We start from the raw sequence: 72,089 nt of genomic DNA on the forward strand, positions 1-72,089 counted from the left end.
TCCGAAATAATGACAACAACTTTAGTGTAAGTGATTGAATCGCTATGAAATTTATACACAAGGTTGGAACCCACAAAAAGAATGTTTGGATTGATTTGGAGGTAATGGTGCCAACAGCCAATAACTTGTGTGTAAGTGTATGCGAACCGATATGGCCAAAATTGGGAGAAAAACAATACGTTTTCTAATACTTTGTATATATATAAGTTGCTTATTTCTTGGCCAATTTTTCTGAGGGTTTATTCTGGATATCTTGAGGTTCCTAAGGTTCAAAGGGTCCAAAAGGTTCAAAATTAAACTTTGTTTGATTTCATAGAAAATTGAATTATTGAGGTTCTTTGTTGTGCCGAATCTGACGGTGTATTTTCGATTCCAAATTAGTCTACCTTAAGGTTCAGAGGGTCCAAATTTAATATCTAAACCATCATGTAGTTGGATTTTTTTATTATGGACCCAGTTTTCAAGTTGGTCCAAATCGGGGTTCAAAATAAAACTTTGTTTGATTTTAAAAAACATGCCAAGAAATTGCCTCCGTTCAAATTTTGCAAATACCCCATGGATGATTAATTTTGACCTGTATATGGCTGTGTTTTAAGTGAGACGTACACGCGGATCATAAATTAGTTTATTGAATGAAATCAAATCTTTAACTACTAATGGATGCAGTGGGTGGTCGACCGGAATATTTAGCGAGGATTTCTTGGCCAAAATGGTTTTTTTTCGATTGACTTTTACATGTTTTAACAGGAAAGAGAACCAGGGGAGTTGGCTAGATCTGCCTGATCACTCAATCTTCATAATAGTATGCATTTGGTTATTGATACATAGATATGAATGACACAAAAAAATGATTTATACATACATAAAATTGAGAATGGAAATGGGGAATGTGTCAAAGAGACAACAACCCGACCGTAAAAAAAACCAACAACAGCAGGAGGTCACCAACAGGTCTTCAATGTAGCGAGATATTCCCGCACCCGGAGGCGTCCTTCAGTTGGCCCATAAACAAATATATACTAGTTCAGTGATAATGAACGCCATACTAATTTCCAAATTGTACAAAAGAAACCAAAATTAAAATAATACAATACTAACAAAGGCTAGAGGCTCCTGACTTGGGTCAGCCGCAGGTTAATATGTATATATATGTTCACACATACACATCACTAGAAAAAATGGCTGCAATTTTTAATGAAAAATACAAAAAGTAATTAAACCTTAATAATATAAAAAAGAAGATGTGGTATGATTGCCAATGAGACAGCGATCAACAAAAGACCAAAAACGACACAAACATTAACAACTATAGGTCACCGTACGGCTATCAACAATGAGCAAAGCCCATACCGCATAGTCAGCTATAAAAGGCCCCGATAAGACAATGTAAAACAATTCAAACGAGAAAACTAACGGCTTTATTTAGGGGGGAAAAATGAACAAAAAACAAATATGTAACACATAAACAAACGACAACCACTAATTACAGGCTCCTGACTTGGGACAGGCACATACATAAATAATGTGGCGGGGTTATACATGTTAGCGGGGTCCCAATCCTCCCCTAACATGGGACAGTGGTATAACAGTACAACATAAGAACGAACTATAAAAATAATTGAAAAAGGCTTAACTCATCAGATAGACAAAAAAATGCAAGTGGACGTGGCCGGGTACTTATACATCCCGACACAACAAGATACAATGAACAGATCTGAGAGTACTCGCAGTTAACTGACAGCTAGTTCAATGCCACTAACAACTAATAAAAAAATCATGTCTCTAAGAATAAGTCGACTAGGTAGCTAGCCTAATGTGTAACGGGCGTGTATGAAGAAATGTGTAAAGCATGTTAAACACAAAATATACCATCTACTATAAGTGTTATGGTTTGCTACTGACCCCTTCATAGGGGTTATGACATCCCTTGTAAGGCCGAATCTCATTTGGATTTCACTTACCCTCTATGGTCCTTAGGAGTTGAGAAGTGAACCATTTAACTAATTTATCCGCACGACGGACTTTTTTGCTGCGATTTAAAGAATTTTTTTTATGAAATACACTAGCATCAATAGATGACGCCACCATAAACAATAAACGTGACGTCATGAACCATATCTGAACTTTACTAACCCATAGAGGGGTCAACACGTGACGGCGTTTAACAAGTCACAACGTCATAATTTACCTTATTTATATAATTCTTTATTTTTTGTGTTTATCGTTCCTTTCAAGGGTATTTCATTTATATTAGGAATATCAGTCTTAGGCTTTTTAGTTGGGAAAACCACTTATGAATGGACAGACACAGTTAAGTATTACATAAATATGCAATATTAAAATCCACAAATTAAGGTGACCTTAAGTCAAGGATCAGGAACTTATATCTGAGAAAACAAATAACCACAGTTTCATGCCAATGTTTTTATTATATATAATGTTCTGAAAACAAATTCGTATATGGTTGAACGTTGCTTCTGAAAAGTGCTGGTGAATATTAAAAACTGAAGTTTTAATAAATATGATTGACATGATAGTTGTCTGATTGGCAATCATACCACATCTTTTTTTTTATATGGTCCCGAAAAATAGCCAGTCACATATTTATACCATCAAAATAAATGATGTGGTATTATAACATATGTTGTAAGTATCCACTTCCGGGTGCGGGAATTTCTCGCTACATTGAAGACCTTCTGCTGTTATTTGTTCTATGGTCGGGTTGTTGTCTCTTTGACACATTCCCAATTTCAATTCTCAATTTGACTATAGACATGAATGACATAGACGCACATCACACCTAAAGCATTTAACTATGAGAAAAAATCATATCACAATACAAGCTATGAAGGGATCCGACATGACAAATGGAAACAATCTCAAACGACCAAATCAACGGCGTGTCAATGATTTATGTACAAAATAAACGCAAAACCAATACAGTACAAAACAAGAAAAACGACAACCAATGAAATCATGCTAATGATTTTTTTCACAGCCACACGTCGAACTAGGCAGAATTGGAGATGTTTGTGAATGTCCAATCCCCTCTTTACAATCTCTTACATTCTTCCCCGTCATTCCCATGTTCCCGTACCCCTGTCCAACTCCTCATTATTTAGTCCCGATAAAATCAGTAGACAAAGACAAAGATTCGGATGAAAAGGGATTTGGCAGAAAACAATGCTTTACAAGTATAAAATTTTGTTTGAGATTTATTATAACGATATGTTCTTCTGTTGTCTTTTCATTATCGTCATGGTGATTAGGCAAACCTGCAATGTACGAAATAAGATATGAGTTGTATGTAGAGAGATGCTATAATTTTCATACATTTAAATCAACAAATTAAGTTTTAGGACATATTAAGTGTTACTATTAAATGACTAGACTATGTTCTTTTAATGCATATAGAAAAATAAGTCGGATACATGTATTCAAAGAAGGTGTATGATCATGTATTGTTTTGTTAACAACAAGGCAGTTTTAGTCCCCAACCGTTAAAGAAATCGATAAAATTATTTTCACAAATAGTTCGTTAAATCTTCAAGATGTTTTGATCAATTTTTAGTGGAAACGATAACGAGAATCTATATGACAGTAAGTATTTGGATTAGTGGTATATACACCCATGAAACTTTTTAATGTGATAGAGATCTGGGTCAGCATGCTTAAGGAATTTTCCATTACCGTTAATGGTTACATTTTCTTCTGTAGCCCAGTCCATATCGCAAACTTGGATATGTTTGATAGCTCGTTTCGAAGCTGAGACATTTTCACATAATATGTGGTTAAATTTTCGGGGTACAAAGTGTGATTCATTTTTCTGTAAATTAGCAAACCCCAGGTCATTTTCTAAATTTTGGTCCTTGCTTTCATGTGTGTGCATCTTATCTTCTACTAAAAAGTAATAGTAATTATCTTACCTCCTATACATTTCTAGGAATACGATTGGTTAAAAGCGACCTCGTGGAGACCGTGTAAATTCAATATAAGTTAGTAAGGGGGCGGAGCTTATATCAATACACGGTTAGTAGTGAATTTATGACTTAGGCATTGTTTGATTATTTAAAAGTGTTGAAAGTTCTGTTTAATATTGTTATATCAAGGTTATTGATTATAGATATTTATCGTTTACATTAGTTTTTTTTTTAGTGCAGACCAATTAAAGAAGGTTCTTAAAATTGAACATTGGAACACTTTAATACGGAAACAAGAAGATGTGTTATGATAGCAAATAAGACAACGTGAGTCTAAATTCAACAAATAAAGATAGTCGGTAAGATAAATTCGTAACATAGTGTGCTAGTGACCTAATATGATATATACAGGGTAAATAAATTCCATATGGGGTTCGAGCTTCGCTCTCACCCCATATGGAATTTACTGACCCTCCCAAACTAACTCCTCGTGTATTTATATAACTATGTTTAAAAATAAGAGATTTGGATGTGTCTTAAGTTATTTGTTCATGTGAAATATATATCTAATTTTGTTGATCGTTAGTTTTTATTATAAAATTCTTCTCGCATAGATGCAGCAATATGTTTAAAGGTCATGATGAAGATCTCGTGTTGCGCAGACATATGCATCACGTTAAGTATGTTGGTGACCTTCGGCTGTTTTATGCTCTTTGGTCGGGTTGTCGCTCTTTGACACATTCCCCATTTCCATTCTCAATTGAACGACTTAAATATTATTTGAAAAAACATACCTTGAACATCAGCTTAAATTCTTGTTCCACAAGTAACTTCAAATAGAAAATTTCAAATATCATTCTTGCAACGTCAATCATTTTACATTAAATCTATAGAGATTTTATGAAGATTTTACTATTTCTTCAACAATTTTATTATGTTACCAATAGAAATATAACATTTCAGACATAATTCTAATAGGGTAAACAGTTTAGCATTGAAATTATACAGATTGAACTATTATTGTAACAATTTTAAAATGTTATTGCAAGAAACTTTATGATTCAAATATTATTTTAATATTCATACTTCGAGCTTGTAAATCGGCTGTGGAACAGGCAAGGGTTACTGTCAACGCATTTTGAGGACAGGCAGCTTCAAAGAGAAAAAAATAAATATCATTCTTACTATATCAAACATTTTTTCATTAAGTCTACGAAGATTAAACTATTGAACTAACAATTTCAAAATATTATCATTATAAAAATATTAAATTTCAAAAATAATTCAAATAAAATTTAAGCATTGAAGTAATAAAGATTGAACTATAATGGTATTAATTTTAAAATGTTATTAAAACAAATATTACGAATTAAATCTCATTTTAATAATCATACCTTGAGCAGCGGTTGCGGCTGCGACACAGGCTGCAGCTAAAGTTCTTCTTCTGTCATTTCCTTGAAATAGAAAAATGCCATTATTTTTTTTCACAATGGCAATCATTTTTCATTAAACGGTAAAGATTGTATCAAGATTGAACTATTATTCTAACAATTTCAAAATGTTACCATTTCAAAAAAATATAATATTTTAAACAAAACTCTTATAGGGCAAATACATTACCATAAAAATTATAAAAATTGAAAATTATTCTAACAATTTCAAATGTTATCATTTTTAAAAAATATAATATTTTTAACAAAATTCTAATAGGGCAAATAAATTGCCATAAAAATTATAATCTTTAAGATTGAACAATAATTCTAACAATTTAAAATATTACCACTATAAATATTATACTTTTAATATCATTTCAATAAACATACTAAGAAAGGCTGCAGCTGCTGCGACACCTGGTGCTGGTGCTGGTGCGCCAAAAAATCGTCTTCCGCCAAGAACTTGAAATATAATAATTCAAATATCATTCGCTCGAAGTCAAATAATGTTTCTATTTTAATAAAAAAAGATTATATTAAGATTGAATTATCATTCTATCAATTTTAAAATGTTATCATTAAAACCATAATATTTCAAACAAAGTTCTAATAAAGCAAACAGATTGCCATCAACATTATAAAGATTGAATTAACATTCGAACAATTATAAAATGTTACCACATCAAATATTATGTTTCAAATATCATTTTAATAAACATACTAGGAAAGGTGACACGGCGGGTTGCTGCATAATATCTTCTTCCCCAACGACCTTGAAATATAATAATTCAAATATCATTCTTTCAATGTCAAATATTTTTTATTTAAGGTGGTACCTAACACTTCAGGGAGATAACTCTGTAAAATCGGCAGAACGTTTTAATGACGTATTGTTCATAAGGGAATATTAAGCTTCTCAACGATCAAAATTGGTGTTTGTCAAACTGCTATATAACCAGTGTAATTTTTCTGATAAAACTGTTGGTTCAAATGTTTTGAAATTTTTATATATTTTTGTAAAAGGGTCAAAGTAAATACTTTGTCAAATTTTTAAGAAAATTAAACGAGCCAAATTAATTTTAGTTAAAGTGTTAGGTACCACCTTAAATAATCAATTCAGATTGCATTTAGACTGAATTCTGTATTGATAATGACACGTTACATTATTAACATCATCAACAACACTCACGTCATCATTACAGAATTATATGACTTTTCAAACTTTCTTTTTCTTTCTCTCTCTCTCTCTCTCTCTCTCTCTCTCTCTCTTCTTTTTTTCTCTTACCTATGATATCTTGTATGTATTCTAAAACTGTTTGCTTTACATACGTGCTCATTATACTATAGTTGTAATTATTTATACTGTATTATGGCGAAGTATGAGTATAAGTATAAGTATGATTTACTTGTGTATAATCCATTTTGCTTTAATTCACCAAATAAAATATGTTTAAACTAAACTTAAAGATAATAAGATGTGGTAAGATTGCCTATGAGATAATTTTCCACCAAAGTTTAAATGAAATGGATGTAAGCAATTTTAGGCAACCGTATCGCCTTCAACAATGAGAAAAAACCTATACCGTATAGTCGGCTATAAAAGGACCTGAGATGAAAAATATGAAACAATTCAATTGAATAGTATTAACGGCCTAATTTAAACAAAAAAAAACAAACGAAAACAAATGTTAAAAACATTTACCAACGACAACCACTGAACTACAGGCTCCTGAATTTAGAGAGGCACATAAATAACGTGGCGAGGTTAACATGTTTGGGAGTCCTCAACCCTCCCCATACCAATGCCTGTTATTTCATGAGCAGAAATTCGTATGTTCATAGAATTCGACCATGTATTTTATTTTTATTTACATGCAAGACTATGCACTTTTTGTTTAGGAAAAATATTTTACGTGTTTTTGGAATACAATGTTGCACACAACTTCTGGCTATCCATAACAGACTGGGTTAGATTAGAAATAATTATATGGCTGTCTTTTATCACAAATGAAATAAGTGTTTGCTGTGTCTGATAGTAAAACAAATATTGTGTTTTTATTAAAATACTTTATATTCAAAAGTAGATCTAAGAACTCATTGCCTAAAAAGCATTGTGGGATAGACTATTTTAGATATTGGAAACAATGGAAAACCCTCTGTTTGTTTGAGGTATTTTTTTATAAAAGCATTACATAGACATAACATGAGGATTCCAAATACAAGGCAAAAACTCAAAGTTGAATAGAGCGAACATTCTTAACCATATCAATTGTAATATATTTTCTTATTTCATTATGAATTCATAAATTTGAAAATTGTTCTTAATATTTATAATATTTGATTCTGTATTTTGTACCAAAACCCCAAAAATACCGAAATCCAAGCAAATTCAAAAAGGAAAGTCCCTACACAATTGTCAAAATCAACATCTCATATAAGGAAGAAACAACTGCTATAGTCCTGACTTAGTGCAGGCATTGACATTCTTTTTTTTTTTTTTTATAAAAATCTCTTCCTACGGCTATCCATCTTTACGCAAAACTTTTAAGCTTCTTACGTTGAGCTGAATTTAAATCTTTGCCTTTTCCATGTTTTCCGTGATTTTTCTGGAAATGTATATGAACAGATTAAAAACTTACTTTCTATCGCTGGAACAAATAACATTCCCAAAAGAACTGCTATGATAAGAATTGATGATTTCATCGTTAACGCTATTACTTATTCAATTTAAAACGTTTATAATTTGTAATTATTATCAACTGACAGCAGTATATATATATGTATAGTTAAATCACATGGTACATGACGTATTGTTTAAGAAACATTAAAAAATATATCACGACCAATCAGATAATTACATGTTATTCATATTGACCGAGCTTGACAATCTTATTTGACCAATCAGATAATTACATGTTATTCATATTGACCGGGATTGACAATCTTATTTGTTGTTGAGCTAAAATCGTTTTTTTTAACACTCTAATTGATTCTCTACTGCACATATTGCTGTTTAACAATTAAATTTGGTGTACAGCATTCCATCAAGTTTCCCTGTTAGATTACCACTGAATACCCAGGGATAATATTCAGTAAAATTAACTAATAAATTACATTGGTTACATTCACACATTAAACTATTATTATAGTTGTGTTACAAATAGAGTAAAGTATTTTCAGATATATTCATAAAAAGTATCTACACAATAATTGTTTTACGGAATTTGATCATTCATCCGGAATGACTTTTTGGGTTCTTTTATTATTTTGTATGCTAAAAACGATTTTATGTTTTTGTTCATTCTTTACTCAAGTGGAACACTACTCTTTCTCTCGTTAACAATGCTACATATGTTTGCAAAACAAAAGTAGACAAAGAAGAAGTAAAACTTATGAGACAGTTTAAAACGTAACTGAAAATATAGGAAAAACAACACAATTATAATAAAATCTTGAAATCGAATTGGAAACATCAGATCATACGATTTCAGTCACCATACAAAAGAAGGATCTATACCAAATTAATGTATTCGGTTTTAATGTTATATTTGTTATTATCATAGGATTTGTCTAATGCTAAGTCCGTTTCTGTGTGTGTTACATTTAAGTGTTGTGTCGTTGTTCTCCTCTTATATTTAATGCGTTTCCCTAAGTTTTAGTTTGCTACCCCGATTTTGTTTTTGTTCATGGATTTATGAATTTTGAACAGCGGTATACCACCGTTGCCTCCATATATGGTATGATTGTCAATCAGACAACTCTCCATAAAAATTCCGTGTGATTTACTTTCGACTACACATATTTGTAAATATTTATTGATTTCTTGGTGTTTAATGCCTCTCAGCACTATTGTGCTATTTCGTGATGGTTAATTATTATGGGTGGCGATTGGCAGAGTGCTCAGAGAGAACCAACCACCTTCCTCAGGACAAATGATAACCATAGTCAATAATTAAGATTTTACTCGAGCGCACTTGCCACGTTCGGGGTTCGAATTTAGAACATCAGTGTTGACAGTAATTGCAAAAGATCAAAGGTAAATTAAACAGCAAAAAAAAAATGTTTATTAAAATATGGCAACTGTCATCTTTTCAATGTGTTTTTTTTTTTAATAAAGTTATAGTTACATTTTACTTCGGTATACTAAGAATACATGTCAATGCAATGAATTTTATATTTGGCTATTTTTAATCAAATATCAGATATTTATTTCAGTAACATATATGTAAAATATAGCTTTTGATCACATACTCTTGAGTTTTACGGTTTTGTTTTGTATCATTTTCAAATTTATGATACTGGTATGTACTTTTATAGGGTTTCAATAATCTTACTGGAAACGAAATTTCAACCAGTTTAGCCGTTTGTCTAGCTGCAGATACAAACATTTCTATTATGTATCCATATTATACCACACATAATTGGTTTTAATAATATATCGGACAATATTCTCGCAAAAAAGGGGCATATCTTAACTCTGAATAAGTTCACAAAACATGTTTTGTAATATTAGGCCGTGTTCACATTGACCTAAACTCGGTGTTGTGTAAGTGTAACTCACACGTAAACTAAACAAAATTACGTTCCCATTGATAAAACTTAATGTTTACATAAAGTGTAAATCATGTTTTATCTACATGCAGTCGATACTCGATGTAGGCCTTGTGTAGATTAAGTGTACACAAAACTAGGTATTTAAAACATTAGTTTCACCGTGTATAATTAAGGAAAAAAACAATTTTTGAATAATAGTGATATTTATAACAATTATTATTAAATAAAGTTCTTTACAGAAATATTTGTCCAAACTTGATGTATTTATTTGTTATTTTTTTTTAGAAAAAAACCTTAACGTAGCTTTATTAAACCCTTATCAAGACTCAAACCAGCATAATTGCCGAACACATAATTCATTTGAAAAATATGGCCTTTCCGAATCGACTTGACTTGCACAGAAATATTTGCCACTACTCAAACAACGATTCACTCATAAATGCATTACTTAAAAAGTGTGGGGTAAATGTTGTTCGTCTAGTATCTCGGATCCGTTTACACTTAAATTACACTTCAAACTAAAAGGAAACATTTGCCGATCCCTTTGTCGAATACTCCTTGGAGAAGAAATAGTATTTGAAACAAACAAAAAAGATAGAAATATAGTGAACCGTTATATATCAATCCTTCTTCTTCGCCTGCAAGCACGCTGCTGCAGCCTACGTTTTCTACTGCTTAATCGAGACATCTTAAATATTTTAAACTCCTGCAAATCATCAACATGGCTTTTATAAAAAAAAGCAACAACGTAACTTAAAAGGGAAAAAGGGGGGGGGGAGTATTTTGTTTATTATAATTTATTACGCCAGAAACGTCATATTGCGGGTTTTTTTTCGATGCTGGTAATCAAATCTGTTAAATACTCCTTGGAGAAAAAAATACCATTTGAAACAAACAGAAAAGCTAGAAATGAAGTGATCATTAACATCCCAATTATTTTTCTTCGTCTGTTATCACCCTGATTGTGAACCTACGTTTTTAATGCGTAAATGATACATCTTTAAACTACTGCAAATAATGCAAAATGGCTTTCTTAAAGCGCAACCACTTTACTTTAAAAAAGGGGGAGGGGGTTCTAAGTCAGTTTTTTTTCTCGCGCGAAAGTTTTTAATTAGTTTGTTTTTTTCGATGGTACCAATTGAATATTAATCTATCTTCATATTTCCGCACTCAGTCACAACTCTGACTATGACGTGCCGTTGACACTATTTATATTTAACACTAAAATGTATGGGGAAACTTTGGATTCAGAATATTTGTTCCTTTTAATCATCTGAATGACTGGCTTTTCTTTAATTAAATTGTTGGAAAATCCACCCACCCCCTTTTTTAATGGCAAATGGTCGTTCCCTAACTGCTAGAATAGTTGTTCGAAAAATTGAATTCGGTTCTACGTAATGAACATTTAAATGACATATAGTTTACAAGTGTGAACAAATCTCATGTCCAGGTAGCTAAACAAGGTGTGTAGATGTGAACAAATTTAATGTGAAACTAGTATACATTACATTAAACCAAATGTAAACATGTTTTCTGTACACGGCGTTTGGTGTGAACACGGCCTTACACGTCCAGGGAACTAATGTGATCTAGGGTTGTTTAATATTTTATGACATACACGGAAAATGTATAGATTTGAAAGGAAGTGAATGTAAAAAAAAAAAAGGGAAGAAAGATCAAAGGGACAGTCAAACTCATAAATCTAAAACAAACTGACAATGCCATGGCTAAAACTGAAAAAGAAAACTGAAAAACAATAGTACACATGACACAACATAGAAAACTAAAGAATAAACAACACGAACCCCACCAAAAACTAGAGGTGATCTCAGGTGCTCCGGAAGGGTAAGCAAATGTATCATGTTTATTTAAACGTTAAAACATCTTACTAAAACCCTTGAAATTATAGAATTTTACACACATTGATATCAATATGTCTGATATAAGTGATATAAGGATTGTGTATATCGAAATGTTGAATAATCTAAATTAAAAATACACGGGAATCCCAGTTGGGACTTTGATTGTATTGGTCATGTTTCACACTTCCTAGACATGTTTGTAAAACCTTTTTTCACACATCGTTATCACAAGGTTAAAATGATTTTACTTTAATTTAAATATTCATAACAAGAAATGAATATCAGACGATTTTGGCAGGTTTTATTGCTTTGCACAAAATGTAAGAAGTATGAAGACGTTATGACAAATTGTAAGACAAAATTCAAAAATATAGGTACTGACGTTTGACAGATTTATAACCATATAAAGGATGCCATTGCCATGTATTACAATGTAGCTAAATTCATAATCATTTTTATATAAAGGCAATAAATTCCCCTATGGTATATACATTACATAGAATCGGATCACCTATGATTTTCAATGCCTAAATAAAGACAACAGTTGTTTACCGGTGTTCAACAGTCATAAATCGATTGAGAGAAATCCAATCCTGGTTTCAAACTAAAACCGAGGGAAAAACATCAACTATACGAAAAAAATAAAGGAACAATAATAACACTGAATTTCATATTATTCTATATTTCTTTTTGAAGGGGGTGGTATTTTAACAGTCTTTATGTACGTTGATTTTGTAATGAAATACTATTCACAAAGGCAAATTGATTGACGTGGATCTTTGTAATTTTGTCATATATTCTTCGATTCGTTGTAGCATAACTTCCTTTGTGTCAAATGAGAGAAAAACACAAGTATGAATCTCAAAATATAGATGTTATGCATTTGGAGAGAATGGTGTTTGTACGTACATTGTAGCAACATATGCATACAAACAAGTTGAATAACTTACCAATAGGTTGAAGCTGACTTGTACTCTTTTTCGAAATCTACAACAGTGTCTTTAACGTGAAAGAGATATGGTTCTCTCTTAACACGAGTCAGCCATTTATCGTCCCCTCCTGACGGAATATAATCGTTTTCTTAAGATCATACTCGCAAATGGTGTCAAGGGAGAGCCGAAAATTGAGTTCCTGAAATTTTTATCCCGAAGGGGAATCGAACCAGGAATATCTGCGTTAGAAGTTCGATCCACTAACCACTTCACCAGGGATAGCTAAGTAGTTATAGTAAGATGCATATATAAAAGTTGAATAACTTATCATTAGTTCGTTGCCCCTTTGGACTTTTAGTCAATCTTTTATCTTCATACGTACTTTTAAAAACAACTGTTTGAAAATTACTTTATCACCTATACACTATAAAGATGTTGTTAGACACAAAAATTGACAAAGGGGAACAAAGTACGTCAACCATTATGATTGAAAGAGTTTAAAGTGAAAATATTTTCCGATTGAGAAGATATAAAACAAATGGTAATCGAGTATATAATGACAGAGTCAATACAATTTGATGCATGACTAAAACTTAATTTGATTATCTATGGATGAGCCCAGGTTGTTTAAAAATAAATAAACCCATCGTCCTTACAGAAAATAACTACATGTGGGAATATCTATGGATTCTAATGTTAGTGTCTAGAGCGAAGCGATGCTGCATGTCAACTGTCTAGATATGCATTCGAAATTTTACAGCATGTACAAATCTCAGTATTCATGACAAGAAATAAATATACTATTTGGGTACTAAATAACAGACAACAAGTATTTCTCCATCAATTTTTTAATTACAATACTTAGTTTTTCTATATATAAGACATACTATATATCTGAACAGAAAACTAAAAATATAGATGTCTACAGAATGTTTGTGAATAAATTTAATAAGAGAGTATACACAAATAGAGATAAGATAATAAGTCCAATGTTATTAAAAATTAGAAATAACATAAAAAAATTATGTTTTTTTTGGTTTTTTTTAAACACTATATGTTTTTCGCGACAAGTCGAAAAACAATTTTATTCTTTCAATTTTAGCATAACATGTAGCAGCAGCTGAGGGTGAAACAAACAATTTTTTTTTCTGAGAATTAAAAACATATTATCTTTTTCTCCAAATGGTTGCTCCCTTAGCAAAATTTAATGATGAATGCAGATAACTGATGTAAATTTTCATTTAAATGAACATATTTTTAAGATTTTAACTTATAAATATTAATATTTTTGCAAGCGTAGATTATTTTTGATTGATTGTAATGTTTTTAAATTGGTATTTCAAGTGGAGGTAACTCTGAACTAGTGCATTTTCTGAAGAAATCTACTGGAAATTTTACTATTTTATATTTTAGTCGGGGGGGGGGGGGGGGGGGGGGGGGGGTGAAACGATGACCCTATCTTTTCTTTTTGATATTAACAATGCATTTTCTAAAAGTGATCTTTTCGTATTTTATTTTACAATTTTATCATTTAGTTTAGTTCTAATCACATAATGATGTTTTTCCTATATAATCTTTACAAAATGTGTCATTTTTTTATAACCTGTAGCTTGAGAAAATGGTCGATGACCTATCTTTTTTATTATATTTTTTAATAAATTACAATATATACTCCATTTTGCCAAAGTATGAACAAATTTTATCATTTCAAATGTATACTCCCATACCACCTTGAAAGCGATTTGTAAGACAGAAATCAAGCAAATATACTGATGTTCGAGACGTATGTCTTATGAATAACGACGAATGGCATTGCAGTGTATTAATAGATACTAAGAATGGCATTGCAGTGATAATAGATACCTATTTTTTTACTTCGAGGAGTCAAAACAAGACCTAATCATAACTTCTCCTATAGTTTACTGGTATGACTTAAACAGAATCTAATAACCCATGATCTTGAATACATAGGATAAACTTTTCTTTGTAAGCTTACTGTCTTGAAGTATATGTTGTTGTCGAGCTACATTTCTCTGTAATTTTATATTATTCGAATTTTTATTTTTACAGAAGGGTATTTTTAAACAGTCTGGTACATTGGTTTCAAATAAACCACTTATTCACAGACCACAACGAATTGACGTGAATCTTTGTAATTTTGTCTTATATCCGTCGAATCTTAGTAGCAATACCTTCCTGGAGTCAAAGAAGAGAACAAGACAAGTACTGCCCTGGTGTCAAAGAAGAAAACAAGAGTAGTATAAAACTGAAATATGGATTTTATGCCTTGTTACATATGTAATCAACATTTTCATGTTTATACTAATAGATGCATACATTAATGGTGAATAAATTACGAAAATTGCGTTGCTTTCTTGTGATTTTAATGATATAATTAGTCAATCTTTAAACGTCGTACGTACTTTTGTAACAACTGTTTGGAAATAACTTTGACATGTATACAATTACATGTATAAGTTGTCTGGAAACAAACATGACAAAAGTGCGTAACGTACGTCAACCGTTATGCCCGAAAGAGTTAAAAGTGAAAATGTTTTCATAGAAAACAAATGATAATCGAGGGTATAATAACAGAGTCAAGTTCCACTCTGTCTAATAATCAGTGGTGAAAACATGACAAACAAAAACCCACTCAAGTTGACACACAGTCACGTCTCAGTCCTTACTGCTGAAAGTACGTGCTGGATCAGCTCCTGGTAACCTGTTGGCTTCAACATGTTTCGCTGCGCAGATGGCTCAACGACAAACACGCTTATGACGTTACCTTAAAAATAGACCCACGTTAGCAAAACTCTGACACCCATTGTGGATGAGTGTGTGTCATATGCTGTCCAGGCGTCCGAGGGCTATGTGTATTTAGATTCGTGCAGGTTGTAGTCATCAACTACAGAGCCAATGATTCATCTACCAACAACACATCGTCGTGGTTAGCGGACTGCCAAGCTGATCAACCTGGCCCGAAAACAGCCGTTGTAAAGTAAAAGAAACAGAAAAATAGTCAACAAAAGAAAAACAAGTTACCACAACCAAGATGGCGGCCTACATATGGCGTCCTCACCTGTTCCTGACCATACGCATCAAAAGGCTTAGAATGAGTCTTAAATGACAACGAAGTTATGAATGCCGGCCGACAAATGAAGACATAAAGGCCACACCCAGCAGGCAGGTTGCAGTCTGGTCTTGAAAAAAGTATTCCATATATACCATTTCGGCGAAACAGACATTCCGGTCAGACATGAAAACCCCTGCCACACAAAATATGCCCGCTTTCATTCATCATGTTAATTTAATGCTAAATAATTCTGTTGGGAATTTTAATTTCTAATAGCAAAAGAGTGGACAAGATTTTTCAGTGTTTTGTGTCTAGAATTTTTGTTTAAGGCAAAAAACAGAGTTAATTTTTTTCCTCTCAAAATATATCTATGACTGTCTCCTCAAATGAAATGGTTCGTACTTACGACTTTAAATCTATATTTAGCTTATACTGACTGGGGATCACAAACTCCCCGGCAGTTCCAGTTCCGATCTGCATACGGGCCCGAATACTACTCTACACAAATTGATGGAGTAAAGGAAAATAGTTCCGGAACGGAAAGGATCACTGTCCGGAGTTTGTAGGGATCATTCTTCAGCTAAATTATTTTAAAATAGGCTGGGGCGTTTGGGGTTAAACATGTTTCCGTAGTTAGATACTATAAGTATTGCTGTGGAACTATTTTTCATGAGAGTGTAATAGTCTATAGAGCATTACTTTCTGTTTGGTGAAATAGTGAAATAGAAGTCAATATGTTCTTGCTAAATCCTGTGTCGCTTTGAAGGTGTCACGATTGTCATCCTCAGCCTATGCAATGTGTTACTGTAATTTGAATTTCAAAATAACTGAGAGACGCACTGCAGGTCAACTCCACCATATCGAATCACATACTTTGAAAATCAGTAAATTCCAGTGAAAAATATCTTTATAAGTCAAGAATTGTCGTATTAAAATTAAATAGAAGTACACGGGAAATAGCAAAGTTCACCATGTTCACGAAGTCTAGTCTGATTAATCATTTAAAAAAAACGTACGCCCTCTACGCCCCCCTCTGAGCGTTTTCATTTATTAATCATTCAATATTCATTATATTTTTAGACCACGCATTATTCTAATCTTGATTTTTTGGCCCATTATTCTCTAATCTTCATTTTTAAGGGCATTATTCTCTAATCATTTAACCCCATCCAAAGACCCTAATCTATTGATGCTAGTGTATTTCATAATTTGTTTTCTTCAAATCGCAGCAAAAAAGTCCGTCGTGCGATAAATTAGTTACATGGTTCACTTCTCAACTCCTAAGGACCATAGAGGGTAAGTGAAATCCAAATAAGATTCGGCCTTACAATGGATTTTCATAGCCTCTGGATCAGAAGGGGGTCAGTAGCTAATCATAACACTTATAGTAGATGGTATATTTTGTGTTTAACATGCTTTACACATTTCTTCATACACACCCGTTACACATTAGGCTAGCTACCTAGTCGACTTATTAGTTTTAGTTTAAACATATTTTATTTGCTGAATTAAAACAAAATGGATTAGACGCAAGTAAATCATACTTATGAAGTCTTCTCCATAATACAATATAAATTTACAATAATAGTATCATATATTGGACATGCATATAAAACAAACAGTTTATACAATATAATATTAGCTTTCATAGGTAAACAAAGAGGAGAGAGTAAAAAGAGAAAAAGAAAGTTTGAAAAATCGTATAATTCTGTGACGATGACTTGTGAATTGATGACAACGATGGCGTTCCGTGTCAGCAATAATAACGTTCTATCAAGGCATAAGAAATCTGTCGACTTATTCTTAGAGGCATGACTTTTTTATTAGTTGTTAGTGGCTTTGAACTAGCTGTCAGATAACTGCGAGTACTCTCAGATCTGTTCATTGTGTCTTTTTGTGTCGGGATGTATAAGTACCCGGCCACGTCTACCTGTATGTTTTAGTCTATCTGATGAGTTAAGCCTTTTTCAACTGATTTTTATAGTTCGTTCTTATGTTGTACTGTTATACCACTGTCCCATGTTAGGGGAGGATTGGGATCCCGCTAACATGTTTAACCCCGCAACATTATTTATGTATGTGCCTGTCCCAAGTCAGGAGCCTGTAATTCAGTGGTTGTCGTTTGTTTATGTGTTACAAATTTGTTTTTCGTTCAATTTTTTTTTACCTAAATAAAGCCGTTAGTTTTTTCGTTTGAATTGTTTTACATTGTCTTATCGGGGCCTTTTATAGCTGACTATGCGGTATGGGCTGTGCTCCTTGTTGAAGGCCGTACGGTGACCTATAGTTGTTAATGTTTGTGTCATTTTGGTCTTTTGTCGATAGCTGTCTCATTGGCCATCATACCACATCTTCTTTTTTATATTATTAAGGTTTAATACTGTTTGTATTTTCATTAAAAATTGCAGCCATTTTTTTCTAGTGATGTGTATGTGTGAACGTATATACATATTAACCCCGCCGCATTTTTTGCGCCTGTCCCAAGTCATGCATAATAGTATTATACGTATTCAAGTCCGTGAAACATGAAGCGCCATTATATCTTAGTGAACTTGTAAATTTATACAGGCCATCAAGATAATTAAGGTCTGAAAACAACTTAACAACTCCTATTGTGCGAACCAAAACCCACGGCAATAGAAGATTTGATCAAGCAGCGGCCATCTTTTGGAATGCATTACCAAAAACACTAACTTCAAAATGCAAAGTCAGTGCCTGTATTCAAAAAGAACTTAAAAACTCACTTTTTTCGACAAGCATTTTTAATCCCTTAAATCCGTTTCTGTGATACATTGTGCCATAGACGTTAGCCTGCTTTTGATTTATCGAACCTTTCTTTTAACTGGAGATATGTTTCATTTATAATTTGTACATTGTATGTTTTTAGTAGCACACATATTTTTTCATTTCAGTAATTATATTTTTACATGGTAATATTCCTTTTTCATCTTTTGAATACGTTTTCAAATTTTTAACTTATATTTGATAATTTTTAATAGCAATCTTATTTTAGACTTTTTTGGCTATTTTATTTTACCAACTTTATTCAGTATAATTTTATTTTGATTCATTGATATATATATATTCCACTTTTTTGTAAAAATTTCCACATTATTAATCCTTTTATCTAGAAAAGTTTTAACACTTAAATATTTATTTTGTGTGTTCATGTTTTATATTTTTATCACTGTCTGTGTGTATATTTCGTTTAACATGTGATGTAAAGCGCTTTGAGTAATATTGTTTTAGATTTAGCGCTATAGAAAAATTGTAATAATAATAATAATAATAATAATAATAATAATAATAATGCAGGAGCCTCTGGCCTTTGTTAGTCTTGTATTATTTTAATTTTGGTTTCTTGTGTACAATTTGGAAATTAGTATAGCGTTCATTATCACTGAACTAGTATATATTTGTTCAGGGACCAATTAACTGAAGGACGCCTCCGGGTGCGGGAATTTCTCGCTACATTGAAGACCTTCTGCTGGTTTTTATTTCTACGGTCGGGTTGTTGTCTCTTTGACACATTCCCCATTTCCATTCTCAATTTTATGTATGGTTTTTAACCATTTTGTTGTGTCATTCATATCAATGCATCAATAACCAAATGCATAATATTATGAAGATTGAGTGATCAGGCAGATCTAGCCAACTCCCTTGGTTCTCTTTCCTGTTAAAACATGTAAAAGTCAATCGAAAATATTTTTTTTTGGGGCCAAGAAATCCTCGCTAAAAATTCCGGTCGACCACCTACTGCATCCATTAGTAGTTAAAGATTTCATTTCATTCGATAAACTAATTTATGACCCGCGTGTATTATCTCACTTACAACACAGCCATATACCAAATGGTCAAAATTAATCATCCATGGGATATATGCAAAATTTGAACGGAGGCAATTTCTTGACATGTTTTTTAAAATCAAATAAAGATTTATTTTGAACCCCGATTTGGACCAACTTGAAAACTGGGTCTATAATAAAAAAATCCATCTACGTGATTGTTTAGATTCAACCTATCTATACTATTAAACGAGAAGACCTCATTTTGGGTGTCGCTTCTCTTCTTTCCACAATAAATTAATCATCATGCCTCTGTGTCCTATGGGTACAGTGCATAATCGCATTTGTCATCCATTCATATGATTATTCAGATTGAGTTATTTTGGGTATTAAACGAGAAGACCTCATTTTGGGTGTCGTTTCTCTTCTTTTCACAATAAATTAATCATCATGCCTCTGTGTCCTATAGGTACAGTGCATAATCGAATTTGTCATCCAGATATGATTATTCAGATTGAGTTATTTTGGGTGAAAAACGAGAAAAAAAGACGTCCGGATATGTTTCCGTCATTGGTCGAAATTTTAAGTCAGATTAGACTTTCGGTTTGCGTTTTTCTGTATACTTTGAACATACATTAATACTACGAATACAGTGTATTTTCTATCTTATATCAGTCATTGGACGAAATTTATGTCAGATTTAGACCTCCGGTTTGCGTTTTTCTTTTTACTTTGAAACAAATACATATACAACGAATAAAGTGTATTTTCTGTCTGATATTATTTTCAAGTTTACTATCCGGCCACGGCAGTCACAGGGTTTATTGAATAGAGAGGGTCTGAATAATATATCAATGACCGCTGTGGATTAATGATTAAACTGAGAATGGACTTTAAAAAGAAAATACACTTTCAGGACGTCTGGAACGGGTGTTTTTAAGATCGAAATTTCATTTCGGGATCCGGATTTCTTTTTTCGAATTTCGGGATGTCGAGATATTTAATTTGTATAATAAATTCAGAACATCGGGATTTCATGTTTTTAAGCCCGGGATATTGGAATCGGGGCCCCTCCGCAGTGGCGGACCCAGAAGGGGTCCGTTGACTGCCTAAGAGGGGCCCGCTGCGGTCATGCTTCAGTGATTCCCTATATAAGCAACCAATTATTTTCCAGTAAAGCAGAAAAGGAGGAAGGGGGAGGGCGGGCCCCCTAAATCCGCCTCTGTCCCGACCCACCCTTTAATGAATGTTCATAATATACAGATAAGCGCTAAAATTATTCATGTGTCATTAAAATTAATAGAGAACAAACAAACCAAAAAAGAGGATCTTTTCGTGGAAAAAGGAGGAGCCGGGCTATAAAAACAATTATCCTGTCCCAAATTACCGATGACTTTTGATACCTTTTCTGAAATTCTCAAGTCGCTTAAAAATTTTACAAAAAAAAGGAGATGTGGTATGAATGCCAATGAGACAGCTCTCCACAAGAGACTAACATAACATTTAAAGGTCACCTTACGGCCTTCAACAATAAGCAAAAGCCGATACTGCATAGGCCCCGAAATGACAATGTAAAACAATATTCAAATGAGAAAACTAACAGCCTTATTTATGTACAAAAAATGAACGAAAAACAAATATCACTGAACCACTGAATTACAGGCTCCTGACTGGAATGTGTTCATAATGAAATTAATAGAGAACAAAAAATGGGAACTTCGGAAATAAAGGAGGAGGGTTAAACAAACATTTTCCTGTCCCCAAGTACCTATGACTTTTGATACTTTTCCTGAAATAATCAAGTCATTCAATCTTTTACAAAATTATACTTACAACACTTTCAAATACGTTCTGAATGCCCGCGATTTCGCGGGTGTGTTCTAGTCAAATATTAAATTTGGACCCTCTGAACCTTAATGTAGACTACTCCCCAAGGGTGACTGGGGTATAGAAATATGGTAACATGGTCTTCTCCCGACCGGCAGTAAAACGCTTGCTGAAGTGGGGCGTCCATTTGGCTGTGCGGGATGTATCAAGTTCGCAGTCACGTCCGGTCAGAAAGGGGGACGTTAAATCCGATGCCTCGTGTAAGGAGAGTGTCAAGCTCTTTGCACGCTAAGAACCCTTGCAACAACTCTTTGAGGGGTCCGTAAGTGGCCTGTTGCAAGGCAAATTTTCTGTCACTATCCAATATACCCTCGATCCTTTTCCGGTGGCAGTCCAAATTTTTCAGACCATCCTGCCAGATGGTCTCTATTGTATCAACCTACCTATTGCATTTATTGTGAACTTGTTCCCGTCCTGAATATGTATGAAATATTTGCGACTGGACGTTAAGCAACCAACAATTAATGTAGACTAATTTGAAAACGGGACCAACAATTTGGAATCGAAAATACACGGTCAGATTCGGCACATCAAAGAACCTCAATAACTCAATTTTCTATGAAATCAAACAAAGTTTAATTTTGAACCCCTTGGACCTTAGGAATCCCCAAGAATTCCAGAATAAAACCTCATTAAAATTGGCCAAGAAATAAGCAACTTATACAAAGTATTAGAAAACGTATTGTTTTTGTCCCCATTTTGGCCATATCGGTTCGCATACACTTACACTCAAGTTATTGGCTGTTGACACCATTACCCCAAAATCAATCCAAATATTCTTTTTGTGGGTTCAAACCTTGTGTATAAATTTCATACCGATTCAATCACTTACACTAAAGTTGTTGTCCTTTTTTCGGACAATTCGGACATCCGTGTTCATCTTCAACCTTTATATTTTTTTTTATTATCATCAAATACAACTTATATTTCAATATTATGAATGAACACGAATGCGGCCACTTTCAATTTTGCTAATGCTAAAATTTTTGAAGATTTCAGTAATTAAGCATGACTTAATGATGTTAGAACGCGATATGTGTGAATTATTTTGTCAAAAAACAGCTCATGTTTATGTAGTAGAAGCATTTTGCTTTCCAAAATATAGCTTAAAGATAACATTTTCACAGTTTTCTAAAAGTTACGAATCAAATCTACTCTAACATCGTTGGGTAGATTTTCTAGGCACTTTATATATATATATATTATATATATATATATATATATATACGAGTCTAAATTGAAAACTACGTTCAAACCTATGACTGCGTTGGATAAAAACCGCAGTTTTTATACGTGTGCATGTCAAACAAATTTCGTTGTAGAAGGGTCTAAAAACAGCACAAACAACATTTTCCAAAAGACCTAAAGAGTGAAAAAGTATATTTAAACAAAACGCATTTGACTAACAGGTCGAACAACTGATGTTCTTTAACCCTGCTGACTGCCATTGGCGATTGCCAAATAAAATTGATCACAAGATGTAACAAAATGGATCCTAATATAAATTTAATACGTCACAGAAAAAAAAATTGTTAACTTGTGGACAGGATGTTGTGCCACAAACATTCGGTGTCAATATTTCTTTAGTACACCATATCCGGATTTCGATATATATTCGGATTCCGGATATATATACATAAGTACGTCTGAGTCAGTGACAACCCTACAACAGATGTATCCATCGGATCGCCATCAATGATGGTGATACATGGCTGTGTACATAATGTATATACAACTCGTCTAAACATCAACCCAACAATGTTAGATCTGTAAATTTGCTTTCGCAAATTTTTGGTTCTTCCCTCGCCGGGATTCGAACCCATGCTACTGTGATATCGTGACACCAAATCGCCTGCACTGCAGCCGTCCCGCTAGACCACACGACCACCTGGGCTCTCTAAAAAAAGAGCTTTCGGTGGCCATATGTTACCTTTCCACGTCAGTTTTAATCTAGCGGCGTACTACAGTACATGATATATAAGGCATGAAGATGTTATTGTTACAAATCAGCTAAATTATCTATAGTAAAGGATCCTACAAATTAATGTGAGATACAGTCACAGAAAATAATTATATTCATAAGTACGTCTGAGTCAGTGACAACCCTACAACAGATGTATCCATCGGATCGCCATCAATGATGGTGATACATGGCTGTGTACATAATGTATATACAACTCGTCTAAACATCAACCCAACAATGTTAGATCTGTAAATTTGCTTTCGCAAATTTTTGGTTCTTCCCTCGCCGGGATTCGAACCCATGCTACTGTGATATCGTGACACCAAATCGCCTGCACTGCAGCCGTCCCGCTAGACCACACGACCACCTGGGCTCTCTAAAAAAAGAGCTTTCGGTGGCCATATGTTACCTTTCCACGTCAGTTTTAATCTAGCGGCGTACTACAGTACATGATATATAAGGCATGAAGATGTTATTGTTACAAATCAGCTAAATTATCTATAGTAAAGGATCCTACAAATTAATGTAAGATACAGTCACAGAAAATAATTATATTCATAAGTACGTCTGAGTCAGTGACAACCCTACAACAGATGTATCCATCGGATCGCCATCAATGATGGTGATACATGGCTGTGTACATAATGTATATACAACTCGTCTAAACATCAACCCAACAATGTTAGATCTGTATATATATATATATTTTGGGGCCAAAAAGGGGTCTTACTGAACCTACTCCTTTAATCTTTGTCAAAGTGTCTTCGGACGACGCAGACGACGACGACGTAATACCACTATAGGATGTATTGCGGTAGTATGAAAAGTGGCTAGTTTAATTTGGACGAATTTTTAAAAAGTTGGGGGAGTTGTTGAAAAAAGGGGGTTTCCAGTGGTCCGATTTGTCCTACTACCGTCAACGTTTCATAATTTGAGATATTCCAAATAATTATGACGGCTATTTCATTTCATTCTGGGACGCTTTCCTACGGGGTCCCAGGAAAAAAATAGCATTGCAAGATTTGGACTTAATTTGAGAGAGTCGGCACAACTAAAGTTATCGTGTTTTTTTTTTAAATTATTTTTCATGGGGCGAGGTGATAGACCTTTATTGAACGGGATTTAAATACTTTTCATTAATGGTGCTAGTTTTCATACTGATATGCAATGCAATTTTTGTCGTCTTCGATTAGTGGGACGAGTTAATAAAAAAGAGTAAGGCGATTTTTTAAAAAGTGGGGCGAGCTGGTTAAAAAGTGGGTCGAGCTGGCTAAATAGTGGGGCGATTTGTCATCGATTTCTTTAATTCGATTCAAACGTTAATATCTTCGAACAAGTTAGATATTAGATAAATCTTTCGTAACAGAATAATTACACATTATTTAGCAGATGTTTGTGGTAAAATTAAATTAAAAGTCCCAGATAGTATCCAATCGGAACAACTCGGCCTTTCTGGTTGCACGAAGAAATAACTATTGTACTGCGTAGCGAGAATGGCCGAGTAGTATCGGGATTGTTTTCCAAAATTATTTTTTATCCCACTTGTCACGTGATCTTAAAATGGTGGACGTAAACTTTTGCAAGTTTCGATACACAAACCAACAACATTAAACAAATGTATCACAATTAAGGGGTGACGTGGTCAAAAGTCTAGAAGAAATGAAATCCATTGAAGCTAAAGTTGTAGTATTAGGATCTCAGGGTATTTTATTCACAATGTTTTTTTTCTTGATTTTGTGATCCAGGATGAAAATATTCACAGCTGATTGATGAGTCATTCGTTTAGTAGTCCAAATCTTACACCTCTGTTATTTTCTACCCTTGTAGTGCACGTGCAGATACCTCTGATATTGAAAGCTGCGAGCATTTTTCTTTGATTTTTTTTCCCACAGAAAATGACAATTTTTGAGAAAATATTTCAATTTTGGAGACAGAAATTAATCCATGTTTGATCAGCTGTGTTTGATATGCTTTCAAGCATACTCAGTTGATGTACTGCCAGTAGGATCCAAGTAAAATTTAAGAACTAAGGATTAAAATAGGACAGTGAGTCCATTCGATCTGGACATCCACCCTATAAACTTGGTAGCGTACGCTAACTGTCCAAAAATGAAATGGGTACAACACCCATTTCATTTTTGGACAGTTAGCGTAGACATGTAGATGTTGTTGCATTGTTTGTTTACACAGGCACCTTATGTCCAGATCCCCCTTTTAATTTGTAAATAGCCTAATTTAAATGTGATTTCACAGGCATCTTCTAGTTATATCAATTAACATGACAAACAAACTAATTTATTTTTCAGGTGTAGGTAAAACCAGTGTAGTTATCAGATATGTTGGTGGTATGTTCAGTAAAGCTGTTAGTCCAACCATTGGGGCATCATTCTTCACATATAAAATGTAAGTTCAGTTGGTTATAATTACTTTTTATTTGGATTAAGTTCATATTCAACAACATTTATGTACTGTAAATTCAGAAGTTATTGCGAGGTTTTTATTGATGTAAAGATTGCGACTGGGATGCTAGGTGGTAATTGTGATAATAAATAGTTACATTCTGATATCTGATACATATTTCTGTATCCAGATTTTTTTGAAATCACAATAATTAATCTTGCATTATTGTATATTTCTCAAAAATCACTATTATGAATGCATGCAATAATTTACAATACACAACAACACACATTCAGTGTTGATTTTGTTATTTCCACTGCTTTTTAGTAGACAACGCACGTCTGCATACAAAAATTTAATTTAATCAATAAATTCCTAGTCCAATTTCACCTAAACAAATTAGGGTAAGGCCTTAAATAAAATATTGTTTGTTTCCCCGATCCCGACTGACCCTCCAAAAACAGCCAGACTCATATTTTATTGTCAAAACTAAGTCAAGTATTATTTTATTCATTTCCAATTTTCAAGCTTCAGGCAAAATAAAAAAGTATGTGTGGTTCCAGTTACATCTGAAAAAAAGTTAGGGTAGGTAGGTAGGGATTTTTTTTTTATTATATGGGTTTTTTTTTACATTGAGTCTATGGAAGCAACATTCTGACTTTAACAGTGCTTAATGAAAAATGACAATTAAATCTTTAGGGTAGGCTGTTTTTAAGCCAAAAAAGTAGGGACGATAGGGTTACTGGAACCACACATATATTTTTATTTGGCCTGAAGCTTGAAAATTGGAAATAAACAGCAACTGAGAAAGACTGTTGGTTAGTTATAGACCATATATTTTTAAATAGTGTAGCTTTGAAAACTTAAGCCATTGACATTATTGATATGGATGATGGAGATTAAAGTTATAGCATTACATGGATAACAAATATGATGAAATTTAACAATCACATGCACTACAACACTACAGATTTTTATGAACTAAACACTTGTCTTAAATGTAAACAAAAGTGGCAGCATAAAATATGAATTGAGAAAATATGTATCTGAAACATAAAACAATTATGATTGCAGGACATTAGACAACTATAGGATTAAGTTACAAGTATGGGATACAGCAGGACAGGAGAGATTCAGATCTATGGTAAGAAATGCCAGGAAGATTAAAATATGACCAAAACTTTTAACTGTTAGCTAGTAAAACAAGGAAAAAAATTTGTTCAGATAATGAAAGTAACACAAATAAGTCTGACAAACAAAGTACCATATAGGGTGTAAAATTTCGCAATTTTCATTGAACAAGGTATACAAAATATTTTGGCTGTTATTATTTTGGTGGATTAAAAACTTTTATTCATACCTTTGTATGTACACCTATAATTTGGCGAAATAAATTTTGGCGATTTTGTTATATCCGTGAAAATAAGCGAAAATTTGCACCCGAAAAAATAACCCTTTAAACTTATTTAAATAAAGATGCAGTTTAATAATACAGTCAGAGGTACTACTTGTACAAGTTATTTTTATTTACTTGAATAAGTATAAAAAATATACACATATAAGTAAATAAATAATGTTTGAATAATCTCCCCTGAATTTTCTCAATAATTTACTTACAGTATAAGTAAATTTTTCTTACAATCCCACAAAAGTCCTCAAGTTTTGAGATGTTTATTCATGCCTTTAATGATTTTTCCCAGGTTTGCTCATTTTTGTTATTAGAGTTCAATGTTTGATCTCATTAATTTAACAAAGAAACTGATTGCGCAAAGATCTTAAGTATTTGCACAAGACCTTCAAAAATTGCTCCTTGGGGGGCTTGTAAATAAGCAGTGTTCTGTAGATAACAGACAAATGGGATTTTCATTGTCCATGAAATTACACTTAAACGATTAGTAAAGATATCTGAAAAGGGCAGATAATTCAAAGTTCTATTCGAGCAAAGAAATCTCAATAATTCAATAAAAGAAAATAGGATGACTTTTTTTTACTTCTACAAATAAAAAAATCTGAATGTCTTAAGGACATAAATCAGCCAAATTTATTTTACCTATACAAGTAAATAAAATTCAATTGTATAAGTATCCTACATATATCAGTATAATATTATTACTTATTCAAGTAATTAAAAATAACTTAAAAATAAATCCTGACTGTAATATATGCAATTCACAAAGTTGTGACGTGCATCTGATATTTCACTATATATGTATGACTGAAGGTTAGCTTGTTCTCTAAAAAAATAACAGAGGTGCCTTTGACATTTAGATAGGGTTCTTTATTATCCGGGTGGTCCTTGAAGAAAAGCTGTCGATCCTCACTATTGTTTTTAACTTTTCATCTTAAAATATCCAAAATTGTGTCGGTCCTGTGGAAACTTTTGTGATTAGGACATTTAGACCACCACTTTTCAAGAACTCTGATTTAGATGGTAACAAACAGAAAGTTTACCACATATATTTAATGTACAAAGCTCTGTATCATCGGGGCGATATATCTATCCAGTCTGTAAAAGTTTCAGGGGCGGATCCAGCCATTTTAACAAGGGGGGTTCCTAACCTAGGACAAAGGGGGATTGCAATCACATGTTCGAATTCAAATACATTGGTTGTCCAAAAAAAAGGGGGGGGTTCCAACCCTGGGAACCCCCCTCTGGATCCACGCCTGAGTTTTGAATGAATAATATATAAGCTATCATAGATTTTCCTTTATACATGTTATAAGATGTATACCATGTTGTCCAATTGTTAAAGACAAACTTTAAGATATGAAGTTAAACATCCACTGAGAAGGTTCCTGACTTGGGGACAGGCAAATTACAGTAGATTGGGTTAGAATTTTCTTTCAATTTGGGTCAGCATTGATATTAAATCAGAAGAACTGTATTTAGAAAAATAATTATTTACTTGATCAATTTTCAGGCACCAATGTATTACAGAAAAGCTAATGCAGCCATGTTGATATATGATATGACATCAGCTGATAGTTTCTATGATATTAAAGACTGGGTTAGTGGTAGGTATCAATATCATATACTAATGTCCTTGTCTTTAATATGCATTTAGTTTGTCACTGGACAGCAAAATGCCATCTATCTATCAAAGGCTACAGGTGGTTCATATAGATATAGGAAGATGTGGTGCGAGTGCCAATGAGACAACTCTCCATCCAAATAACAATTTAAAAAAGTAATTAGTTATAGGTCAATGTACGGCCTTCAACACAGAGCTTTGGCTCACACCTGACAACAAGCTATAAGGGCCCAGGAAATTATTTGTGTAAAACCATTCAAACAGGGAAAACCAACGGTCTAATCTATATTAAAAAATGAAAACGAGAAACACTTATAAATTACATAAACTCATAACCATTTTTTCCTGTGAATGTGATCATTGGAAAGGTGATCCAAAAGGATAGAAAAAAACAAAAAAGTCCAAAGAAGGTGTCCCTGTCTCCTGTAATATTATTTGGTCACCTGATTTTCATTGAAACTTTGCTAGCCTTTCTGATAAACCATATGGTTCAAATTTTCTATATATTTAGCAAATTAGTTTAATGTGAGGGTACCCAAATTGCACCTATTTAGACATTTTTTTAACCTAATATGTTTATTTATGCTCCAGAAAAAAGTTTCCATTTTGTGTTTTTTTTGTAGATGTATCATTATTCACTATACATGCTATATGGTTCCACCAATTAAATTTTGAATCCATATCAAATCATTGAAAAATTGGTCTGAAGTGACTTCAAAACAATCAATGATTCTGTAATGAGGAGTACCCAAATTACTTCCATGCTTCCTTCGGGGCTTGTTATAGCTGATTATGCGGTATGGGGTTTGCTCATTGTTGAAGGCCGTATGGTGACCTATAGTTGTTAATGTCTGTGTCATTTTGTGGATAGTTGTCTCATGGCAATCATACCACATCTTTTTCCGACGTAGTCGGTATAGTTTTGTTTTGTGCCCTTTGAACTTAAGGACCCTTAACTATGGCAACAGAATACGCATGCTCGAAAATCCTTTCTGTGATTGGACAAATTGCTGTCATGTTGGGTGATTTGGTTGTGTTTGAAAAAAACGTCTTGTTAATTATATCGTGATGGAAAGCAAGTGAAAAACTATAAATATTTGAGCTAGATCTTACAAAGATTTATATTTTTATTTAAATAATTGTTTCTCCAATAGCTCTTTGCATCCATGACAGCTGATTATTCGGGCCATTATAATATATAATTTTTAATGTAAACTTTGCTGTACGAACGTTCATGACTTTTAGAACGCACCTATGCATGTGAGATTTCCAGGGGGTTTCGGTGAATGAAAACAGAAAGATACGAGGACCTTAAGGCATTGTGCTTCTGAAGGTTATCGAAATGATAGTTTTAAACATATACTCAAATTTAGATACGTCGGATATCTTTTTTAAAGATAGTTCTTGTTTATATTAGATTCACAATAGCTCAAAAGTCGAAATACAGATCTTTTGTTTAATTTCCTCAAATATTTTGACCATTGGATTTTAGTCCATGCTCACTCCTCATTTTGTGAATTTTAAAAAGATGACATTTTGATGATGTTGCATGGCGACGTTTATGTACATTTTACTCTTTCAGCAAACACTTTATCTGTAGAATGTTATGTGTATATCTAATATATTTACCTACTGTACATGTAAATTCAGAAATTTTTGCCAGGTTTTTATTATTGTGAAAAATGTGATAAGTTGAAAACCCAATAATTTAAACTTGCATTTTGAAATATTTTACATGTTTTATATGAATTGAACAGGATTTTTCTAAAAATTGTAAAAGTTAAAATCGCATTGAAGTCTAAAAATGACAAAATCGCAATTATAAATGCAGGCAATAATTTCTGTATTTATATTGTGTTGAAAGACGTGCATTGTATCAAATTATAAAATTACAAATTGTTTAGTCTCTATAGGGAATCTTGTAAGATTTCCCCTTTTTTTTGCTAAATAAGTGCAATTTGGGTACTCAGTGCAATTTGGGTACTCGTGACGTTATAAACATTATACTGAATGTCATTTCTGTGTTACTTATTTACCTTCATTGCAAGTTTTTTGTTTTAGATCATTGTCATATCTGATTAGAAAAATAGATATATTCATGTTTTTTTTATAGATACATTGATATTTTTATTGTTGTCTTTTCCAGAACTAAAGAAGAATATTGATACCCCTATTGGTAAGATAATAAAATGCTTACACTCATAAAAATTCTTATAGTGGTTTCATTTGTACAAAACTAGAACACACCTTGGGTCCTTGACCGAATTAAAGTTCCTATGCCATATTGTCAGTCTTGATTCTAAGTATTCATTTTTAAAGTCATAAGAAACGAGTGACCGGTGAAAAATAATGTTCTTCCAATTCTTAAACCAATGCATACAAACATCATAAACTTAGTCTTCTGTGCTTGAATTTATCATTTTTTTCGTGTAAATTTCGTATAATCGTCAATTTTTTTTTCAATCGGTCAGTGTTGTGAAAATATGGCAGGTAAATTAAAGTTCGTGTTTTGAAGCCGAAGTTTTATGATTGTCACCTGTTTGTCAACAATTGACGAAAAATAAACAAAAAAGCATGGAAATTGGGCATGTGTTTGACATGTTAATTCAGATAATAGTTTATTTTAAGGACATCCATGCGTATTGTGGTCACCGGATTTTTACGAGATGGGTCACACTGAGGTCACCTTGCATACGGAAAATATATCGGGGGAATTGCTTGCTGGAAGGAAGCAATTCAAATAAAGTAAACTTCTTCTAAATATGAATAAATTAAAGAATTTTCTTCAGAAAAAAGTATATGTACATAAGTTTTACAATGAAAACTATCCATTGAGTTATAAAAAACATATGCATTATTTTTTTTTTATTTGAGGGTTCTTATGACTTTAATCTGATAAAGTCATGCTTATTATAAGAAGGACATTTTTCTCTGCTTTAAAAAATCTTTCTGTTTCAACCCATCCTGGTTTTCTTACTTACAACCTTAAACTACATGTGACATATATACTATTGATATTAGTATTGGATTGGACCAAGAACTTGTTAATTATGGGTAATTTTAATTATGTGGAAAACAAAAGGGTCTTGAAAGGTTTAATTTTTAATCAAAATCATTGTCCTGTATTAGTTATATATAATAATTATGTAGAATTCTTTGATTTGTTGTTTTTCAAAGTTAGCTAATAAATTGGACCTCATTATTAAGCAGTATACTATAGATTTTAGATTATCCCAAGCTATATAAGTGCTGTTTTAGAATTATTAATATTTTGGGGTTAGGGAACTCAGAATCTATAAATTTTGGGTGGTTGCATCATTCTTTAATATTATTTTGTTAGAACTAGTATAGAAGTTAAAAGTTTGGGTCTTGATCTTATAAAATTGCTTCCCATACTCTGCAATCCTTTTTAATTACAGAACAGCCCTACTTGAGGTTACAGTTATCTTTCTTACTTCATGATAAAAAAATCCTGAGTCTCAATAATTAAAAAGACACACCATTTAAGGGCATATCCAACAGTTTATTTCTGACGGTGAGAATTTTTTCCCTTTAAGATATTTTATTCTTCAATTGACAGAGAATCAAATTTTGCCCAAAAAAATATATGTTGTCGATTTCGTTTTTGCAAAAAATGCTGCTGAAAATTGAACATTTTTGCAATTTTGGAGTAAAACACGTTTTTTATTTTAAAAATTTGAATATGATTTTTTAATCAAAATATACTTATATAATTGGGCTCAAATTGAAGCAAAATAATTCAAGATGGTTAGAAAAATTTAACTTGACCATTTAAAGAATTAATTCTTACTCAAATAAAGCCAAAAACGTCATGGTTACCCCCAAAAACGGTAAGAAATGAACATTTGAAATGCACATTTTAGATTTTTTTAAATATATCTAACGGTGTCGATTTGACCAAAGTAAGATATGTTATTCTTTGAAAAAAATGGAACGTCATAACGTTTTGAAAAATATTTGTCACCGTACTCGTTTTTGAGAAAAATCGAGTAATATCATACTGTTTACTCAATCCCTTCCGTAAGCCTCACACATTGCGCCAAAAAATAAGACGTTGTGGGATGAACGTTATAGTTCCCGCTAATTTTTCATAGGCAGTGCGACGGTGTTGCAGACAAATGTATTTTTACACTGTGACTTTGTTGGATAGTTGTCTCGACAGCAGACATGTCGCCTCTTCTTCTTTATAATGGACCAGTATCTGAACGAGATAATAAGTCAGTTAGCTCTACTATAGTGTTCGTCAAAATTGTGAAACCCGGGTGTGAAACATGCAAACCATTAACCCGAATAATTCAGTCGTTATATTCCGCTGATCTACGATTACTACCTAGCAAGTAGGAGGGATCGATTACGGGGAGGTACTGAATAATTCGGTTGAGCAAACCATGGAATTACAAACTATTAAAATAGTCCCCGGCTATCGTATACGGTATTTCATCCCTCTTTTACAACTAACGAATTACACGTTAGAAGTCCGTTTCTGTGTGTCGGTCTATAGAACAAAACAGGGTTAATTTTCATATTATAGTTACATTTGATGTTTTTCATTTAATATGCAACTTGACGTCCGTCGTCATTATTTATTTTACCGTTACTTTACAAAGAAGTGGTTGTCTTACACTGATTTACATTACACTGTCAATATAATTTCACATATCGAATCAATAAAGAGCACGTGGAATTTTGCAACCAAACACTTGTCTAAAATCTCACCCACTCCGTATTATATATATATTCCTGTTGCAGTTTTGGCCTTTTCTCTTTACAGGCTTCTAGCTATAACAAAAATCTGTATGTTGACTCTTAGTGTTTTGAATTATATGACTAATGTGTCGTTGGTTTGCTGACGTATTAATGTATACCTTTAAAATCTTTATCATTAAAAATGGATTGATTGGGTATAGAAATATTCACATCTCTGGACTGCTTCTGTCCGACAGTTACGTGTATATATTTGCTAAAATTGGGTGCAGCCGTTTAGCTGCTCGGATGTATACATTTGCAGCCTCATTTAGTCGAAATAAAAATGCCGTAATATCAGATGCATAGAGTAAGGAGAGTTTCGCGCTATCTATACGTTAAAATACCATCTAAATAAATGATTGAAGGGATAGAGGAACTTCGAATAAAATCTATAAACAACAACAAAGGTCACATGAAAATTGAAGTTGCGCCTTTTGCAGTTGTAGATGAAAACATACTTTGTTGAACAAAACAGATCAGTTTGACATTAACTTGAGCATAAACAAAACGACCGAAAAATGTTGAATGTTAAAATAAATTGTGGACATTTTTTCGTGTGTTTTTGCTTTTATGACATATCTACTATAATTTATATAAGTATATGAAATTGAAACTGTGACAGTATTTTTTTCACCTAAACGAGCCTGACTGCCGTGGTTTTACGCTTCAATATATGAGTTATTGCATATATACACAATTGAAATTGTTTCCTGTTCTACTGCCCTCTACATAGTTTGGCTGTATACAATATAACCACTGATGTAGACTACTAGATCTATATTATTATTGATTATTCAAAAAAGTGAATTCAAAGAGAAAGATGCGGAAAGAAATTCTAAAATTTTCGTTTAGAAATAAGATATAAAATAAAAATAAAAAACCAAAACTGGAACACTGTTTGAGACAATTATCAGTTAAGAACTAATGATTATGCATCACTATATGAAACTGATGAATTGATTGCTGCCGTGCTCCAGTGGCAAATATATCACGCATATTTACGACGAGGCGAGAGTGGATCGATTGATACATTATCAAGATATAAAGAGTGTACTAGCGGTAAAACGTATGCCGTACTAGATAAAGTTGAATAATAATCAAAATCGTGAGTAAAGCTATTAACCCCCCCCCTTCCCCCCCCCAATTTTGAATTATGGTATTTTGTCAAAGGCTGTTTTTTTTTTCCTATCATGTTATGGACCTACTGACTGAAAAGGGCGTGTATAATTAGTAAAGACACCTACACTGGGTTTTTTTGTGTTTTATTTTTATATTATATTTGTTTCCTCATACATAAGTAAACACCAACATCGTCGGATATTTTCAGTATGTCAGTGTATATATTACAATGTTTTCCTATTTCGATATTTTTTTATTACTGTGTCATCTTTTGTTTTACATTGTTTACCGGTTAAAGTTCATATTCATTTAAAGAGCTACTGTATATCTATTATCACTTCAACGCAAAGCTAGATGCATGATAAATGCTATTTTACGCCGTATTTATTTTTTCTCAAGAAACCTTTTTTTCGATGATCTTTCTTAAGTAAAACCAAACTTTAAGTTTTCTACCCTGAATGACAAAATCTAGGAAAAAGTTGATAAAGAACTAATTAAGATATAACTGTATTGTATTTGAAGCTTTAAGGACGTCCATCGGTAGTTTTACTGTCGCAAATTTAGTTTACCTGGCGACGTTGTTTTCTACTGTATTGAAGATAATTTAATAAAATGGAAACTTAAGTGAGTATGGTCTAGTGATGATTAAGACAATTGCAATTCTTTTATAATAGACCAAATGGACAAAGATATTTTTTAGTTTTGAATTCTAGTTCTGCTAATATTCTGTATGATTTTTTTGCCGATTCCCGCCGTGCCATTTCCAATGAGGAAAGAAACCGCTCTTTCCAAACGACCATTATGACGTCGTTGAAACACCATGAAATTACGGGAAACAATAGACGTTTGTTATTACCTCCCCTGAAACTGTTGGATATGCCCTTAAGAGCATATGAAATTAAATCTTAAGCTAAAATATAAATAAACTAAATAATAACTCAATCAGTTGTCAGTAAGAATAACCATTGTAAAATGCAAACCTCATCTCAGAAATCAAACAGTAAATGTTGTCTGAACCTTCTACTCTACCCAAGGATTAGGCAAATTTGTTTTTCTCCTTTTGTTTATACTTAGTAAAATTGCAATATAATGAATTGATTATGCAGTTTTTATACGACCGCAAATTTTGAAAAAATTTTCGTCGTATATTGCTATCATGTTGTCGTCGTCGTCGTCGTCGTCGTCCGAATACTTTTAGTTTTCGCACTCTAACTTTAGTAAAAGAAAATAGAAATCTATGAAATTTTAACACAAGGTTTATGGCCATAAAAGGAAGGCTGGTATTGATTTTGGGAGTTTTGGTCCCAACATTTTAGGAATTAGGGGCCAAAAAGGGCCCAAATAAGCATTTTCTTGGTTTTCGCACTATAACTTTAGTTTAAGTTAATAGAAATCTATGAAATTTTGACACAAGGTTTATGACCACAAAAGAAAGGTTGGGATTGCTTTTGGGAGTTTTGGTTTCAACAATTTAGGAATTAGGGGTAAAAAAAGGGCCCAAATAAGCATTATTCTTGGTTTTCGCACAATAACTTTAGTTAAAGTAAATAGAAATCAATGAAATTTAAACACAATGTTTATGACCACAAAAGGAAGGTTCATCAAAATTGAATAATTGGGGTTCTTTAATATGCCGAATCTAACTGTGTATGTAGATTCTTAATTTTTGGTCCAGTTTTCAAATTGGTCTACATTAAGGTCCAAAGGGTCCAAAATTAAACTTAGTTTGATTTTAACAAAAATTGAAACCTTGGGGTTCTTTGATATGCTGAATCTAAAAATGTACTTAGATTTTTGATTATTGGCCCAGTTTTCAAGTTGGCCCAAATCGAGGTCCAAAATTAAACATTGTTTGATTTCATCAAAAATTGAATAATTGGGGTTCTTTGATATGCCAAATCTAACTGTGTATGTAGATTCTTAATTTTTGGTCCAGTTTTAAAATTGGTCTTAATTAAAGTGCAAAGGGTCCAAAATTAAACTAAAGTTGATTTTAACAAAAATTAAATTCTTGGGCCTCTTTGATATGCTGACTCTAAACATGTACTTAGATTTTTGATTATGGGCCCAGTTTTCAAGTTGGTCCAAATCAGGATCTAAAATTATTATATTAAGTATTGTGCAATAGCAAGTCTTTTCAATTACACAGTATTGTGCAATGGCAAGAAATATCTAATTTCACAATATTGTGAAATAGCAAATTTTTTTTTAATTAAGAGTTATCTTTCTTTGTCCGGTATAGTAAGCAAGAAATATCTGCAATAATTTTTTTAATTGGAGTTATCTTTCTTTGTCCAGAATCAACTTAAATCTTTGTTATATACAATATACAATGTATATTCACTTTTTACTACCAACTGATAAATTTAAATAGTCTTTACCATTCAGTGATAACAAGCAGTTTTTTTACATCTTAATATTTTATGATGTATTTAAATGAGTAGTAATTGTTGCAAACTCCATTAGAATATTTTAATTGAAATTAGTTTTGGAATAAGGGAAAGGGGGATGTGATTAAAAAATTGGGTTCAAATTTTCTCATTTGAAATTTCATAAATAAAAAGAAAATTTCTTCAAACATTTTTTTGAGAGGATTAATATTCAACAGCATAGTGAATTGCTCTAAGAGAAAACAAAAATTTTAAGTTCATTTGAATACATTCATTCTGTGTCAGAAACCTATGCTGTGTCAACTATTTAATCACAATCCAAATTTAGAGCGGAATCCAGCTTGAATGTTGTGTCCATACTTGCCCCAACCGTTCAGGGTTCAACCTCTGCGGTCGTATAAAGCTACGCCCTGCGGAGCATCTGGTTTTATATCCTACACAAGTTGTGTTTTTTGTGACATTTTTAACAAGTTGTGTACATTGTATTCTTTGTTTACAGTGATGTGTTTGGTTGGTAATAAGAATGATCTTAGTGATATAAGAGAAGTCTCCACAGAAGATGCTATGGAATATGCCTCATCAATTGGTGCTTTGTATTGTGAAACATCGGCACTAAAAAATACAGGTAGGCTATAAATAGATACACCTCTAATGAATCGGTGCTTTGTATTGAGAAACATCAGCCCTGAAAAATACAGGTAGGCTATTAATAAATACACCACTCATCAATTGGTGCTTTGTATTGTGAAACATCAGCCCTGAAAAATACAGGTAGGCTATAAATAAATACACCACTCATCAATTGGTGCTTTGTATTGTGAAACATCGGCACTGAAAAATACAGGTAGGCTTTAAATAGATAAACCACTCATCAATTGGTGCTTTGTATTGTGAAACATCGGCACTGAAAAATACTGGTAGGCTATAAATAGATACACCACTCATCAATTGGTGCTTTGTATTGTGAAACATCGGCACTGAAAAATACAGGTAGGCTATAAATTGATACACCGCTCATCAATCGGTGCTTTGTATTGTGAAACATCGGCACTGAAAAATAAAGGTAGGCTATAAATAGATACACCACTCATCAATCGGTGCTTTGTATTGTGAAACATCAGCACTGAAAAATACAGGTAGGCTATAAATAGATACACCACTCATCAATTGGTGCTTTGTATTGTGAAACATCAGCACTGAAAAATACAGGTAGGCTATAAATAGATACACCACTCATCAATTGGTGCTTTGTATTGTGAAACATCAGCACTAAAAAATACAGGTAGGCTATAAATAGATACACCACTCATCAATCGGTGCTTTGTATTGTGAAACATCAGCACTAAAAAATACAGGTAGGCTATAAATAGATACACCACTCATCAATTGGTGCTTTGTATTGTGAAACATCAGCACTAAAATATACAGGTAGGCTATAAATAGATACACCACTCATCAATCGGTGCTTTGTATTGTGAAACATTGGCACTGAAAAATACAGGTAGGCTATAAATTGATACACCGCTCATCAATTGGTACTTTGTATTGTGAAACATCAGCACTGAAAAATAAAGGTAGGCTATAAATAGATACACCACTCATCAATCGGTGCTTTGTATTGTGAAACATCAGCACTGAAAAATACAGGTAGGCTATAAATAGATACACCACTCATCAATTGGTGCTTTGTATTGTGAAACATCAGCACTGAAAAATACAGGTAGGCTATAAATAGATACACCACTCATCAATCTGTGCTTTGTATTGTGAAACATCAGCACTAAAAAATACAGGTAGGCTATAAATAGATACACCACTCATCAATTGGTGCTTTGTATTGTTAAACATCAGCACTAAAAAATACAGGTAGGCTATAAATAGATACACCACTCATCAATTGATGCTTTGTACTGTGAAACATCGGCACTGAAAAATACAGGTAGGCTATAAATAGATACACCACTCATCAATCGGTGCTTTGTACTGTGAAACATCGGCACTGAAAAATACAGGTAGGCTATAAATAGATACACCACTCATCAACCGGTGCTTTGTATTGTGAAACATTGGCACTGAAAAATACAGGTAGGCTATAAATAGATACACCACTCATCAATAGGTGCTTTGTATTGTGAAACATCAGCACTAAAAAATACAGGTAGGCTATAAATAGATACACCACTCATCAATTGGTGCTTTGTATTGTAAAACATCGGCACTGAAAAATACAGGTAGGCTATAAATAGATACACCACTCATCAATCGGTGCTTTGTACTGTGAAACATCGGCACTGAAAAATACAGGTAGGCTATAAATAGATACACCACTCATCAACCGGTGCTTTGTATTGTGAAACATTGGCACTGAAAAATACAGGTAGGCTTTAAATAGATACACCACTCATCAATAGGTGCTTTGTATTGTGAAACATCAGCACTAAAAAATACAGGTAGGCTATAAATAGATACACCACTCATCAATTGGTGCTTTGTATTGTAAAACATCGGCACTGAAAAATACAGGTAGACTATAAATAGATACACCTCTCATCAATCGATGCTTTGTACTGAGAAACATCAGCAATTAAAAATACAGGTAGGCTATAAATAGATACACCATTCATCAATCGGTGCTTTGTATTGTGAAACATCAGCACTAAAAAATACAGGTAGACTATAAATAGATACACCACTCATCAATCGGTGCTTTGTATTGTGAAACATCAGCACTAAAAAATACAGGTAGGCTATAAATAGACACACCACTCATCAATCGGTGCTTTGTATTGTGAAACATCAGCACTGAAAAATACAGGTAGGCTATAAATAGATACACCACTCATCAATCGGTGCTTTGTATTGAGAAACATCAGCACTGAAAAATACAGGTAGGCTATAAATAGATACACCACTCATCAATCTGTGCTTTGTATTGTGAAACATCAGCACTAAAAAATACAGGTAGGCTATAAATAGATACACCACTCATCAATTGGTGCTTTGTATTGTTAAACATCAGCACTAAAAAATACAGGTAGGCTATAAATAGATACACCACTCATCAATTGGTGCTTTGTACTGTGAAACATCGGCACTGAAAAATACAGGTAGGCTATAAATAGATACACCACTCATCAATCGGTGCTTTGTACTGTGAAACATCGGCACTGAAAAATACAGGTAGGCTATAAATAGATACACCACTCATCAACCGGTGCTTTGTATTGTGAAACATTGGCACTGAAAAATACAGGTAGGCTATAAATAGATACACCACTCATCAATAGGTGCTTTGTATTGTGAAACATCAGCACTAAAAAATACAGGTAGGCTATAAATAGATACACCACTCATCAATTGGTGCTTTGTATTGTAAAACATCGGCACTGAAAAAAACAGGTAGGCTATAAATAGATACACCACTCATCAATCGGTGCTTTGTACTGTGAAACATCGGCACTGAAAAATACAGGTAGGCTATAAATAGATACACCACTCATCAACCGGTGCTTTGTATTGTGAAACATTGGCACTGAAAAATACAGGTAGGCTTTAAATAGATACACCACTCATCAATAGGTGCTTTGTATTGTGAAACATCAGCACTAAAAAATACAGGTAGGCTATAAATAGATACACCACTCATCAATTGGTGCTTTGTATTGTAAAACATCGGCACTGAAAAATACAGGTAGACTATAAATAGATACACCTCTCATCAATCGGTGCTTTGTACTGAGAAACATCAGCAATTAAAAATACAGGTAGGCTATAAATAGATACACCATTCATCAATCGGTGCTTTGTATTGTGAAACATCAGCACTAAAAAATACAGGTAGACTATAAATAGATACACCACTCATCAATCGGTGCTTTGTATTGTGAAACATCAGCACTGAAAAATACAGGTAGGCTATAAATAGATACACCACTCATCAATCGGTGCTTTGTATTGTGAAACATCAGCACTGAAAAATACAGGTAGGCTATAAATAGATACACCACTCATCAATCTGTGCTTTGTATTGTGAAACATCAGCACTAAAAAATACAGGTAGGCTATAAATAGATACACCACTCATCAATCGGTGCTTTGTACTGTGAAACATCAGCACTAAAAAATACAGGTAGGCTATAAATAGATACACCTCTCATCAATCGGTGCTTTGTATTGTGAAACATCAGCACTAAAAAATACAGGTAGGCTATAAATAGATACACCACTCATCAATTGGTGCTTTGTATTGTGAAACATCAGCACTGAAAAATACAGGTAGGCTATAAATAGATACACCACTCATCAATTGGTGCTTTGTATTGTGAAACATCAGCACTAAAAAATACAGATAGGCTATACATAGATACACCACTCATCAATTGGTGCTTTGTATTGTGAAACATCGGCACTGAAAAATACAGGTAGGCTATAAATAGATACACCACTCATCAATTGGTGCTTTGTATTGTGAAACATCAGCACTGAAAAATACAGGTAGGCTATAAATAGATACACCACTCATCAATTGGTGCTTTGTATTGTGAAACATTAGCACTGAAAAATACGGGTACACTATAAATAAAAACACCATTCTTTTTGTCACTAGTTTCAAGGGCAAATGAAAGTACTGTAAATTTCGAAATTTTAGTGCACATGTATTATTGCATGTGTAGAATCATGGTCAACAATGTCAGATCAAATATTGCAATTTAAGAAGAAAAAAATCATACTAATTTTGAATTAAAGGTTTCCCAACAAATTTTACAAATTGTCGCACTAGTCTTTTGCACATACCAGTATGACATAATATGGACTTATCTTATGTAAAACTTTAACATTAGACATTTTAAAACTCTGTACGCTTCAGAAGGTAATAATTTGAATAAAAGAAGATTTCCAGGTGAAAAGTGTGAGTGTTTTGTATAAATATTGAAGAAACCACAAATGTAAAATTGAGAATGGAAATGGGAAATGTTTCAAAGAAACAACCCGATCATAGAAAAAACAACAGCAGAAGTTCACCAACAGGTCTTCAATCTAACGAGAAATTCCCGCACCCAGAGGCGTTCTTCAGCTGGCCCCTAAACCAATATATTCTAGTTCAGTGATACTGAACGCCATACTAATTTCAAAATTGTACACAAGAAACTAAAATTAAAATAATACAAGACTAGCAAAGACCAGAGGCTCCTGACTTGGGACAGGCGCAAAAATGCGGCAGGGTTAAACATGTTTATGATGTCTCAACCCTCCCCCTATAAATGTGCATTGTCATGATCAGAATACATGCGTCTTAACCTTTAAAAAATAGCAATAAACCAACAAATAACCAATGGAAATGTTGTAGTATCGTCTCATGATTCTTGCTTAATAAGCCAATCTGATTAACACAGTTTTCATATGATTTTTTCCTAACACCCTCAAGTGCAGTGTGATACGAGATAAATCTCTTTTGTCCTGTTTCTAAAGCTTATACAATTTTTTTTGTATTTTTTGATAATCTTAATATATCATATATTAAAACTAAAATTCCAGATTTTTTAAAACTAACACTAGAAATAAATTGTTGATTTTATCATTGTAGGAATCGACGATGCATTTTTACAAGTAGCACAACAATTAGTAAAACTTTATGAAACTTCACCAAATAGTGGCCTCCATACAATAGACCTTCAGGACAATTCATCAAGACCAACTAGTTCATCCCCTGGAATGAAAGTGGACTCTCCCAAGAAGCAGACAGCACAATCTACTAATTCAGGAGGAGGGTGTGGTTGTTGATTTGTTGTATATTGTGTTACATGTATATCTATTTATATATGTTTATAATTGAAGATATATTTTTTTCAGATTTTTATTTTTTATAAGTAACCATGGTAACCATGTTTTATTTAGAGTTATTAAAGTTCAACCATCTTTCACAGTTGATCTTCTGTTGTTATAATTTAATGTAAAAATGAAATGTGTAATATTTCACTGATATTTTCAATATTCATTAAAGACTCCTTTGAATAACTGATGATTTAAGACAGCAATCTAACAACACAAATAACCAAAAGTTAGTTGTGGTCAATAAACAGGTGTATATACAGGGGCAGATCCAGCCATTTTAAAAAGGGGGGGGGTTTCTAACCCAGGACAAAGGGGGTTCAAATTACATGTCCCCATTCCAATATGCATTGATCGTCCAAAAAAAGGGGGGTTCAAACCCACTGAACCCCCTTCTGGATCCACACCTGATATATAATATGCTCTTTGTAATAGATAAACCCATTATTGAAGGCAGTACTTTGAACTATAGGGGTTTACTTTTTACTGATTGTGACTTGAATGGAGAGTTTTCTCATTGGCACTCAAAATCTATATCTTTTTATACATCTATTCGCTCTATGTTTGGAAATAAGTATTTTAATTAACTAACAGAAGAATGTAGAAAAAAGTAACAAAACAACAGTAGGATAAATCATTTGTATATACTATTCCAATGTTAATGTCAACATATATGGTTTTATCATTGATTGCAGCAGTTTAAAATGATCCAAGTTGCTGTAAATTTCAGAAACTACTGTGAGGATTTTATTTAATAATAAATGCGCGCAATAATTTCTGAATCTACAGTAGTTTGCTTATTCCAACTTCTACAACTCAGGTTGAAAAATGAAAAAAATGTGTACAGCTATATATTTTTTTGGCAATTTATCCAATGTTGTTTTTAAATAATTCCATGCAGGATGTGCTATAAAGTATAGATAATATCTTTTTTAGCTCACCTGTCCCGAAGGGACAAGTGAGCTTATGCCATCACTTGGCGTCCGTCGTCGTCTGTCGTCTGTCGTCCGTCGTCTGTCGTCGTCGTAAACTATTTCAAGAATCTTCTCCTCTGAAACTACTTGGCCAAATACTTTCAAACTTTAACTGAATGTTCCTTAGGGTATCTAATTTATAAATTGTATCCGAAGTTTTGATCTATCAACAAACATGGTCGCCATTGCTAAAAATAGAACATAGGGGTCAAATGCAGTTTTTGGCTTATAACTCAAAAACAAAAGCATTTAGAGCAAATCTGACGATGGGTAAAATTGTTTATCAGGTCAAGATCTATCTGCCCTGAAATTTTCAGATGAATCAGACAACCCATTGTTGGGTTGCTGCCCCTGAATTGGTAATTTTAAGGAAATTTTGCTGTTTTTGGTTATTATCTTGAATATTATTATAGATAGAGATAAACTGTAAACAGGAATAATGTTCAGCAAAGTAAGATTTACTAATAAGTCAACATGACGAAAATGGTCAGTTGACCCCATTAGGAGTTATTGCCCTTTATAGTCAATTTTTAACCATTTTTCGTAAATCTTAGTAATCTTTTACAAAAATCTTCTCCTCTGAAACTACTGGGTCAAATACTTCCAAACTTTAATTGAATGTTCCTTAGGGTATCTAGTTTGTAAATTGTATCTGAAGTTACGATCTATCAACAAACATGGTCGCCATTGCTAAAAATAGAACATTGGGTCAAATGCAGTTTTTGGCTTATAACTCAAAAACCAAAGCATTTAGAGCAAATCTGATGTTGGGTAATATTGTTTATCAGGTCAAGATCTATCTGCCCTGAAATTTTCAGATGAATCAGACAACCTGTTGTTGGGTTGCTGCCCCTGAATTGATAATTTTAATGAAATTTTGCTGTTTTTGTTTATTATCTTGAATATAATTATAGATAGAAATAAACTGTAAACAGCAATAATGTTCAGCAAAGTAAGATCTTCAATTAAGTCAATTTGACCAAAATTGTCAATTGACCCCTTAAGGAGTTATTGCCCTTTAAAGACTTTTTTCACAATTTGTTCATCATGTTGACTTACTTTTAAAAATCTTCTCCTTTGAAACTGCTGTATTAATTTCAGCCAAACTTAGGCTAAATGAGTTTCAGAGTATCTAGTATAAATTTTATATTTTATTTCCTTGTATGTCAAGAAACATAGCTCCTATGGCTAAAATAGAACATAGGAGAAAATGATTATTTTTTTTGGCTTTTGAAGAAAATAGAAAGATCCAAAAAACATTTAAATAAATTGAAAAGCCAAAATAATCATTGATGAGAGATTTAACCAAAAGAATTAAGGTGAGCGATTCAGGCTCTTGAGAGCCTCTTGTTTTGAATAGAAAATGCATTTTTTTTCTGGGATAACTACATGATATCAACTGAAACAATGGCTATCTTTTGCCCTAGAACTAAAGGTAAAACTTGTGACATATATATATTTGTTTTTAAGTTTTTATTCATGTAAATGTATATTGACTTACTGCAGTTTGTTTTTCACTTAAACTTGTAATCCTGTATAGCAAAGACAAAGTAAGATTTTATGGATTAAAAGGTGTAAATAAATGAGTATTAGATTAGTCTTGATTGTTGAGCTTCAAAACCCTTTTAAATACTCTAAGGTTAAAAAAAGGCAAACTATTGTATTGTTTTTCATCAAAGCTTATGTAAATGACAGCTTGGCATCAAACTGAGAAATATATTTTTGTTTGAAGTATAATATTCAGATTTATTCTCAACTGTTTTGGAGGGTACCTTATATATATATTCTGAATTTTTCTTAAAATACTGGACAATAAAAGTGCATGTCATTTTCAATCTTTTGTCAATTTATCAGATGTAGCCTTGCTGTTCATTCTGTACTTTTCATTCTTATATACTTGTTCAAATAAGAACAATTAATTTTTGAGGAGAATCTGAACAGTGCATGATTCACTGTAGATTTTTATTAGAACAAATTCTAACAACTGCAGGCAAACATGGGATTAAAAATATAAATTTAATTTATTATTGATATTTGTGATAATCCATTGCCAATGAAGTGAACAATTTGTGAAATATGATTGTGAATTCATAGGAATATGATTGTAAATTCATGTTTAAATAAATATACTTTCATGTAAAAACCAAAAATGTTAGTGCTTGTCTTGCTTGTGATGAATTAGGGTGTGTTGGATGCACTATGTTGGTCAACAAAAACGCATATGTTCAACTGAACTTTCAGACAAAATAGATATAAGAAGATGTGGTATGAGTGCCAACGAGACAACTTTCCATCCAAGTCACAAATTATGAGAGTAAACCATTAAAGGCCAAATTATGGTCTTCAACATAAATCCTTGGCTCCCACCGAAAAAGCAAGCTATAAAGGACCCCAAAAAATTACTTGTGTTAAACTATTCAAACTAGAAAACCAACAGTCTAATTTTTTTATTAAAAAACAAGGAACAGGAAACACTTATAAACCATATCTACAATCGACAACTACTGAACATCAGATTCCTGACTTAGACAGGTATAAATCATGGCAGCCGATTTAAACGTTTTAATGGTACCAAACCTTCACCCTTATCTGAAACAAAAGTGCATTATCACAACAGATTGAGTTTAAATGTCCCACTGGTATCTTTCAGCTATTTTTTCAGACTAGTAAATATGGTTCATACTAGTAGGCAATATAGGAAAGGTGTACTGACATAAGTAGTCTCTAAACACATTAACTCCAAATGGATCTTTCGTTAGTAGAAGCCATATTAACTATGTGTATCACTGAGAAAAGTGTAAAAGCATGAAAATATAGTATATAGCCTGACCGGTTTCGGTCCATAACATGAATCCACCATTCTGCCTCTGATGAAGGTTCTTTATGGACCGAAACCGGTCAGGCTATAAAACATCACCAGGCGCTGTTAATTATGTGTATTGGTATATATACTATATTTTTATGCTTTTACACTTTTCTCACTGATACACATAGTTAATATGGCTTCTACTAACGAAAGCTGTATTTGGAGTTTATGTGTTGAGAGACTACTTATGTCAGTACACCTTTCCTATATTGCCTATTGATTTTTTCACTGACATAAGAGCTCTAAGCGTAAGCCTAGCGATTACCTGAAATTGATGCATATATGTAATACATACATTACAAACTTAAGGTGTTGAAAACTTTTTAACACCGAGGATTAATATTCATCTACCTTTGATCTTGAAAGGAGTACTAAAGGGTTAAATGAAGCATTCTCAATAAGAACCCCCCCCCCCCCCCCCTAAACCAAATTTTGTTTGGTTAGTGGGGGGGGGGTTATAGTTTTGACTTGATGTTTTGGTGTATCACAAGCTAAAACGTCAAGACTGCAAGACTACCATGAAATACTATTATTAGTCTTGATATTGAGGTGTATTATAAGCCAAAGATCAAGACTGCATGACTTCCATGACTTCGGAGTTCGGTATTTTTGTGTTTTTACTTTTTTCCATGAATTACTATTTCAAGACTTGATATACAGGTGTGTCATAAGCCTGAGATCAAGACTGCATGACTACTAGGAAGTACTATTTCAAGACTTGATATTTAGGTGTGTCATAAGCAAAATATCAAGACCACATAACTACCATGAAATACTATTCCAAGACTTGATATTTAGGTGTATCATCAGCCAAAGATCAAGACTAAATGATTACCATGTTCTTCTTAAATTATTTAAACACCCTTTATCCAATGCTAAAACCCAAATATGGTTAAACCATCAGTTCAAATGTTTCCTGTATAATGTTAAAATGTTAACCGTAACATGTCAAAAAGTTTACTGTAACATGAACATTAGCTACCGTTGGGATTTTCCATGGTTACAGTTAATCCCAACGGGATTTTTCACCGGTTAGCTCAACCGACGGTTAGCTCAACTGCCGGTTACCTCAACCGCCGGTTACCTCAACCGCTGTTTAACTCAACCACCGGTCAACTCAACCGTCGGTTACCATATCTATATAAATATGGTGCAAACATTAATCCACCATTCTGCCTCTGATGAAGGTCCTTTATGGATCGAAACCGGTCAGGCTATAAAACATCACCAGGCGCTGTTAATTATGTGTATTGGTATATATACTATATTTTTATGCTTTTACACTTTTCTCACTGATACACATAGTAAATATGGCTTCTACTAACGAAAGCGCCATTTGGAGTTAATGTGTTGAGAGACTACTTATGTCAGTACACATTTCCTATATTGCCTATTGATTTTTGCACTGACATAGGAGCTCTAAGCGTAAGCCTAGCGATTACCTGAAATTGATGTATATATGTAATACATACATTACAAACTTATGGTGTTGAAAACTTTTCAACACTGAGGATTAATATTCATCTACCTTTGATCTTGAAAGGAGTACTAAAGGCTTAAATGAAGCATTCTCAATGAGAACCCCCCTTAAACCAAATTTTGTTTGGTTAGTGGGGAAGGGGGGTAATAGTTTTGACTTGATGTTTTGGTGTATCACATGCTAAAATGTCAATACTGCATGATTACCATGACATACTATTATTAGTCTTGATATTTAGATGTATCATAAGTCAAAGATCAAGACTGCATGACTACCATGAATTACTATTTCAAGACTTAATATACAGGTGTATCATAAGCCTGAGATCAAGACTGCATGACTACTAGGAAGTACTATTTCAAGACTTGACATTTAGGTGTATCATCAGCCAAATATCAAGATCACATAACTACCATGAAATACTATTCCAAGACTTGTTATTTAGGTGTATCATCAGCCAAATATCAAGATCACATAACTACCATGAAATACTATTCCAAGACTTGATATTTAGGTGTATCATCAGCCAAAGATCAAGACTAAATGTTTACCATGTACTTCTTAAATTATTTAAACACCCTTTATCCAATGCTAAAACCCCAATATGGTTAAACCATCAGTTCACATGTTTCCTGTATAATGTTAAAATGTTAACCGTAACATGTCAAAAAGTTTACTGTAACATGAACATTAGCTAAATATAGAATATAGATAACTGTAACCATGGAAAATCCCAATGGGATTTTTCACCGGTTAGCTCAACCGACGGTTAGCTCAACTGCCGGTTACCTCAACCGCCGGTTACCTCAACCGCTGTTTAACTCAACCACCGGTCAACTCAACCGTCGTTTACCATATCTATATAAATATGGTGCAAACATTAATCCACCATTCTGCCTCTGATGAAGGTCCTTTATGGATCAAAACCGGTCAGGCTATAAAACATCACCAGGCGCTGTTAATTATGTGTATTGGTATATATACTATATTTTTATGCTTTTACACTTTTCTCACTGATACACATAGTTAATATGGCTTCTACTAACAAAAGCGCCATTTGGAGTTAATGTGTTGAGAGACTACTTATGTCAGTACACATTTCCTATATTGCCTATCGATTTTTGCACTGACATAGGAGCTCTAAGCGTAAGCCTAGCGATTACCTGAAATTGATGTATATATGTAATACATACATTACAAACTTATGGTGTTGAAAACTTTTCAACACTGAGGATTAATATTCATCTACCTTTGATCTTGAAAGGAGTACTAAAGGCTTAAATGAAGCATTCTCAATGAGAACCCCCCTTAAACCAAATTTTGTTTGGTTAGTGGGGGAGGGGGTAATAGTTTTGACTTGATGTTTTGGTGTATCACATGCTAAAATGTCAATACTGCATGATTACCATGACATACTATTATTAGTCTTGATATTTAGATGTATCATAAGTCAAAGATCAAGACTGCATGACTACCATGAATTACTATTTCAAGACTTAATATACAGGTGTATCATAAGCCTGAGATCAAGACTGCATGACTACTAGGAAGTACTATTTCAAGACTTGATATTTAGGTGTATCATCAGCCAAATATCAAGATCACATAACTACCATGAAATACTATTCCAAGACTTGTTATTTAGGTGTATCATCAGCCAAATATCAAGATCACATAACTACCATGAAATACTATTCCAAGACTTGATATTTAGGTGTATCATCAGCCAAAGATCAAGACTAAATGTTTACCATGTACTTCTTAAATTATTTAAACACCCTTTATCCAATGCTAAAACCCCAATATGGTTAAACCATCAGTTCACATGTTTCCTGTATAATGTTAAAATGTTAACCGTAACATGTCAAAAAGTTTACTGTAACATGAACATTAGCTAAATATCCCACCGGGATTTTTCACCGGTTAGCTCAACCGCCGGTTTCCTCAACCGCCGGTTACCTCACCACCGGTTAACTCAACCGCTGTTCAACTCAACCGCCGGTCAACTCAACCGTCGGTTACCATATCTATATAAATAGGGTGCAAACATTAATCCACCATTCTGTCTCTGATGAAGGTACTTTATGGACCGAAACCGGTCAGTCTATAAACCATCACCAGGCGCTGTTAATTATGTGTATTGGTATATATATACTATATTTATTTTGGTTCATACTAGTAGTTGAGGAATAGAAATGACATATTTTAGATCATCTCCCTTTGGAGTCTGTTTGTGATATGCTTTGAAAGAGTTTGTGTCCCTATATTATTGAATTCATTATTCACAATTTTTTCTGGCGTTAAAACTGGTTGGTTTTTAAATAAGCTACGTCTCATAGATTACTCTACATATCTGCACTGGATAATTAACGGTCTATATGTATTTTTGTTTAGAGACAAGCTTTCTAGAGTAAAATGTGAATTGTAAACATTTTTACGTAAAGTTTTTTACATTTATCATGTATATAGGATCAAAAATATATGTTTAAAATATGTGGTCTTATCTAAAAAAAGTCATTTGTCTTTGTTTAATGATAATAAGACGGGCTGCTAACTTAGCACTTAAAACTGAAAATTTATCCAACTAGCACCATTACGATCCTGATATGGCAGTTGTATTTTAAAGGACAAATGTATCTGATAGCTTTTAAGGATCGTTTAATATACTTTTTTGCATTCAGTTAACAAAAACACACCTGCTCTGTTTTTGTGACTCATCAGAGATTTCTACGTTTTTAAGACAAAATATTCAATTCCAACAGGCCCGAATATTAAAAGGTGCACTGGACTTTTTTTTTGTATGCAATTTTTGTCCATTTTGAAGCTTTTCCCCTAAAAGTTATCGCTGGGGACAGGGTATTTAAGACACATCAATGCTAAGAAAGATCAAACTACTTTTCTCTGGATTTTTTTTTTCGATGGGATTAATGCTTATGTATTTGAACGATTCACTTCGATTTGAACATGCCACAATTGACTGTTTTATGAATATTTAGCTATAATTTAAAACTTAACAAATACCCCGAAGCTCCATGCTATAATGCAAGAAAAACTACTTAAACATGATATATAGATTCGTAAAATCTTCAATAATGCATTTTTATTCAAACTTTTAGAGCCCATAGAAACAGATGTAAACAACTCAAATATACGAATATTGCTCTTTTTATTTTCTCTAACAAAGAGTTCAATTTCTCTAGTTTAGTTTTACAATGTTTTAATTGGGTTTTCAAGTTAAAATGTATTGAATTTGCTCGTTTTCTTTTTTAAACAAAAATTGACAAAGATTAGAATGGAAACGCGGAATGTCTTGAAAAGACGACAACCTGCCAGAAGGCAGAAAACAGTTCAATGCAACCAATAGGAATATTCATTTTACAATTTGACAAACTTGTAACTGTAATGGTTTAATGTTTTTAGTTTGATTGTCACAAATCATTGATAAAATGAAATATTTCACCTTTTGAGGATGGAACATTTGTCTTTTTGTGTATCACTATGTTCTTTTTCCTTGTCATTTTTTAAGAGACAAAATGAATGGATCAAGCTTGTAAGACAGTTGCTTATAGTTTCGTTATGTCACAATTAGATGAGCAACCCCAACAGACAAAACTTGTAAATGTGACTAATTTTGTGGAAAACATACCCAAGTTATTACGAACATCAGATTGGTGTATTTATGGTTATATTAAAAATTCATCTTTTTGTTATAAGATATTAATCGTATGAGAAATACAGAACTGTTTTGACTTGTTGGTCAGCCTGGTTTGACAATTGTATTATATAGGTGCAAAAATGATAAACTTTTATGAACAAACCCTTCAATCAAGACTAAATTTGTAAATAACTGGGCCGTGTCAATGAAAGTATCCTAGGATATGTCCTAAGATAGGTCAGTATTTAGGATGGTCTTAGGACGTGTCTGAGACATGTCTTAGGATGTAAAACAAAGCTGTCCTAGGACTGTCCTAACTACGATGGTCCTAGGACCATTCTAACACATTTACTTAATTGAAAATATATGTAGAGATTTGTATGACCTAGATTGAATTGTTTTTTATATGTAAAGAAAGGGAGGATGACTCTTATATAGAAAACAATTAACGCAAAAGAAAAGTTAATGGTTTTACGGAATACTAATAAGTATACGTTATTAAATACGATAAAAGATGAATTTGATACGAAAACAAAATAAATGGTCATAAAACTTTGTGATATTCGTGCTGCAATTTTTAAACATAAACTAGTTTTGTCCTTAGGTCCACTCGATTTCATTACATGTATCGAATCAGGATTAGGTAAAAAAGAAGTGAACTTTATCCCATATTTGAATTATTTAAAATATGTTGCTTATGGTGATAGTATTGTTTAGGCTTCAAAATAGGCAGTACGAAATAATTCAATATAACACAATTAAATCTTTAACAGACATTAAACAATATTTTTTTATTATTAATTTTATCTAATGATAGTCTAATATTGTATTAGTATTTTTAGTATTGAGTTTATGCCATATTTGTTGTTTCTATTACGTGTTAGGACATCGTAACTTTTAGGACTATCCTAAGACACCTAATTATATATCCTATCTTTAGGACCAAGTTTAGGACATATCTTATTTTAGGAAACTTTCGTTAACCTGACTTAGTACTAAGACGTGTCTTAAGACCACCCTAAGACATGTATTAGTCCTAGGACATCTTCGTTGACACGGCCCCTGGGGCCGTATGCATAAAACATCTTAACTTAAGTATTCCTTAAACTTAGATTTCACTAAGAATTTCCTTAGTTAAGTAAAATTCTTAAGTGGTATGCATAAACTTATTTAAGTCTTCACTTAACTAAGGAATACTTAAATCGGAACCTTTCTCTAATTACCGTATAATATATACTAGCTCATCATATGTACGCATCCATGTAAAAGTTTATTATGATTATTTAAATTTATTGATCAATGCATGCTTTTTATTCGAAAGAGCTGGGGTTTAATTGATACAGGTATGTAAAACGATTCAATAGAGATTTCCAATAAAATGACTTTACTCGACATAACCGACCTAACTCAACGTATTTCCTATACTGCATTGAAGCATGACGGAGGGGAGCATACACTGCATGCATGTTGTGCTCTTTGTACACGCATTGTTGCTGGAATATGCCTTCAGTAAAAATCAACCACAACTATTTTTTTTACTCTTTAAATATTTTGTCATTAAACTTTGAATGATTTTATTAACACAAATAATATAATGGAACAAGTACATTACCAACTTGTAATCAAACACACCCATCATTTCTTGTAATTTCACTTGACCCATATCTTAGTTCTTCTCACATTATGAATTTTAAAAACTACCAAGACGACATTTAGCATACAAATATTAAAATAACGAATTCCGAAGCGAGAAGGTTGCCTTTTTGTTGTTTTAAAAAGGTTTAACGTTTAAAGTAAATTCCAACACACCCGAATGTAAAAGGTATACTCGACTTGTAAAACAAAATAATATTTTTTTTATAATTTAATTGAAGATAATTTGATGTGGGCAGAAATTCATATCAATGATATATTTTTCAAAAGTACTTTTTCGTCTTTAACTATACCAAATTATGGGGCGAGGTTTTTGTTTAAGTATACCTAAACTTGCATCCGAGGATACAGGGGTAGAGGGCGTATCCCCCCTTTTCGATCGATAAATAAGAAATTAATACTGGTTCTCTGTAACCATTTCAACTCTTACATAGGGAGTGTGGCACGCATGGTAATGGATTTTCTTCAAACTTCACACATTTACTAGTTTTGATGAAACAAACAAAAAATGGCAAAATTTTGGTTGCTAAGCACATTGGTTGCCATAGCAACCGATGACCGGTTTTACCTCTTCTCAATATCTATGAATTTAAGCGCAAAAGGGCTATTTTCAACATAATTTCTCATGATAAATGATTAAGAGAAAGAAAGTTTTTTTATGATTTTATTAAATATATGCATTTTATTAATGTAATCAAATAACTGATATTTTCATATTCATTTTCAATCATAATCACATACACCCCCCTTTTTATGTGGTTTGCATTAGGTAAAAAATATCCTTTTGAGGTCGTTTTTAAATGCTCACAAAAAAAATTTGCGGACACCTGAGTTAGAGTCAACCATCAATTCATAAAAACCAAAGTCTTATCTGATCAATGATGTGAAAAAGTCATGGGGAAGTATATCTCATTTTTTTGTTACCATGGATACAAAATGCCTAGTTTTCATTTTTTCAGGAAAAAAAATTTGGAAAATTTTTGAAAAAAAATTGTTTTAAAACCTAATTCTGCAAGTCAGAAAAAATAAATAAATATCAAATTTGTAGAACTTATTGTAATCATCTAAATTTTAAACATATTCATAAATAATGGTATTATAGTTTTAACTGTGTTGCTATTGCAACAATTTGATAATGATAAACAAGTTTCAAACAATTTTGAAAAAAGTTTCAGTTTCTTAAATTTGCACAAAAGTAGGAAAACTAAAACTCTTATTTAGTTTCACTGTATACACACATGTGTATATATAAATGAGTATGCAAGAATATTATATCCATAAAGGTGTAACCACTTGGAGGAAACAAACACAATTTCTCTAATCTGGTTAAAAGTGCTGATTGTGAACAAATTTCAGTATGTTTTCATCATCAGGAAAAGTGTACAAGTAAAATAATTATTCTTTCTTAAAAAAAAAATAATACAATAATTCACAAAATTATATATATTCAATTGTGCAATATTTGCCATTGAATTCGTTGCCAGGGAACATGCAGTCCATTTTCAAAATTATTGATGAGTGCTGATTTTTGCAAATTCGTTTTAATGATCCTCGATACATATATATCAATGAAAATATACTTTTTTGTTTACATTATCCAGGCCTTCTTGTTTATGGGAATTATCAATAATATTCCAGGCATGATTAGTGATAGTGTTGCAATAGAAACAATAGAAACAATAAATTATATGCATAAACTTGGAAAACACTTTAAAATAGAGTAAATCTCCCATACACAATCTCTCTTCTGTAAGTTTTTCAATTAAATGCAGTGTCAAAGGACAATGGTTTTTACAAGTTAGTTCCTTAAACTATAATTATTCAAATGCTGTAGTGAAGTTGAAATAAAAAAAGTCAGAAAGATCCTGCAATAGGGGTACTATGCTGGAATAAAGGCGGAATATTTGAAATATCACTGCTATGAAAATGGGGATCAATTAGACAAGGACAGAAGTTTCAACTGGTCAACTAGGGAGCCCATAAAAGAATCAACGCAATGGTTCTTTAGCAAACTAATAGCGTAACCATCCAGGGTGGGTAAAGTCAGCCGTTGACCCGATGGTCCCTGCTATCCATCTGGCATATTTCTTGTTTGCCGTTCTGGAGGGGAGGAATTTTAGAGATTTTCCAAACAGTTTCTTTTCCCTACATGGACCCAAGGAAACTCTATCAACGGGTGGCCTCGGGTCTTACGACGAGCAGCAGGGGGTATAACATCCAGACAAAGGAGTAGGTCCAGTAAGACTCCTGTTTGGCCCCAAAATATAGCAGTTTTACAAAACTGTTAAAATGTAAACTTTTAGTTATTTACTGGACAGTAAAATGCTTCTGCTATATAAATATGGACTGTTTTTGTCAATACAATGCACATATATCGGGTACCGAATATGATAATATTTGTAAAACGAAATTGGCCGCATTCGTGTTCATCCTTAATATTGAAATGTAAGTTGTATTTTATGATAATACATTACATATATAAAGGTTGAGGATGTACACGGGTGCGGCCACTTTCATTTTTGACAAAACCCATCTAAAAAATGACATTTTTCGGCATATTTGACAGATTTTTCATAGTTTAGCCAGAATCGGTGCGTTTTTTATTACTAAATCAGTTAAAAATCTTTCACAGAAAAGAATTGATTCAAATAAAATAGACACTTAAGTGTTTAAAAAGTGGTCAAAGTCTTTCGACAGATGAACCTGAAATTTGAGGCCAAAATCGGTCCTTACCGGACTTACTCCTTTCAAATAAGGGGTGCCACTGACTGCCTCAAGAGAGGGCCCGCTACATACATGCTTCAGTGATTCCATATGTAATCAACCAAATATTTCCAAAGAAAAGAGGGGGTAGGCCCTCAGGGCCCCCTGGATCTGACTTAGGTAGCACTCTCTTAAGTTTAACATTAGTAATAGGTATTGGATTATTGAAATTTGAGAAAAATCACGATTATCTTTATGGATTGTTAGCAGCAAATAAAAAATATTGACAATATAACTTTACACAGGGTAACGTTAAAAGAATTATAAACATGTACATATAATTTGATTTTCACTGAAAGCCCATTACAGAAAGATGTTTCTCAAAATAAGTATACTGTCTTTCTTTTAACAACCAAAAATAAGCTTTTACTATGAAACATGACTCAATGTTTATAACATACCGGTATTATACATGTCAATTTTTGTCTGTGACTTTTTGACCTTCATTTTGACAGTTATCACGATCAGGAAAAATGACTTTATACCTAATTTTATGTAATAGGCTATCAAATTGCATTAAATTTATAGAACCATTGATTTATAAATAAAAAGAAAATATCAAATGATATTTAAACATAATAGTTAACGACTTTCGGGAACATTTAAACTAACACAAGGCTCTGCCTCTCTGGCATACTTCAAGTTAAATCCGCGAATATGTTTACTTATACTTGATAAAAACGTTCAAAACTACCAAGATATTGTGCATACAGGGGGTCAGGCATACCTCAAGTAGTCCACAAAATTTTTATTTGTGTGTTATGAAAATATTAAACTAACAAGATATCCTGCACAAGGCTTGGGCATGCCTTCAGTAGGACGTGGAAATAGTTATATTGGATTGATCAACTTACATGTATTTATGGCCTTCTTCACACATTGTGTGTGTTACTCTATATTTGTGATCAAACGTGTCAAATTATAACCGGTAATATACGACATAATTTACAACACAGTAAAATACAATATAATACTCAATATTATAAAAAGTTTAGATAACCCATGCTCGTCACAGAACCATAAACTGTTTTCCCCAAGGTTTTTATCATTATTTGATAAAGACTTTACCATTTAATCTTACTGTTGGTTTTTTTAATAAATTTTAAGCAAATCCTATAAGATATACATACCATACCGTATTAGGAAGTACAACAAACAGGACACAGTCAACGTTGGTAAGGTCAAGTGTTTTACCCAAAAACAGATATTTTTCCTGTTTTTTTTTTTTAATAATATACCGTGAATTAACACAAAAAGTTTCATTGGTTAGGTCATTGTCAACGTTAGAAAGTCACTTTTTGCGAATTGTTTTATAATTTTCCTATATTTATATATTAAATGATAAAATTTCATTATTATTTCAAGTTTAACATAAATCTTTTAAGAAAAAAAAAGTTCTTAGAATTTTCATTTAGTCCTATCATTGTCAGTGTTGGTCAGGTCAAGTTTTATGAATATTTAAAAAAGTTTTCAAATATTTTTTCTTATATTTATGTTTTAAATGGTCTAAATTTATTACAATTCAAATTTGACATGAAACCTTTGAGAAATAAAACAGTTATTAGCATTTTTATTTTGGTCCAGTAATTAGTGTAACCCACCAAAGGGAGATAATTCGTATTGTGAGGAATACTGCACGATGACCATTTTTTAGAAATTAATTTCACTGTTTCTAGGTAGATTACCCATAACTTTTTTTGATTTTTGACTAAAACAAGAATGAAATTATTTGTTTTTGTGTTTCTTTATAATAGATGTAGCCGCATGGTTTCACAGCACTACACCAAATATTGTAGTATTCTCCAAAATCGGTACTTTCTCCGCTGTTACCATGGTTACCAACCAATATAAATATCGGTTGGCATTATTTTTCTGACTAGTCTAATAGGATCTACATATCAGCCAACTTTTAGAAAGATCGGTGACTATGCGTGCCGAAAAAGTTTAAGTGGTTACAGAGAATGAGTATTAAATATTATAAAACATTAAACATCGAAAAGAAGAATTTATCTGATAACGACACACAAAATCAATACAAATATCAAATAATAAGTTCATTAAATTTTGCAATAATATCTGAAAATCAAAGTCATTGTCAAAACCATGAAAGACAACTCCAATGAATCCTATGATAGGTAAAGATACGTATATATACGTGGTCTTATGACAGTAAATTTTAGGCGGGAATATCAAGAATCACGTGATATATAAAAATCATGATTTCTTTCGTTTTTCATCATCTTAGAAATATTTGATATTGATTAAATTTATTATGAATGGGTTTCCTACATTTTTGTAGTTTATGAATACTTAGTTAAAACTTGAGTAACGCATTTTACAAAATTAATTGGTTAGCAATAACCGGTCCCGTTATGTGCGTACGTCGAGTTAGGTACGTATGTCATTTTATTGGAAATCTCTAATATTAGAACGTAACATAGTATAATGAAGGCGCATATATAAGACAGGTTGATGTTTTGACGGATGAGCATTGGAAGAAAAACATTTCGGTAATCCGACTTTCCTCTACTTAATCTTTAATCATCTTTTAATGGGTGTAATATTTTCTGGATACAACAATATGTTTTAAACTCTAACAAAATATGATCAAGGTTTCAGTGGCGTAGCACAAGACTAAGGGTAGTCTTTTGTGGATAGTTGTCTCATTAGAAATTATACCACATATTCTTTTTTATATTGTAAGCAAATCATTTTACAGAACATTTTTTTTCAATAAAATGTTTACTAATAGTTCAGCTTATTACATGCGCTGACGTCTCCCTTTCCAGACCCCTTGCTTATATTTGCTTATGGTTTGAAAAACATCTATTGTGATGTGAAATTAACATTTTTATCATTTCCTTTTTACAATAAAAAAAAGGAGGGAGGGCAGATTTTTTTCTTCTAGGAATCCATATACAAACTAGGGCATTTTTCAAAATTCCTACAATCTTTACTAAAACAAATTATTACAGTAAATATATTCTCAACATCTTAACGTACTTAGCAATATTTTCTTATTGAATATATAAGGGAATATAAAAAAAATGATACGAGTAAGGTATCATTAATACCTTATATGATCTTATATAAATTTCGAATTATATAGGTTTGTAGCAAGTGGGGCCTGACTGTCGTAACAGTGATTCCATTAACAATTCCCCCTCCCCTTTTTGAAAGAAATCCACCTCTGGGTAGATCTTGAAACTTTTTGATTTTGTCCCTGTAAGTGAACAAAATTTAGGGTATGCCCTACATCTTTAAAATAAAACTAAATTGAAAATTCAAATGACCCCCCCCCCCCCCACAAAAAAAAAATCCAACAAAAAACACACACATATGATATAAAAAAAAGCAGTTGTGCATGCCTTCTCTTCATTCCTTAATTCTGTTTTAACTAACGGTTACAAATGATACTCGCGCGATGTAAAATTTAAAAAAAAACCCGTGCACGTACAGGGTAAACAAAAGAAAAATAGAACCATGAATAACATGAGTATAAAAACTGAGTACTTTTCGGTATAACACACGAGATATGGGAATAGTGTATAATTTAAGGAAGCTCTATAGGTACCTTAGACTTAAGTGTTATTTTAGGCGATTTCTTAGTATAAGGAGTTTTATGCATACCACTTAAGTTTTGTGGGCGTGACTTAAAACAACTAAGATTTTACTTAGGGAATACTTAGTTTAAGATTTTTTTATGCATACCACTTAGATGAAAATGGCGGAGTTTCCTTAAATTCATCAGAAACGAGTGAGTGGTGAAAAATAATGTCTATCCAATTCTTGAACCAATGCATGTATATATCATAAACTAAGTCCTCTGTGCACGATTTTATCATTTTTTACGCAAATATATGGTTTTATCGTCATTTTTTCTTCTCTGTTATGATTTAACAAATATGGCTGCTCATTAAATGCCGTGTTTTAAAGTCGAAGTTTACCGATTGTCACCTTATAGTAAATAAATAACAAAAAGCATGCGTATTGAGCACGTGTTTAACATGTACAATCAGATAATTGTTTACCTTAGTGGCAGATTCATGCGTATTGCGATCAACGAATTTTTACGAGGAGGGTTACGCTCAGGTCACTATGCATACGGCAAATATTTCGATGAATTGCTTGTTGGAAGCAAGCAATTAAAAATAAGTAAACTTCATCTAAATGTGGACAAATTAAAGAATTGTCATCAGAAAAAAGTATATGTACATAAGTTGTAATAATGAAAACTATCCATTTAGTTATAAAAAACATATGCATCAATTTTTTTAATTTGAGGTTTCTTATGACTTTAACTTAAGTGTTAACTAAGGAAAATCTTAACTTAAGTAGCTTTATGACATAAGCATTAACGTTAATTCTAACATGACGTCCTTCAAACGCTTTGAGTACACACCCGTGGTAAAATATGAATATATTGCATTGGCTGTTCCGATCGTACTCCCACGTCATATGGGTTTTTTATGAATGAAGTACCCGACGTCATAGAATGATGACGTTATAATTTAAGCATTTTACGGGAAAATACACGCTTCTGATACCGAAAATCATCACAACAAGGAAACGTCAACAAACTATGCCAAAATGTGGTATATAAGCCCATTTTTTATACATAGAAGACATATAAGTTAATTAACATTAAAATTCATCCAAATATATCCAAACAAGTTTTGTGAATAGTTTGAGCATGTCACTTTTTCTGTTTGCTCCGTTCTTTTACGCCAATCTAAAAGTGCGTTAATTTATGAGAACGGCAAATAATGGCCTCCACCTAGAGCGCTTCGATCCAAAACAATTGCCGTATTTAACCTATTAGAATCGAAATAATTCATGGGGGCTTGAATATATCTAGATTTTACCACGGGTTGTCCCTTTATGCCGATATTTTACCCCTCGCTATCGCTCAGGGTAAATTTCTTGTCATAAAAGGCCAACCCGTGGTAAAATAACGATATATTCAAGCCCCCATGAATTATTTCTTAAATATTTATTTCCATTTCATTTAGAATTCGAATTAAAACGGCTACATAAAATAAGTATATAACAGTAATATGCATGCCTATCACGCTTTCTTGTGAGGCTTTGACAGTCGTTTGAAAGGTAGTTAGTAACATATAATCAGTCAACTTTGAATAGAACAATATTTATAAACACTCACTCACAAAATGTACACAGAAATTAAACTATAAAAACCGAATATTATCCTTTAACGGTTAAATGACATGATCAGTATTTAATCAGTAACTTCGTACAAGGACATTCATGTCATTAAGTGCCTAGTAATTTAATATTTGTGGATATTACGTGACATTTGAAGTAATTGTGTATTGAAGTTAATCGTTACTATGCCCTTCAGGAAAAGTATAGTGATGGTAGTTAACAAACGTTTATAAACATAACTTATCATTCACCTTAAACTAAAAGAAAACAGGTAGGAACTTTCAGTACATTTTTAATTAATCTTTGTATTCAAATCGCACAGTAATTAATACATTTCGAACATCAATTTGCTTACTAAGCATCTAAATCGTATTATCAGGAGGTAGGAAGTTAAAGTATCGAAGTCTCTTAAGAAATTGATTGAGAGAAAAATACTTTCATGTACCTTCAAAGCAAACACGTGGTCAAACTGTCCTCCACTTTTTACCTTCGATATCCGTATCGTAACAAACAACATTTAAATCTCTCTCTCTCTCTCTCTCTCTCTCTCTCTCTCTCTCTCTCTCTCAAACAAAAAACGCAAAAAAAAAACAATTTTATAAGCTCTTGATGAATAACCAATGTGAACTCGGATAGTAATGTGGTCAGTGCCTCGTTACTGTTTTGCTGTATCACATAGATAATAAAATTTGAATACATTGATTTAACATAGGAAACAATTTTACAATTTCTGAAAATACCGTATACATGGTATAAGCCATTTCCTTTCTGGTTATAGCAGTTCTTCTACGTGTTATAAGATTGTCAATTTTGAACATACTTCAATAAGTTATAACGAAATACCACTTTTCAATACGAAAGAGATCATTAATTTGAATATGGCTGGTTTTCAAAGAAAACGTTGCCCAACTGGTTCATATATATAGTCCAGAAAATAATATATAATTGTATCATGCTTGTACGTACAAAAATATGTTTACATCTTAAATATTCAGTACTACTAGTAATTTTAACTTTAATTGACCTATTTCATAAACTTATTTTCAAAATTAATTGGAGATGATAAACAATAATCAGAAAGGCGAGACTACTATTGTTTGATAATTAAGATAAAGTCACCAGTAGAATACCGCTGTTCGAAAGTCACAAATCGATTGAGAGACAACAAATTCAAGTAACAAACAAAACACATCAGTTTTAAGGGAAAACAACGAAACAATAGAAACACTAAAATGCAGTAAAAGCAAATTGAGAATGTCACACTCAGAGAAACGAACTTTAAGATAAAAAGAACAATTTCCATACTTTGTACATGACGTTTTATCGGAATTGATTTAGAGGAGAAATAGCCATTTGCACATTTAGTTTTGTTTAGCAATTTACATTGAATCAGAAAACAATAATTTTGTATGAGTAATTTTAATTCACTGATTTGTTTTATTTTCAGTTATGGAACGTCATAAAAACAAATTAGTGCTAAGTGTTCTCCCTGGTGTCCTTCTTGTTTGCGCTCGACTTGTGAATACATCATGTGTGTTGAATTGCTCGTGCAGTAATTACTCATCATCTCACGTTTATATAGGGTGTTCCTACAAATCATTTGAATATTTTCCAGACTTACTACCAAATGATACATATAGCCTGTAAGTAAAATTGAAGTAATAATCGAAATGGGGAAAGTGTCAAAGAGACAACAACAAGACAGAAAACAGCACAAGAACATTAATGGGTATCTTATTCAGCGAGAACATCCGGCACTTGGATTGTGCATCAACCGGTCTCTAAACAAAAATGTGTACTACTAGTTCAGTATAAAATGACGTAAAAATGAATTCCGACACGTATTGATGAATTAAAATATATTCAAGACTAACAAAGCCCGGTCTCCCAATTTAGACAATTTTAGAACAGACGCAAACACGCAGCAAGGTGTATCACTTTGTTATATTTGAAACCCCAATACCTCCTGTTTTAGAATAAATAAACTCAAAGCAATACGCACAGTTAAAAAGAAGTCCGGTTCGATATCTGAATAGATAACAGAAGAAACTAAGTAAAATGACAATACATAATAATCGTTTCGATCACTATTTATTTTATTACGTGAAATTTGTTTGATTAGCTATGATAAAACCTCTCAAATAGAGTTCAAATAACATGGACTTTTTAATTTTGAATAAAGAAAAGGATTAATTTTACGGTAAACAAATATTTTAAAATTAAAGAAAATGGGAGAAAAACAGCAGTCTCTGATCAACAAAAATCATATAAATGTCACATAATTTACTAAAAATTCTACCGTGTCAAGGACTTACAAATTACCAACATTTTGATGAATTGGTTTAAGCACAAAACATGCGACGAGGTTTAACTAGTCTAATTTGATCCCATAACCTGCCTTATGTATGGTTATAGATGAAAAGAAGTACGGAAACATAGAAAAGATTACACAACCAAAACTATGACAAGCCAAAGAGAAATAGAGAAACATTTTTTGACTCGTTGACAACAAAATAAAATATAGTCATGGTATTGTAACTTGAAACCAACGATATTTGATCAACACTGACCCAATGAAACTTCACTGCTAAGAAATTCCCGCTTCTTATTAGAAACAAAGAGTTTCAATTCCGATAATCATTGCGATATGATGTTTTCCTTTGACTTTTATTTACATTGGGTAATGTTGAGATCAGTTGGAAACACTCGAACGTGTTTACAAGTGTGTAACGGACGGACGATAGTTCAGTCATTTTTTTCATAAGGTCTCATAAAGTTTAAGAAAAAAACATTAACAGATACAAATTTTATCGTTATTGGCATGCTGCATATTCTTACACTTAAAAATAGAAAGATGATCAAGTACGGAATGATTTCAGTAGATTGTTTAATCAATTTAACGTAAAATAACCTTAAATACATGCAATGATAAATTCAGATCTCTGACAGATATATACTGAGTGCCAATAAAAACGCAACAATTGTTTTTTTTTTTTTTGATACATGATGCACACAGCCAAGTATCACCATCATTTATGGCGATTCGATGGATAATAAAAAAATATATTCGAAATGATAATCTTTCAAAATAAATTGTTTTTGAAAATTAACAATTCTAACGATAGATCGATATCAAACAAAAATGTTTCGTTGCCATTTTTCAGACGCTATATGTAAACGCAACATCCAATGTCGAATCATCAACTCACTGTCCTAACAAAACATGTTACAACCCAATTGTGCAGCGCAATCTCGACAGAGCCGTGGAATTGTTCATCCCAGAAGTTTAATGTGATCTCGAGGAATGTTATTCCACTTGTCCCGCAAAGCAAACTCAAGCTGACTTTATGATATTGGTGGTGGTTTTCATCGACTAAACCATGTCTAATATTATGCAAAATGTGCTCGATCGGACCAAAATCGGATGAAACACATGACTTTTGGTCAAGATGTGTGTCAAATGAGTATGTTACCACCACTGACAGGTTTTGGTACATAATGAATGATTTTTGGTCTACATAATTTGATGTTTACGCCTGACGGCCGTTTAGATGTCACTTTAGGAAAACTTTGGTGCTCTTTAACAATCTCTGCCCAAATGGTGCTTTACTGAAATTGCTCCAAAGGATCTACCGTGACCACCATTGAACTCTCGTGACCTTAGTACACCCATCAGAGGCATTATCGGATATTTTTAAGACCAAATGTATCGGACTGGCTGAGCGTTTCTTGCTTTTTGTACATCGGGATGTGGCTTATCATTAAATGATTCATTTTTGTTGAATTTGTAGAAGATTTTGAATATTGTAGAGGCTTCTACGTCAGTCTTATCGTAATTGTATGTTGCGAAAGGCTTCATTGGATCATGCTCAAAACTGCATGTCGCTGGTTGTCAGAAAGTCCTGGCATTTACTCAGATGTTAATTGCAGTTTCCTAACAATAAGGGCGGGAAAATACACTTTACTTCGCATTTGTTCCTAAATCACTCAATCGTAAAGTTGTCGACAATTGTCATTTTTAACCAACAATAAAAAGTTCTAATATAAACAAAATAAAAATTATAAGATATTTTTGAAAAAACAAAAGTGTTACGTTTTCATTGGCACTCAGTATATATTAAACATTTGACCCTTTTTATTCTACTTCATTTGTATTTTATCAAGGGACCTCAGTGGTAACCGTTTGAAAGAAATCAATATTTCGTTATGTGAAAGGATGCCAAATTTGACACATTTGTAAGTAAGCACTTAATGTAACGATAAGTTCATGTTGAATAAATATCACTTGCACAATACATCGTTTATTATCATTTTAAATTGGTTAACCTATACTACTGAACTTTAAGACATAAATGAAGACAAAGTTACAAGATACAAAAAAGCCTTTTGAAAACGATACATTGATAGTTCCGAAGCAAAATGGGATAACCACACAATAGGTATAGAAAGATGTGGTATGAGTGCCAAGGAGACAACTCTCCATATCAAAATATTACTTTATAAAAGTTAACCATTATAGAGCAAGTTAAGGCCTTCAACACGGAGCCTTGGCTAACATTGAACAACAAGCTATAAAGAGGCCAAAAATTACAATTGTTAAAACCATTCATAACGGAAAAGCAACAGTCTAATCTTTAAAAAGAAGGAAAAAAAGAGAAACGAGAAACATGTAGAAACTACATAAACAAACAACAACTAATGTACATCAGATTCCTGACTTCGGACAGATGCAAACATTTGAATCGACTAAACAAATCTCAAATACTTGACATTGAGCAAAACCAAACCCTGACAAGCCTAAATAACAGGTTAATTGCTTCGGACAAGAAGGACATTTTAGTTTGTAGCGATACTGGTCATGTGTGTAATGACTTGAGCAAATCCGGCAATGTCGCATTAAGTGTTTATACATAGAAGGGGGATGAGAACAAGAATTAATCAAAATGAATATACCTATTGTCTTCTAAAGTTATACTATAATTGTTTACTAGATCATGATTTCTGCAAATTTGTTAAGAATCGATTTCAGATATTAACAAGGTAATTGTAATATGTTTTGCCACAACAACTTACAGAGGAATTTGCTCATTCTTGGCGATAGATGCATAATATTCTTGTTGGACGAACTATCTTTGGTATTACAATAAAGAAAGGACGTAAACATCCAAATATATGAAATCGTTTGATTTAAGTGCATCAATATAGATGTTCATTTGTAGAACATAATTATATTTCGTAGATAGGGTGTAAACAGGTTAAATATCCGTTTCCTTTATCGCCAGGGACATCAAGTACAATTTGATACACACAATTTGGAATAATGTCTTCACAGAATGTGACGAATTAAGAAGTCTGTAAGTATTACATTTAAATGACAGTCAAGAGAGAAAAAAAATACAGTATGTGACGTATTCAAGAATCATAAGATTATGAAAATGTGACCAATCAAAATAATGAAAAAATAACTCAGACAGATACCTGTCCTGAGCAGTATCTTTTTGCCGTTGGTCCGACTTTAACTAATAAATCGACTGTACGAAATCTTAAGCCTGGTATATTTTGTATTTTTTTTTTAAATTATAAATAAACAATTACTAGTAATTATGGTGACAAAAATATGTAATCAGTACAAACAAGGAGATTATATGACCTCCTTGGCACAAACAAATGCGCTCTAAGGTGTTATGATAAAATTCAATAAATGATGGTCAGTTAATGATTTTTTTAAGCGATGTGCTTTTTCAGCTTCATGGGGAATATTAAAGCCATTAGCTGAACCAATAACAAAAGAAAGCAACACAATAATAAAATGTTATTTTCTTTTTTAAGGGTTTTGAGTGATAATATATTGACACGTATATCAGAAGGGCTGTTTAACGGACTAACAAATCTACTGAGTTTGTATGTTTTGTTTTATTTACCTGTTTGTGTATTCGCATGATTATTTTCGTATGCATCCCTTCTTGAAATAAACTCGCAATAATCATTGGCTCATTTGAAAAGTATTTGAGAAACAATTCGAATACTGTGTCTGTCGGTCTAAGGTTTCATGTTATTTTCATTTGTCTGATTATAGTTTTACGTATAGTTTTACGTATTAACAAATACCATAATCATTCATAAAATTTGGAATGGAAATGGGGACTGAATCAAAGAGACAACAACCAAACCATAGAGCAGACAACAGCAGAAAACAGCGAAAAATTCCCGCACCTGAAGGCGTCCTTCAGCTGGCCCCTGAACAAACATATATACCAGTTTAGTGATGCTGAATAATCCATCACGTCAATCTGATATATTCCAACCACTAAATGTCCAAGCGTTAAAAAGGAAAGCGATTCAAGTATTTAGATATACAAATGTGTGCAGTTCTTCTCTTAACTGTAGCACATGACTATCTTAACATGAATGTCGTTTTTATTTGTTGATATTCGATTTCGGAAAAAGAGTACATTTGAAACCAGGAATAAATCAAGCATATGGTATTAACATGACAAAGTCTAAATCGGGTCAACCAAAGCTGTGCAAAGCTGTGCAAAGCTGTGCATACATATGGTTTTATTCTATAATTTGAAACAAACCCGATTTGTGTATACATGTTTGTGACCTCAGGTCTAATGCTATGGAATATATACACCATGCAGCTTTCAGTAATTTAACTGCCTTCCGCTATCTGTAAGCTATCATTGTTCCATGTTCTCAAATATTTATGTCAGCAATATAAAATGTTTATGAAATTGTTTGTGCAGAAAAAAGAAGAGTTTAATGTATGATACTCTCTTTAATAGTTTTATGTTTATTTCGGGAAGCAAAATGCAACCATAGAAAGAAAAATTTAAAAAAAATAAAGAATTGTGTTAACATACTGGGATGACAGAAAACAACAATGTACAGTGAGCTGTCGATGAGCAAAGTGCAAACATCAGTATCTCAAAAGTGCTGTCGTTTAAATCTATTGAATTCATTTTGGTAAAATGTATCAAAGAGATCCTTCACTTTTGGAGAAAGAAATACATTCACGTGTTATTGTGAATTTCGTTTAAAATGAGCACTGTATCACAATTATATATCTAGAATTGATACAATTAAGATCAAAATGAAACGCCAACATATGTGTTGCCAGTACGAAATCGAAGATTTACGATGCATTTAAAAAAGAGTGTTTCTTATTCACATAACCGTAAAAGAGAGACTGACGATACCGATAGTACATTCAAGCTTATAAGTAAAAAAAATAACAATTCAAGTGAAACCGCCATGGCAAAAACATAAAAGACACAAACAGACTAAAAGAAAATCACAAACTTTTGATACCTTACAAAGGTTCTTGTGTAGAAGAAACGCGCGTCATCCTGGTTCCTTTGATAACTATTAAACACACTTTATGTATTCATCTAAATTAAATTTATGACGGTTTAATGTTTAAAGCTAGTTATGTCGTTGCTTATTATTTTCCTTTTCTTTTTTTTATAATCAAAATTGAATCGAAAGTTACGCCATAACAATCTTTTTAAGACATTGTTTTATTACCTGTAACTAAGATATATATCAATAGTTGTCATACTCTGTTAAAATATGTTATAATGTTTGGGTATAAGCCGTTAATGTGTTGACGTATGCGCATCTGCAGATATATAAATAAAATATTATGTGACCCCGAGCTTATTCATAAGACCATGCTTTATTTAAAGAATGGAATCTTTTCAAAACAATCAAACATACACTTTTAGATATTTGTCATAGTCGTGTTTTGTAAAGAAAATAAGGGGAACTATCAACTACTTTTTGCATGCCCTTAAAAAGGAGCCATTGTAGGGCAGGTACACGAATATAGTAGACAATCTTTTTAAGATATTGTAAAAAATATATTTCCAGATCCTACATGAATAAACACAAAAAAATGAAATGTACTATACTTATATACATGTAAGGAACTTTGAATATTGTTTATTTGCGATTTTATCATAAAAGGTAATAAAAAGTACTGAGTATCACCTCATTCGCTCCTATCATGCATGTATATTGTTCCAACTATCCAGAATATCTTTAAAATTCGGGTAACATTCCAAATATTTTCGTGTTCCTTTGCCCTCAAATTGTCCTCTTGCAATTTATCCATTTCACTAGCAGAATAATGTTTTTAAATTGTACGTCATATAAATCCATATATATTTTTTTTTTATTAAAAACGAATTATTTTCATTGACTAATAGCAGTGGTTGAATATGCTCTTCTTCGATTTATTGAACTCGCAGGTACTTTTCATCCATAATTTGTCTTTTAAGATACCTCAATAATAATACAATATCTACAATAGAACAGTTCACGTTTATGAATCTTCCAAGTCTTTCATACCTGTAAGTACAAAAATGTATATGATTCAATAACTACTACTTAATTTAATTTAAAGCTTATCGTTAACTATAATTCGAAAAAAAGAACTACATAGTTTAATACACTATTGAACACTTCTGTTGGTTGATAATATACATTTGTGACTTCTAACTACTTAGTAGTTTATTTGAATATTTTATTTGCAAAAGCATATATAGAACATGCTATGGCAATACATATTATATACATGATGTAACAAAAACTGATAACAGAAAACAATACGATAATAACATACATGTTGTAACTATAACCAATGAAATCAGATATAGCTTTCAATGTACTCTTCAAATAGTCGTTAGAGATCTAGAATAAGCTTTTTACAAACACGATAGTTTACAAATATTAGACCATGAACAATAATAGCGTGGCAAAAAATATTATAACTGCCATATATGCTGGACATACCAATACAAAGTGGAATTCATTCTTAACACATTGCATTTTACAACATACACAAAGATGCATTTCTCTTGGTATATCAAAGAAGCGACCAACTTCAACATTAAGTTGGACTTCAGTTTGCTCAATCCGTATGCAGTATAACATACATAAACGCAAAAGGTATATGGAAAGTCATTTTGACCTATCTCACTCTAAGCTTGAGTTTAGTAGTATTAAAGCTTAATTTCATGATATTAAAAATTATAGAAACTAATACTTGGTTAGCTCGGTGAAAAAATATAAAAAAAGCAATGCTTAGTTTTGAAACAGCTAGCGATAAAACATATACGGACAGCTACTTTTATAATATTGTTATCTTTAAGGAGCGACTGAATCAATAAACTGTTTATTTGTATGAGCTGTGTAGATAATTATACAAAAAAGGATATGTGATATAATTATGATAATTGTCAATGAAACTGCAATCTTTCAAAATTCGAATTAAGTGGATGTAAGCAATTATAGTCAATCGTGCTGCCTTCAACAATGACAATCATTAATACCGTATGGTCGGCTATAAATGAACTCGACATGAAAACATGACACAAATCAATTGAAAAAACCTAACGGCCTTATTTAAACAAACCCAAACGTAAAAAAATATGACAGACATGTACGATTGGCAAACACTGAACTACAGGCTCCTGACATGGGACAGACACATAAAGAATACAGCGGATCAAACATGACTGTTAGTACTCAACTCTCTCTAACCTGAGACACAAGTGTAACAGAACAACGTAATTACAAACTTTTAAAATGAGTTGAAAGAAGCTTAACTTAATCAGGTGAATACCACAATAATTACATCTGACAAAAACACAGAGTGGACGTGGACGGGTACGTATAAATCCCCACAACAGAAAGACATTCAGTACACATCTGAGAGTTACTGACAACTAGTTTCAGAAACAACTATTAACACACATATTTTATTGATAGATAGAATTTCAATCCGTACACATCCAACATCCGATAGATTTATTGTAAAAATATCAAGTTTACTGAAGGAGTTCAACCTTTTTTGCTGTAATATCATCTAATCAATTGCGATTATGTCAATTTAAACTTTAATGCAATTTTAATTTTTTACGATTTGGTAAAAGAGGGACGAAAGATACCAAAGGGACAGTCAAACTCGTAAATCTAAAACAAACTGACAACGCCATGGCTAAAAATGAAAAAGACAAACAGAAAAACAATAGTACACATGACACAACATAGAAAACTAAAGAATAAACAACACGAACCCCACCAAAAACTAGGGGTGATCTCAGGTACTCCGGAAGGGTAAGCAGATCCTGCTCCACATGCGGCACCCGTCGTGTTGCTTATGTGATTACAAATCCGGTAAATAGTCTAATTCGGTAGGTCAAATTCATGAAAGGGAAGGGGATTGTCGTTACGACATAAGGAACATATCCGATATCATTTGTGAAAGGGTCATTCCATAACGGTCAACCAACTCGTGATGGCGTCCGTAAAATTTACGAAGGGATAATTTCAACTTCACAATTTGGAACTCTCGGTTTAATAGCTTCCTTGTGAGCAGTAACCCTCTACCAAGAAAATTATGATAGGAAATGCAAGCACGGGAATATCGTATCAATTGGGAGATATATACCCCGTATGCAGGTGCTGCTGGAATGTTGCTACTTAGAAATGGAAAGTTCACAATTGGAAAGCTGAAATCATCTCTTTTGTCGTAAAGTTTTGTCTTCAACCGACCCTCATTGTCAATTTCTAGATGT

At 32.6% G+C, this 72,089-nt stretch overlaps 1 protein-coding gene across 3 annotated transcripts; it reads left to right on the top strand.

Annotated features, from left to right (window-relative positions):
* Positions 1-24,927: 24,927 nt before the first annotated feature.
* LOC134718564 (ras-related protein Rab-31-like) lies at positions 24,928-42,945 on the top strand. Of its 3 annotated transcripts, none has more exons than XM_063581170.1 (8): positions 24,928-25,111; positions 25,716-25,812; positions 26,884-26,953; positions 28,731-28,824; positions 30,988-31,017; positions 37,617-37,703; positions 39,529-39,567; positions 42,702-42,945. In XM_063581170.1, the coding sequence occupies exons 1-8, from the start codon at positions 25,069-25,071 to the stop codon at positions 42,896-42,898; spliced, it is 657 nt and encodes a 218-aa protein (XP_063437240.1). In that variant the 5' UTR covers positions 24,928-25,068; the 3' UTR covers positions 42,899-42,945. The 3 variants fall into 3 exon arrangements, with proteins under 3 accessions (XP_063437240.1, XP_063437239.1, XP_063437238.1); XM_063581169.1 differs by lacking the exon at positions 39,529-39,567 and adding an exon at positions 40,405-40,443 and having other exon boundaries at positions 42,702-42,944; XM_063581168.1 differs by lacking the exon at positions 39,529-39,567 and having other exon boundaries at positions 37,617-37,742; positions 42,702-42,940.
* The last annotated feature ends 29,144 nt before the right edge of the window (positions 42,946-72,089 follow it).

This window comes from Mytilus trossulus, chromosome 5, assembly GCF_036588685.1.
Source record: "Mytilus trossulus isolate FHL-02 chromosome 5, PNRI_Mtr1.1.1.hap1, whole genome shotgun sequence".
NCBI lineage: Eukaryota > Metazoa > Mollusca > Bivalvia > Mytilida > Mytilidae > Mytilus > Mytilus trossulus.

Excerpts from the sequence above, each read along its gene's own strand:
- LOC134718564 (XM_063581170.1), top strand. The coding sequence starts at position 25,069 with ATGAAATCCATTGAAGCTAAAGTTGTAGTATTAGGATCTCAGG. Across the intron at positions 25,112-25,715 it reads TGTAGTATTAGGATCTCAGG|GTGTAGGTAAAACCAGTGTA; the intron begins GTATTTTATTCA and ends TTTATTTTTCAG. Across the intron at positions 37,704-39,528 it reads GGAATATGCCTCATCAATTG|GTGCTTTGTATTGTGAAACA; the intron begins GTGCTTTGTATT and ends ACTCATCAATAG.